At 39.7% G+C, this 69279-nt stretch overlaps 1 protein-coding gene across 1 annotated transcript; it reads right to left on the reverse strand.

Annotated features, from left to right (window-relative positions):
* Positions 1–25817: 25817 nt before the first annotated feature.
* LOC149276738 (ADAMTS-like protein 1) lies at positions 25818–60368 on the reverse strand (the record flags this gene model as incomplete). The annotated part of the gene is made up of 14 exons (XM_089503356.1): positions 25818–25924; positions 26235–26455; positions 26782–26891; positions 28551–28758; positions 31696–31876; positions 33996–34208; positions 41107–41241; positions 42324–42503; positions 46668–46796; positions 47719–47846; positions 53354–54458; positions 54694–54847; positions 54943–55122; positions 60158–60368. Coding segments are annotated over 14 exons (3262 nt in total), but the record flags the coding sequence as incomplete, so codon positions are not given.
* Positions 60369–69279: the final 8911 nt, after the last annotated feature.

Raw genomic sequence — 69279 nt, forward strand, 5'->3', positions numbered from 1 at the left:
GGTTGGCCAGAGGGACCTGGGAGATTAGGTGGAAAGGAATCCTTGTCAGCAAACATAGTTTACAATGAAAATAAATCTGAATAAAAACGGCAGAACAGAAAACAACCATGTACTAGCACCGGCACAAATGAAAAATGGCCGCCATATCGGTTTAGGCGCCAGAAATTAAACAAATAATGAGGCGGACGGACAATAAATAAAACGTCCGGCAGACCCAGCCCGGAGGAGAGGGGAAAGGAGCAGACCAGATGGTCGTTGGAGCGGGCAGAAACGAGCACCGTAAGACCGTTTAGGAGACGGAGCAAAGAAGTAAAGTACGGCGTCAGAAACATATTTGAAAATGGCCACCGCGTGAGTAACGCGCATGCGCGAGACGCGGCAAGGTAAAAAACAAGAGATGCGGCAAGAGAAACAAATAACCGAACGCAATGACAGGCTCAATAATAATAAACACCGAACTAGGGGAGAGAAAAGGGAGGAAGGCACAACATATATATGCTGATTGTTTTTTTCTTGTTGTATTTTTTCTAAATATTTATTTGCTGCTGAGGGAATAAAGAAAAGAGTTAAGCATAATGCTCGCCTCCGTGTCTTTATAAATCCTGATTCATCTCCTGAGGAAGCCGGTTGTCCGGTGAAACGCGTTGAGAGAGAGGGATATATTGGGAAGTTCTTTCTGCTGGACGGTGGACTTTCCTGTGTCTGGTTTAAAAGCTTACCTTGTACACGGTTTTGTACATTTCATCTGTTGTAAGTGCAATATTTTACCTTATCCATATGACCGAGTGATACTGTGCCATTGTTGCTGTGTTTTTATATTTTTTAGCTACGAAGAATTAAAGAATATTTTATGATGAGCTCATTTATGTCCTTGGAAATGTGAGTGCACTACTTACTTGCAATACTGCTAAGCCTCATTTGCATATAGAGTTATACTATTTTTTGTCAATAATCTCTTTTTCCCCTATGTGGATGTGCGCCCCATTAGGAAGAAGTTGTATAGATTATTAAGTGTTGGAGGAACACTTATTTGGGTGCTGCTGCCTAATTAGGGAAAGTATTTTTTATTCATTTACACCAGTGGTGTGTGTTTGCTTTTCTTGTGTTTTTGGTTTATATCTCCTTCTCTTCCAGGTATGACCATAACATATTTCATTTGAACCCCTCATCTCTAAATTTGGTGCCCTCTAGTCTAGCTTAATTGCATTTGTTAGCCAAGGTGTGAACCATCTGCCTCCTGTATGCAGTCACCTTATCTGACCACTTGTGAGGCAGTCCTATAAATTCCTAGGCCTCACTTGGAAACGTAGCTGCTGTGGCCTCCTCACAAGCGGATAGTTAAGAGTTACACTGGAGTTAAACGGGAGGGAAACGACATACCAAGTACCACTGCAGAAAGCAGCTACACCACATCATCAGAACCAGATCAACTCATCCCCATCCAAGCAGTCCTCTCCTATTGTCTCACTCCCCCCTCCGACTAGATTGTAAGCTCACAAGAGCAGGGCCCTCTTCTCCTTTGCACCAGTTTGTTATTGTATGTGTTATTGTATGTCAAATTGTTCTACTGACTGTAACAGCGCTGCGGAATCTGCCAGCGCTTTATAAATAAATGTAATGTAAAATGCAATGTAATGACACTTTGCTACAATGTAAAGCAGTGAGTGTACAGCCTGTATAACAGTGTAAATTTACTGTCCCCCCAAATAACTCAACACACAGCTATTAATGTTTAAACCTTGGCAACAAAAGTGAATACACCCCTAAGTTGAAATGTCCAAATTGGGCCCAATTAGCCCTCCCCGGTGTCATGTGACTCGTGAGTGTTACGAGGTCTCAGGTGTGAATGGGGAGCAGGTGTGTTAAATTTGGTGTTATCGCTCTCACACTCTCTCATACTGGTCACTGGAAGTTCAACATGACACCTCATGGCAAAGAACTCCCTGAGGATCTGAATAAAAAGAATTGTTGCTCTACATAAAAATGGCCTAGGCTATAAGAAGATTGCCGAGACCCTGAAACTGAGCTGCAGCATGGTGGGCAAGACCATACATCTTTTTCAGAGGACAGGTTCCACTCGGAACAGTCCTCGCCATGGTCAATCAAAGTAGTTGAGTGCACGTGCTCAACTTAATATACAGAGGTTGTCTTTGGGAAATAGACGTATGAGTGCTGCCAGCATTGCTGCAGAGAATAAAGGGATAGGGGGGGTTAGCCTGTCAGACCATACGCCGCACATTGCATCAAATTGGTCTGCATGGCTGTCGTCCCAGAAGGAAGCCTCTTCTAAAGATGATGCACAAGAAAGCCTGCAAACAGTTTGCTGAAGACAAGCAGATTAAGGACATGGATTACTGGAACCTTGTCCTGTGGTCCGATGAGACCAAGATAAACTTATTTGGTTCAGATGGTGTCTGGCGGCAACCAGGTGAGGAGTACAAAGACAAGTGTGTCTTGCCTACAGTCAAGCATGGTGGTGGGAGTGTCATGGTCTGGGCCTGCATGAGTGCTGTCGGCACTGAGGAGCTACAGTTTATGAATGCCAACATGTACTGTGACATACTGAAGTAGAGCCTGATTCCCTCCCTTCGGAGACTGGGCCGCAGGGCAGTATTCCAACATGATAATAACCCCAAACACATCTCCAAGACGACCACTGCCTTGCTAAAGAAGCTCAGGGTAAAGGAGATGGACTGGCCAAGCATGTCTCCAGACCTAAACCCTCTTTAGCATCTGTGGGGTATCATCAAACGGAAGGTGGGGGGGTGCAAGGTCTCTTACATCCACCAGCTCCATGATGTCGTCATGGAGGAGTGGAAGAGGACTCCAGTGGCAACCTGTGAAGCTCTGGTAAACTTCATGCCCAAGAGGGTTAAGGCAGTGCTGGAAAATAATGGTGGCCAGACAAAATATTGACACTTTGGGCTCAATTTGGACATTTCCACTTAGGGGTGTACTCACTTTTGTTGCCAATGTTTAGACATTAATGGCGGTGTGTTGAGTTATTTTGAGGGGACAGCAAATTTACACTGTTACACAGGCTGTACACTCACTACTTTACATTGTAGCAGAGTGTCATTTCTTCACAAAAATGTGAGAGGTGTACTCACTTTTGTGAGATACTGTAAATGGATGAATAATATATAAACAGTACATTGTGATATTACTATAAATAAGGGTCATTCTATGTCTCTTTCTTTTTAAAATCCATTGATGGTGTTATGAATAGAAATGCATTTGATACACAGGTGGGCCAAGAGCAAGCATGGTGTAAAACATCCCAGCACCCACCAATTAGATTAACTAAAAAACACATAAAATATTGGCCTGGTAAAAAGTATTGTCTAAGGACCTGGCTCCATATTCTCCTATGTTCCACATAAATAAAAATCTTTAAGTCAAAGCAGGCCATAGAGCAATTTGTCCTTTCCTTCTATCCAAGTCATTACTTATTGAAGTATGAGACAGTAATACATTGTAGGAGATGAGCAGTGGTGTGGCAACTTATCTATACACTGGCAATCACGGGTGTAGTGATGTCTTAATGAAATGTTAACAGTGGCTTCTGTCTGTGGGAAGAAAAGCTGAGGATCTTCTCCTTTACCTGTCTGTTTAGTCTCCTTTTTATCAAGTCCCAAGAACTGGCTTTGTTAGGTTAAAGATCTTACACAATGATTAGACACTTGCATAGTTATGTAATGTAAGGCTTTATGTCTTGTATTGTTAAAGTTCAAAATCCCATCCTACTTGGAGTTTTCATCTTCTCAGCTTGTGTTTATAAATCTGGTTAACTCTGCTAACAATAAAGCAAATCAGTCAGATGGCTTTAGCTTGTCATACACATCCAATGATGAGTTGAGCCAGATAGTTTGCTTGAGCTGTCACTGGACGCTTCATATAGTTTACAGTGTTGTCTGGAAATGACCCATATCTGAATATGATCCATAGATCAAACATCTGAAGCAATAAATGTGGGCCTGTTACGTGGTAGTGGAAAGGAATGGCACTTATATAGGTAAACTTAATTGTCACAATCTGAGATACATTCCAAAAAAGTTCAGAAAGAACAAACATGGCAAAACATTTGCTGGTTTACTGTAACTAACCCGCAAAAGATACAAAATGCTGATAACTCATTTTTTAGATTCCTTTGACTTTCTATGAGGAAAAGTACAGGTGCATTGAAGTCCTCTGTGATCTTTTTTGTGTAATGTCTCAAACAACGTAGACTAGATACCATCTGTAGGAACAGAGAGAGTTAAGGCCATAACCTTATCAGTGAGCAAAGAAACAATTGCCAGTGGGATATTTGGAGTGTACAATTTCATTCCCAGTGTGCTAGTCGCTAATTTTCAGACACTGAAGCCAAAGAGGTTTGGTTATCTAGGAATCTCCAGGCCACCCTGCTTTTATTAACCTGAAATACTTGACATGTTACTGAATCCTCTTCTTGTTTTCTAAGGACAACTGATCCACAATACAGTGCATTGAATCATTCAAGAATCATTCAAGAACCAAGTCAAAAACTCTTTGTATCACTGCTTTCCCGAATTTCCCATTCATTTTCTGATGATCTATCAGATTCATGTGGAAGGTGTTTACACTTTCCCAAGATGCTGGTGGTTTTTAGTTGTCCCCCTCTAGGACACATCTGGTTTCTCTGTAGCTATACAGCATTCACGCTAACACCAAGGCTATGAAAAGAATTTCCAGGTCCATTAAAAAAACAGCCGAAAATAATCACATGACTCTGCTCTGTTCCTTCTTCCCCTGGGCGGAACTAGAGAAGACGTTCGCATAGAGTGTGAGAACTCTGTGAGTTCTGCTTGGCTTTTGCAGTTGCATTTAGCTTGGACACACAAGCGAATCCTGAGCTGGGGCGAATCTCCTAAGTGACATCTCTAAGTGAGGAGTTACAAGCAAAGAAGGAGTTAAAAAGCAAGAAGGAGGGTAAAGTATAAATCCTTGTGATTGCATATAATATATTTATATATATTTTGCGCCTTACTGTCTGTTTTTGCCAGTTATTGGAGCTATCCCCATTGCCAAGATGTCCTCCATGTTTGACAATGCGGTCAGGTGTACATCTTGCTCAATGTATGCAATCCTTGAGCAGCGCTTCGAGGGTGCATATTGCTGTGCGAGATGTGTGCGGGTTGCTCATTTGGAAGCACAAATCCTGAGTCTAGAGGAGCAACTGGCAACACTGAGATCTATTGACAACTTGGAGAGGAGTCTGCTGCTCACTGAGCAAGCTCTCTCGCAGGTAGAGGTGGGGGAGGATAGTGGGATGGAGGTACAGGACAGTCAGGCAGCTAGCTGGGTTACAGTTAGAAGGCGGGGTAGGGGGAAAAGCGCCAGGGAGGCTAGTCCTGATCTAGCACACCCCAACAAGTTTGCCCGGTTGGCAGATGAGGGGGATGTTAGTTCAGAGTTAGCAGTACTGCAGCAAGTCACTGCCTCTGACCACCAGAGGGGTGTCTGCTCCAGTAAGGAGGGAAGGAGGAGCGCAGGGCAGGCCAGACAGGTGCTGGTAGTGGGGGACTCAATTATTAGGGGGACAGACAGGGCGATCTGTCACAAAGACCGGGATCGCCGAACAGTGTGTTGTCTGCCTGGCGCTCGAGTTCGGCACATCGCGGATCGGGTTGACAGATTACTGGGAGGGGCTGGAGAAGACCCAGCAGTCATGGTGCACATTGGCACCAATGACAAAGTGAGAGGGAGGCGGAGTGTCCTTAAAAATGATTTCAGGGACTTAGGTAGCAAGCTTAAGGCAAGGACCTCCAAGGTAGTATTTTCTGAAATATTACCTGTACCACGTGCCACACCAGAGAGGCAGCGGGAGATTAGGGAGCTAAACAAGTGGCTCAGAAGCTGGTGTAGGAAGGAGGGGTTTGGGTTCATGGAGAACTGGGCCGACTTCTCTGTCGGATACAGGCTCTACGGTAGGGACGGGCTGCACCTCAATGGGGAGGGTGCAGCTGTGCTTGGGGAGAAGATGGTCAGAAGGGTGGAGGAGTGTTTAAACTAGGGAAAGGGGGGGAGGGAAACTACAATATAGAAGGGGAAGATAGTGTAGATAGAGAGCTGGGGCTTATAAATGTACCTGGGGGTGGAGCAGAGGGAGGGGTTAGAATAGTTAATAGGGATAGGCTTCATAGGGAAAAAAACCATACACCTCTAAATTGTATGCTTACTAATGCCAGAAGTCTGACCAATAAAACTGACGAACTGGAGTTAATAATGTCTGAAGAAAATTATGACATAGTGGGTATAACAGAGACATGGTTGGATGATAGCTATGACTGGGCGGTTAACATACAGGGGTATAGTCTATTCAGGAAGGATCGGAAAAAACGAAAAGGGGGAGGAGTTTGCCTTTATGTAAAGTCCAGCCTAAAGGCCACACTGCGGGAGAATATATGTGAGGGAAATGATAATGTGGAGTCATTATGGGTAGAAATATATGGAAAGAAAAATAATAAAATACTGATCGGGGTTTGCTATAAGCCACCAAATATAATGGAAGCAGCAGAAGATCAATTATTAAAGCAAATAAACAAGGCAGCTAATCACAATGAGGTGGTTATTATGGGGGACTTTAACTATCCCGACATAAACTGGGAAACCGAGACCTGTGAATCTCGTAAAGGAAACCGGTTTCTGACTATAAGTAAGGATAATTATCTGTCCCAAATGGTACAGGACCCGACCAGAGGGGGCGCCCTACTGGACTTAATATTAACCAACAGACCTGACAGAGTAACTAATGTGCAGGTCAGGGGACATCTAGGAAATAGTGATCACAATATGATGCATTATAACTTGTCCTTCAATAAGGGAACTCTTAGAGGAGCCACAAGAACTATGCACTTTAGGAGGGCAAAGTTTGATCAACTAAGAGAAGCCCTTAACACTGTAAATTGGGAAAATGTCCTCAAAAACAAGAGTACAGACGCTCAATGGGAGATTTTTAAGAATATCTTAAATTCTCACTGTGAAAGGTACATACCGTATGGGAATAAAAGAGTCAGGAACAAGAGAAAACCAATGTGGATAAATAAAAATGTAAAGGGGGCAATAAATGGCAAAAAAAAGGCATTTAAGCTACTAAAACAGGAAGGCAGTGAGGAAGCACTAAAAAGCTATCGGGAAAAAAATAAAATATGTAAAAATCAGATAAAAGCAGCAAAATTGGAGACAGAAAGACTCATTGCCAAAGAGAGTAAAACAAACCCCAAAATGTTCTTTAACTATATAAATAGTAAAAGGGTTAACAATGAAAGCGTTGGCCCCTTAAAAAGTAATGAGGGAGAAGTTATAGACGGGGATCAGGAAAAAGCTAATCTATTAAATGTATTCTTCTCTGCTGTATTCACAGAGGAAAATGAAATGCCAGGTAATATACAGCAGGATGAGATAAATGCCCCAGTACATGTCGCCTGTCTAACCCAGGAAGAAGTGCAGTGCCGCCTAAAAAAAATCAAAATAGACAAATCACCAGGTCCAGATGGCATTCACCCCCGCGTTCTAAGGGAGTTAAGTAATGTAATAGACAGACCCCTATTTCTAATATTCAAGGACTCTATAGTGACAGGGTCTGTTCCCCAGGACTGGCGCATAGCAAATGTTGTGCCAATATTCAAAAAGGGGACAAAAAGTGACCCGGGGAATTATAGGCCTGTTAGTTTAACTTCTGTTGTGTGTAAACTGTTTGAGGGTTTCCTAAGAGATGCTATTTTGGAGTATCTCAATGAAAATAAGTGTATGACTCCATATCAGCATGGGTTTACAACGGATCGGTCCTGTCAAACTAACCTGATCAGCTTTTATGAGGAGGTGAGCTCAAGACTGGATCGGGGTGAATCGCTGGATGTCGTATATCTTGATTTTTCCAAAGCATTTGATACGGTGCCACATAAAAGGCTCGTACATAAAATGAGAATGCTTGGGCTGGGGGAGAATGTGTGTATGTGGGTAAGTAACTGGCTCAGTGATAGGAAACAGAGGGTGGTTATTAATGGTACATACTCTGAGTGGGTGACTGTTGCTAGTGGGGTACCACAGGGGTCAGTTTTGGGTCCTATTCTTTTTAATATATTTATTAATGACCTTGTAGAGGGATTGCATAGTAAAGTATCAATCTTTGCAGACGATACTAAGCTCTGTAACGTGGTTAACACAATAGAGGACAGCGCACGATTACAAATGGATCTGCATAGGTTGGAGGCTTGGGCTGGGATGTGGCAGATGAGGTTCAACACAGATAAATGTAAGGTTATGCACATGGGGAAGAAAAATCCAGGCTGGGAATATGTATTAAATGGGAAAACACTGGGGACGACTGACATGGAAAAGGACTTAGGAGTTTTAGTTAACAGTAAATTTACCTGTAGCGACCAGTGTCAGGCAGCTGCTGCTAAGGCAAATAAAATCATGGGGTGCATCAAAAGGGGCATAGATGCCCACGACAAGGAAATAATTCTACCCCTGTACAAGTCACTAGTCAGACCACACATGGAATACTGTGTACAGTACTGGGCACCAGTGTACAAGAAAGATATAGTGGAGCTGGAGAGGGTTCAAAGACGGGCAACCAGAGTAATAAGGGGAATGGGAGGACTACAGTACCCAGAAAGATTATCAGAATTGGGGTTATTTAGTTTGGAAAAAAGACGGCTTAGGGGGGACTTAATAACTATGTATAAATATATAAGGGGACAGTACAGAGATCACTCCCAGGACCTATTTATACCCAGGACTGTATCTATAACAAGGGGACATCCTCTACGGCTGGAGGAAAGAAGGTTTCTACACCAGCACAGACGGGGGTTCTTTACAGTAAGAGCGGTGAGATTATGGAACTCTCTGCCAGAGGAAGTGGTGATGGTAAACTCAATAAAAGAGTTCAAAAGGAGCCTGGACGTGTTTCTTGAAAGCAATAATATTACAAGTTATGGATATTAGATTAATAGGGACAGAACGTTGATCCAGGGATTTATTCTGATTGCCATATTTGGAGTCGGGAAGGAATTTTCCCCCTGGTATGGGGCAATTGGCATCTGCTTCATAAGGGTTTTTTGCCTTCCTCTGGATCAACACAGTAGGGACACAATATGTATATAGGTTGAACTTGATGGACTTTGGTCTTTTTTCAACCTTATGAACTATGTTACTATGTTACTAGAGTGTGAGCAACACAGAGGGAAGCAGCAGGGCCCCAGCGGAAGTCTACGAGTGAGAGATCTGCAGTTCAGGTAATGGGATGGGGAGGACGTATGAACGAGTATGCGTGAATATCTGTGAATGATTAGTATCTATGAATGAGTTTCTGTGAATGATTAGTAAATGTGAATTAATTAGTACCGTATTTGCTCGATTATAAGACGAGGTTTTTTTCAGAGCAAATGCTCTGAAAAATACCCCTCGTCTTCTAATCGGGGTCGTCTTCTAATCAGACCTCAAATAGAGGTCTGATTATGAGACTAAGATCCAGATCCCCTGCACCGCTGCAGGGGACCTGGATCTTAGTCTCATTTAACACCCCCCCCACACACTTACCGGTGTTTCCTGCTGTATTGCCGGGGCAGTGTGGGGAACTCTGATCTCTGACAGCCGGGGAAGGTATGCGCGACGGACGCAGACAAACCCCCGCTGCCAACTCCACCTCCTTCCGGCTGCAGCGGAAGGAGACGTCAACCCGCTGCCCCGGCAATACAGCAGGAAATTGGAAGCACCGGTAAGTGTGTGTGTGTGTGTATATGTGTGTGCATGTGTGTTAAATGGGGGCATAGGGCATTTCTGGAATGCCTTATACCCCTATATGCCACTCTGGCACTTAGGGGGTTAAAAGGCATATTATGGGGCAGAGTGGCATATAGGGAGGTATAAGGCATTTTCAGGGTCGTCTTATAATCAGGGTCGTCTTATAATCGAGCAAATACGGTATATGAATGAGTGAATGAATGTTTGTGAATGAGTAAATGAGTGCTTGTGTGATAGCATGGATGTGTAAGTGGGGGGTAGCATGGCATAGGGAGGCTGTAATCACACTCCTATCATGCCCAGGTTCCAGCGTGTACTGGCTGCCTGGGCATGATAAGAGTGTGATTTCTGTTAACAACCACACTATCATGCCAAGTCAGCCCAGGTATTTCTGGGTATATATCATGCCCAGGTATATCTGGGTATACCTGGGCATGATAGTAGTATGATTACTGTTAACAATCATATATATATATATATTGTTATTGAATTTTTTGGTCCAATTTCGGTGTGTTACTTACTTTAAATAAAAGTGTGGTTATTTTTTTTAAGGTGGTTTGATTCTTTATGAAAACATCACATGTCTCAGGTTCCCTCTCAGTCCCCATTCAAAAAGGCACAATCAGAAATTAAGGGAAACATTGCTTATTTTTGAATTATTTTTTTTTTAATAACATTTTACTTTTCCCAAAATTTGGCTGCATTTACAAACATTTTCAGTTTCCAAAATATCTCCAGTGTGGTGCTTCATGGTTTTAATTAATTGAAGGATCCACTTTAACCTATTTCCATATATATGTATATAATTGTGTGTACAGAAATTATGGCTTCTCTCAAAATTGTGTCTTTCATTATTTATGCTTTACCAAAACAGATTAAATCAGATCTCTGGGCTAATGTGAATCATGATCATTTCCTGGCTATAAAAACATCTAGAACAGTTTAATATAGTTACAATGAAATAATATTACAGCCATATATCTAACCGAAACCCAATATATATATATATATATATATATATATATATATATATATATATATATATATATATATATATATATATATATATATAAAAATATATATATATATATATATATATATATATATAACCCACATGAAGGGTACTGTGATTGTAAACAGCTGGCAACAGCTATGCAGATTATAAATTTAAGAGAATGGCATTTTCTTTATTAGTTTGATAATTACATTAAAATATGTTTTTAATGCATAAATAGACAGAAAACAAATATAACAGTAAATGTTGAATTTTGAGCCTTGCACTTATATTTTGAGCTTAGATGCATATAATAGCTATGGAAGCTCTTATTTATTTTTCTATAAATCTAGCCAGCAGAATGGCTCGGAAAATTGGGATACTATAAGCAACTATCACAGCAGAAATGTTTGAACCAGCCATCAGATATTATTATATGGCTTTCATCCTGTCTTTTTCGTAGGCTCTGTTTTATGAAATCCATAATCTAGGTCCAAACCCCATATTATGCATACTACCCTTAAATTCATACAATTTATACAATGCATAATAGTATAGATAGTTGGTTGTTGCACTAATTGTAGTGCATTTTTTAATTACTCCAAAATGAAATGGTGTCACTGTGTAGTGGGAAAAACAAAATCACTTATATATGATGTTAGCCACTTCACTAGCAAAAATAGTTCAAAATTAACGCCATTTGGTGAGACAAACTGACTGCTAGCCAGGGAACCATTTTTCAGCTGTGACTACGAAATACAAAATGAGAGAGGGTGGAAAAAGACCTTCACCCTGCTTATATATGGAAGGTTTTAAACATATTTGATTATTACTACACCCAATAAAACAAGTGGTTACAACTTTACATGGATGGAACAAGTCGGCAAACTCATTTTGTTTGTCTGGATGGGTCTTCAAATGAATTGAAAAGATGCTCACAATAACATCTCCAGAATTGAAGGCAAATAAGAACCCATCTAGTCTACTCATTTTTCCTGCTCTAAAGACTCAGATTTTAATCATTACTTGGTCTTGTCTTAGAATCAGATTGCTTTATGTCTACTCCATGTTTAAATATCCTAACTGTATTAGCAGTGGTGTAATAACCACTCTAGGGGGTCCAGACAAAGCCTGCGGCCACTTACCACTTTAATTTCCCCCCTTTAAATCTGCTCTTTGTTCATGCCAAGGGCCAACAGCTTACCACTTCTGATTCCATTAGGACACTCCAACATTGTTCACAAAGAGCTGGTAAGAGCCTTTGGTGTTCACGGAAAGCAGATTTAAAGGGGCAGACAAAGAGAAAACTGTGGGTGAGGCAAGGGGCTGCGAGAGGGAGTATTTATGGGTGTGGGTATGTATGTGCATGTATGTATGAGAGTGTATGTATAATTGTGTGTATGAGCATGAATGTGTATGTGTGCTTGTGTAGGCGGTTGTGTATGTGAGCATAGATGTGTATGTGTAAGTGGGGGGCAAAGATTGCACAGGCAGGCTGCTTTGGAGGAATGACAAGCTGTTTGGTAAAGATGGTACAGGCAATCTGGGGGCAAAGTCTGCACAAACAAGGTGTTTGGGGACAAAGATGGCATAGACAAGCTGTTTGGTGGCAAAGAGGGCACAGGTAGGCTGTTGGGTGCACTGGCAAGGGCACTGGCAAGCTGTTTGGCAGCAAAAACGGGACAAATATCATGTTTGGGGGCAAAGAGGGCACTGACAAGCTGTTTGGGGACATTATGACACACATAAGCTGTTTTGAGAGCAAAGGTGGCACAACTGTTTGAGGGCAAAGGTGTAAATGTTGCTTTTGAAGTCAAAGGGCCCTGGAGCAACTTTCACACTGAGGCCCTGTGGTATCTAGTTACGCCCCTGTGTATTAGTCTCCGCCGCCTGATGGAAAGCTGTTCCATTTCTACATAGTACTTTATCTTGATGATGGTAGCCACAAAAATTCTGTTGCTCTTGTTTCCAGTTTGGGGATCTCTGGTTGCAAGCACAGAAAATAACTTCTTTGAATGCTCAGCTCCGTTCCAAGGAATAACATGTAGACAGAGTAAGTGTCTATGTCTTTCCTTCTGACAAGTCAGTTGAGACAGCTGTAATTGGAAATTGTGACTTGTTCTCACTTCATCTAAACCCAGTACATTTCGGTTGCTATCCCATACTCCCCAAAAGAATACCTGTGGTCCCTCTCTGGTCCCTTGTCCAATAACTAAATTACAAATACTATCTGGCTATAGGGTTTTCCCTCATTAAATGTTAAGTTGCCAGGAGAGTTGGATGGAGAGTTATGAGTTCAACTACCACACAAATCATTATGAAGGGCCAAGAGGGATAGGTTTCTCCACCAAGAAGGGGTGAACTGATCCTGTATAATGTATAGTCCATTGAATGAGGAGACATACCGAGACATTTTGGAAAATGCTATGCTTCCAAGTTTGTGGGAACAGTTTTGGGAAGGCCCTTTTCTATTCCAGCATGACTGTGCCCCAGTGCACAAAGCAAGGTCCATAATGACATGGTTGAATGAATTTGATGTGGAAGAACTTGACTGGCCCACAAAGAGCCCTGACCTCAACCCCATTAATTGTCTTTGGAATGGACTGGAACAGAGATTACGGCCAGGCCTTCTTTCCAACATCAGTGCCTGGATGAATGAACATCTACTGGATGAATGGGCCATAATTACCACAGAAACACTCCAAACTCTTGTGGAAATCCTTACCAGAAGAATAGAAGCTGTAAAGACCAACTACATATTAATGTCTATGTATTTAGAATGCAATGTCATCAAAGTCACTGTTGGTGTAATGGTCAGGTGTCCCAATACTTTTGTCCATATAGTGTATATATTCCTTTATTATTCCTTTTCAACTAATTTTCTGCATACAGTGACACCTGCTATAATTTAAGTGTGTGGTGTATAAAGAATTTGGGACACAGATTGACTCATCAAGCTATGGTCTCAGCTTTTCGAATTACAAGGTCAAGCCGGGTGCGTTCCATTGCAAGTTATTAGCACACCTGCCTTGCGAGAGTATATCTCTAAGCTGTTAAAGTGAATATAAAATATGGTTTCATAAACCAGTGGCGCGTAGGAGGGGGAGCAAATCCTTTTGAACATACTGTCAAGTTAATATTATGTATACAATACAAAGAAAATCTGGATTAGCTCTCATGCACCACATGGGACACCTGCACGCATGGTGTGATTTTCACATGTTTTACTAAAAATATCAAAAGTAATCATTTGTTATCACATTGCAGTGACCACCAACTACTCAAATCTCATTATTTGTGAAATCAGGATCTGTGCTTGACCTGGCAATGCTAAGATGCATTAAGTTATGTGAGGTTTTTTTTACACCAACATTGCCATCTATTTTCTCTTTTGCAACTTACTTTCAATAATGTTAAGCAGTGATTATGTGATTTTACATAGTAGGAAAATAAGGCAGTTTGTGAAAATGCCATAGTTAAAAACAGATGTGTGAAAAATTTGCACCATAGCCAGTACTGCCTTTACAATGAAGCCTATGTATGAAAAGTGAACAACAAGATAAGTATTGGTCTTACAATATATTTTTGTTATTTAAATTGTTGTTTGCTCACTAGGAAAGTGGTGTATTTTGTGTATTAGTTTAATTAATTGATAGATATTGTTCTGAGTTTTGTATACATGCAATACATGCATTGCAGGGATGTATTCTGGCCTAATTACCGCAGGGTGGATGGCGGCAGCGGCATATCTCCCTGTTGCTGTTCTGTTAAATGGTTGGGCAGATCACATATCTGCATTATAACTTCTCCAGTTACCCTACAACATCCTGAACCTATCCCAGGGCTATGAAGTGACCTGTATTTGACCCACTTTCATAAATGTATTCTGACAGCCTGGTCTCCTCTCTGACAGTAGAAGCCAGCATAGCTGAATCCTCACTGACAGATACAATGTAATGGTTTGGCTCAGAGAGCTCTAGGAAAAGCGCTGGTTCTCCATGTCACACCAACTTGTGTAGTGCATACATGGACTTGCTACTTGGTAGAGATGGTATGGCCAATTTCAGTATGAGAGGGGTTAATTTGATTGTACAGTCATGTGGTGCCAAAAGGTCTTGTGAGATAAATGTGTCCTTTGAAGCTCGGACTCCAACTGGGGCCTTCTACAGGGTGTTAGGTCCTGCAGTGGAGCTGCCGTTTTGTCTAGGTTCAAATGTAGACGACCATATGCCTGTTTCCCCCTCATAATACTGGATTCTTTGATATGCTAAGTGACCACTAGCAGTCAGGAAAACCATCTCATATCCAGGTCATATCCAACACATATCAATAATAACTCATATATTCATTATCATACCTCCTTGTGTGCATACCTAGAACGGGGAAAGCGCAGCCTACAAAAAGAGTACAAACATGACAGCGCAACGTAAACGGTTTGGAAGGAATTGTGAAGTCTATGATGGTCAGTCATATGTAGCAAGTGTGACATATCTATGGACTTCACAATTTACAGGAAATTCATAAATGCATGAATTATGGCTGTGGCGAGCACAGGAGGGACGATAAAATGAAAATAAGTTATTTTGATGGATATGTTTCCACTACTCAAGGGGGAGGTCACTTATGGTACACCTTCCCTCTGCTTATACCACCTCTGGGCCGGCTTGGAAACTCGAGATGAACTGGGAAAGGGTATAAAATTAAGGAGAGAAGATTGGTCATTGTGCTTACTAGGGGCCAAGATCTAATTTTGAGTAAGTCGCCATCTTTCCTTGCCGGAGCCCTACGGACAGAAAAACTGTTACTTGACCATTCAGTGAGTAGTTAGGTTTTCTGTAATTTTCTCCTTTTTATTTTATCTGTTTGGTGTAAATAATCTGTTTATCATCTTTTTTGTATGCACTGTGATTTTTTTATTCATAATAAATATTCCTTTATTAAGTTCTGCCTTTGTCTGGTAAAGACTTGCGTTACCTGAAGAGACTGTTTTATTGGTAATTTTAAATCACATAATTTTTGTGTTAAAATATACTGTGTGGGTTTTTATAGTCTGATTCACTTGGGGTACCAAGACACCCCATTTCTAAATTGTCTTGGTGGTGGCAGCGTTATTTTGATATTTGTTATATCATTATAGTTAATTGCGGGTGGTATTAAGGGTGGATATTTGTATTTTTATCACTATTTCCGGTCTAGTGCAGACAGATAGTGAATTTTAACCCTTTTACCACCAGAACCAAGTCACGCGCACGCTTGGAGTAGAGTGCGTTCGTGACACTCCAGGTCAACACTCGAATCCTCCGGGTCATGGGAACAGGGTCCTGACACATCCCACTCCCCGCCACTTTATGTGGAGTTTTTTTCCGCGATGTCAGCAGGAATGCCCCCAACTAACGTGAGTGGGCAATCCTGGTCGCGTCCTGCAAGCGTAGACTCCGGGTAGCCGGAGCCCACCCGTTCCCAGGTATGGTGCTCATGTGGACAACTGTTACATTTATACAGAATGCAGGGAGCAGACAGCCTCCTCTCTGTCATCAAACAGCTTACCTCAGGTGAAAAAGCCCCGTACTATTATTATATTCACAAACAGGAAAACCACGCATTAAATAATATTATGTGAGTTTGTTCTCATGATGTAAAATGTACAAAGTAGCACACGTGCATAAAGTTAACATTACACAAAATGCTGCTGGATAACCACATTGCGTGTATTATATATGTCAGAATCTATTGGTGACCACTACATAATATAATAAAGATGCCTGGTGTCAGATTAAGCATTCCTATTAGGGAAAAAAAAGGTTCTCAATCCTATCTTTACCATGAAACAAAATCTACAGCATATTAGAAAAAAGATATACAAGGAATGTAATGAAAAGATAAATAAAGTGTTTTTAAATTTCGCAAAACACTAAATGACAAAACTTTCGGCATGAGGTGGAAACAAATGGACTTTTGTTTCCAACTGATTCATGATATGAAACATCAAAGCTACATATGAACACAAAGATACCAATTCTGGTCTGGAGGATAATGGATTACATGCCAGGCTTTGTTTTTGTTCCAAGGTGGCTCCATCCCAAAAAAAAAGAATAAAAACAGTTCAAAATTACCTCAATGTGTGGGCTTTTGGATGTCTGCAATGTATTGTGTTCCTTTTGCCTTTATTAATATCTGAAAATCCATCTGACATATGCTAACACTGCTTTTGGTTATATTTCCATATTGGAAAGTTCCAGTCAATAAAAAGTTAAGACAACGTAGACACAAACGCCATATTGTAATGTCATCTGCTCTGCAAATAAAGTTAATTAACCTGTTCCATACCCTATGGACGTAACGGTACGTCCCCAAGGATTTGGTAAGATCAGAGGTGCACTTCTATGCGTTCTGCAGCTGGCTTGTTCATTGCTGTATGAGGTATGAGGGGGAACTCCAAGTACCACTGCCCTTCCCGTCCCTCTCTGTCAGGACTCTGCATTGATGGCCCATCATACCAAATTAGATTATTAGTTTTTGTATATCATATATTTGTCTTCCTTTATGTACGTTGGTGTGAGTTGGGGTGAGTCACAATGGGAAATTGGGGTATTTTGAATTGCCTTTTGCATGCAAATTTCCCAAAAACATAAAGAACCAATACATGTGGGGTATTTCCATAATCCGGAGATGCAGCCGAACGAGTTTCTCTGCCATAACACATAACCTAAGCAACGCAGAAGTGTTGATGAAAAAACTACAGGAAATTTCTACGCTTGGCAGTGATTGGTGGCCAAATGGCTGTGCAAAAAGTCTTTAAATGCTTCTGATGAAATACTCTGCTTTGTCTGTTTTACAAAAATAAATAGTTTTGTGCAAACACAGCATGCCAAATGTAAACATTCAACAGTTTTGAAACCATAACGTACACTTTATAATATAAGCCCTATAACTGCTGGGAAAGTATGGAAATTCTCATTAAGGAGCTATTTCCAAAATCAGGGTTTTTTTTCTTTCAATTTAAGTAATTTTGTGAGGATTCAGAAAAGAAAATATATATATCTCATCCTAAACTTTCAGCTGATCATGAAAAGTAACCTTTCTCTCCTTGAAAAAGCAATATATATTTTATATGGCTACACTATTCAGAGGAAAGGGGAATGATGGCTGATCCAAGATATGGATAAAAAATGTCAAAATAGTCTTAGACACTGCAAAGTGTCTTTTATTAATGTTCCAAATCTACTATAAGATATGCAAAACATATTATCTGCTGTATTATGAATGTTTTGGGCATTCGCACTGCCTTAAATGCTTTAAATGATGCCAAAAACCCTAATTAAACCAAGCACATTATTAAAGCAAAATATATTTTCATCTCAGACACATCTTATCATCTGTTAATTTGATGCAGACATAGCTTTATGCGATTTGAAGATGAAAATAGATTATTAAAGTATGTTAACAGAGAAAGGGGACCTTAAAGCGACACTCCAGCCATCATATGAAGTTTAATGCACATCATAGCTGAGGTCCCTTAAATGTATGCATGGGCGTAGGAACCCCTAAAAATCTGGGGGGGACAGCATTTTTCCCCCATCAGATCCCCACTTTCTCACACTATCTACCCCCAGTGGCTTCGCTACAGGGGGGCAATTGCCCCCCCTAGGTTATTCCTTGCCCCCCTGTTGCCCCCCGCCGAATTTGTAACCACCCAGCAGAGTCCCGCAATGGGACTTTAATGGGACCCAGTCAGGTGCTAACGACGGCACCATGCCGTCACTAGCACTACCTTACCTTGATGGAGGTCTGTGGACCTTCATCACCACCTACCCCGGCGATCTGCCCCTCAAACTGAAGGGCATCACCGGGGCCACCCGATCTGTCCGGTGACGTCTCGCTCAATGACGCTATGACGTCACCGCGCAACTTTATTAACAACTGACAATTGTCAGTTAAAGAGGTATGGGGGCATGCTGCTTAGATGCCTGTAAGCAGCTACATACCCCCAACATATACAGTTGGAAAGGTAATTGCCTCACCTTTCCAACGGATGTAAAAAATAATAAAAAATATTAAGTTAAAAAAATAAAAATGTAAAAAAAATGAATTATTTAAACATAAAAAAACTTTATAAAAAAAAAAAGTTTAAGTATTCTAGCTAAATGATCACTGTGGTAGCCAATGTTACCACAGCGATCATATAGCTATAAAAAGTCACATTCCCTTTTTAAAAATGGCCGATACTAATTTTTAATCCTATGATCCGTTTGATCATGGGGTTAAATTTAGCCAACGGTAGAGGGAGGCAATTTTGGAAATCCTGATGAACTGCAAATATTATTAAAATCAGCCATTTAGCCTGTGTGGTACGTAACCATCTCATCCCTGGAGCGCCTTGCATTTTTACTGCAAAACTTATTTTTGCTGTAAAAGTGATTTTTTTTTCTCCCTTTACCATCATTTCTTTGGGATTGTAAAGGGAAAGAATGGTGTGTGCTTCTGTGAGTGAATGTATTTAAAGTATGGTGTGTGCTTCTGCGAGTGAATGGAGATATGAAAGGCGTGTGAATGGTCAGTAATTAGGGTTGAAGCCTTGACGTGGCATTACTGCTCACGTAGGAAGTTAAATTATGGCACAAAAAGTACACATTTGCAAAAACGACATCCCTTGGCGCATCAAATGAGGGGCTGCATGTGTTTCTAGTACAAACCTGGAGTGGACAAGACAAATACAGGATTTGTATGTCTGATTCTGTTTATTTGATATATACCTTCAGTGCTGAGATCACAAGTGAATTTCAATTGATCTATACTTCCAAGGTGGGTTTGTGTGTTAATGTGTTGATGTATACCTGCTATCGGCAGCAGGGTCTAATATTTATATATATATTTATATATATATCGGCAGCAGGGACTAATATTAATATATATATCGGCAACTGGGGCTAATATTAATATATTTGGGAAGCAGGGGGTAATATATATATATCAACAGCAGGATCTAATATTAGGCCCTGAAATCATTTAGTGCAAAAGTTAAGGTATTGTGTTGTTTAAAGGATTTCAAGGATTAGTCGTACTAAATTGTGGCTTCAGGCTTCTCATGTTGAATGATCAAGTATTGTATTGTACAATAACAAAAGTATCATTCCATAGCACATTACTTTTGGCAATATATATATATATGTTTTTTCAGTGGTATGATTTAATGGTGGAAATTATTAATGCCCCCCCAGTTTGACTGTGGTATCTTGTGTGCCCCCCCTACATATTGTTTCTAGAGTCGCCACTGTCTACCCCTCCTCCCTTCTCACACTATCTACCCTCTCCCTACCCCCCCTTCTCACTAGCTACCCTTTCCCTACCCTCCCTTCTCACTAGCCAGGGCCGGCCTTTGGGGTGTGCGACCTGTGCGACCGCACAGGGCGCCACACTCCAGGGCGCGCCGCCGCAGAGTCCTTCTCCTCCGCCGCCGCGGGATCCGCTGCCGCCCCCTCTGCACCTAAATGAAAACATTGTTGGTTTTTTTTGTTGGTTTTTTTTAACTTTATTTAACATCCTCCATGGGACCATGCTGACGCTATTAATGTAGCCATTTGCGTGACAACCACTGAGGAGTCACAACTGTGACCAGGGCCTGTCCCTTGCAACCTCTTGCCCAGCTGCGTACCTGCTTTCCCTGGGCAGTAAGAGAGGTTGCTTTGCTTTGGAGGCAAAGGTGGAACAGACAAGCTACTTGGGGGCAAATGTGGCACTCACAACTGTTTGCGGACGAAGGTGGCACTGTGGGACAAGTTGCTTGTTAAGTCAGTGGGGTGCAGGGCAATTTTCATGGCCCTGTGGTTTCTATTTATGCCCCTGGTGTGGCGTGTGTGTGCACAAGACCATGCGATAACACAGCTAAAAGCTGTGTAGATGACAAGTCCAATTTAACCCATAGGAGAGGATTAGACCGAAGGACATAAAGAAAGAGTGTTAAACGCTGAATTGTTCTTAATTGTGAAGTAGTGAATCTCGAATAGAGAGAGATGTCAGTATAGAATGATAAATAAAATAGCAACAATCAACGTTCATTGAAATAGGTGAAGTTCAGCTTGTATCATGGTCAAAAATGGTGACCTAGGTGGTATAGGTTGCCCACATGTGTCCGGGTATGCCGTCAGTTTGCTGGAGGGAATGTGGTGAAGCAAGATCTTTATTCCACGTGTGGTTGCAATGCAAGAGGCTTGTTCATCTGAGGCAGGGAATATTTCATATAATAGGGTTGATTTCACCTGTCCACATCCCTGAAACAGCATTGGTGGAGATCTTGCAGTCAGGTATGCCATCTTAAACTAGTCAGAGCAATTTTTTTTTGCCAGACCCATGCAGGAATCAGGGGATGTCTCAATATCATAGAATTTATACAATCTCTGGAAATACTTTACACACCATGATTAACACAACATGTAGAAAACAACTTGAGATCAATGGCAGAGGTTGAATTAAATGGGAGGCTTGAGGATACTTAACACCTAAGGTCTTCAATATGCTTCTTGAAGGACTTGCCATGTCTCTGCATAACATTTCAATAAGGGGGGCAAAAATGTTCCCGCTGCTTTTATAATATACATAATTAAGAAAAATGATTTTGTGATGATTGCATGATTGATAAGCTGTATGGACTTATCCTTTTTTCTCTCCATTGGTTTTTTGTTTGCTTTGTTTTTATATTATATATATAATGTTGGATATCTGCCATCTTTTGGACAGCAGCCATTAAATTAAGACGGAAAAGAATGGCGAGGCAGTAATACACACTTGCCTCCTGCTGAGCCTCTAAAAAAGTGGCCTTATGAAGAATCAAGTCCTGTGTACGCCGGTTTGACCCCGCTTACTAATCTCGCACATTTTTCATAATATAAATGTATACACCTGCTCTAGGTTATGGAGGGAGACAATAAGGCCTTACTTTGAAATACTCAACCAGCAGCTGCTGTGCAATGAAGAAGAAATATGATTAAACTCCAGGCTCTCTTTTTAATTGGAAAACAATTTCCTTAAGAATTACAAGCTGCGTGTTTTCCTTACGTAAGTACGTGTTTCATGTACATACTAATAAAGTATATTTAATATAAAGCATCACCTTTTGGTATTTAAGAGGTGGGGGTGGCTGCCTCAAACCATTACATTTACAGAATGGAAAATTAACATAAGGGTTTGCAGCTGATTCCATTTTATTGGGCTTACACATTACCATAGCACCTGCAAAGGGCAAACTGTTACATTCCCCTGAGTTTCGGAACAAGAATGCTGGAAATCCACAATAGCAGTGAGCCATAAATACAACGAAACAAGGAATAGTGAAATCATCGACAGGGCAAATACTTAAAATAACATATTGTCACGTACGAAATCTGGAAATGGGGAAATTTTTTTGTGAATACTATTTGTACACAGTATGATTCATAGACAGAACATAACAAATGCAAGCAGGTACATTGCTCCTCTGTTAACTACTCACCCCCAACACTTAGGTAGTGGACAGGACAGTTAGAGGCTACAGTGTAATATAAGGAAGTTTTCCTAAGAGGATGGTAAATAAGCGGCAGCCTCCCATTAAAAGTGGTAGACGATACCACAGTGAGGCTGGAATGGCAATGACAAGGTGGCCTTGGAACTTTAAAGCCAGCGGCCGCCTGATGACGTAAGTTCAGCCGACGACCAGACATGCATTAAGCGTGTGGCCAGGCATTTCCAGCCACTGGCAGTACACTGCAGTATTCAATCTACTGCTGGGCACACTGAGTGAGTGTCGGCATTTGGCCAAAGTGCCAAATGCCGAGACGGCCAGTCAAGGCCTGTGGTGAGGGAATTTAACCATGCATGGTATATGCATATTCCTATCCTGAATCTTTACAGCAGGAAAATCATGCAGATTAGATGGGCACAATTGTTCCTACCCTACCATCTATGTTTCTGTGTAACCATCTAAGTAAACTTATTCCCTATACAACTCACACATTATGGGACTGGTATAATATCAGGTATCATGTTTTATATTCCTACACAGGGCCGGCCTGACAATGGAGCCGAGGGGGGCAACTGCTCCAGGCGGCACTTTTGAAGCCCTTTTTTTAAAGCGGAAGAGAGACGGGCGCCGAGTGGTTTTCACTTACCAAGTTGTCAGTAAATGCTCGGCGCCCCTCTCTCTCTCCTCTGCGAGCCCTCTAGCTCGGTGCCGGCTTGTAATGCTGAGCGCCGGAAGATGATGTCATTTCCGGGCACTCAGCATTACAAGCCGGCACCGAGACCAAGCAGGGAGACTCGCCGCAGGACTGCTGAAAGGTAAGTGCAAGGGGGGAGTAAGGTAGATAATAGGGAGGGAGAGGACGGGTAGATAATAGGGAGGGAGAGGATGGGTAGATAATAGGGAGGGAGAGGAAGGGTAGATAATAGGGAGGGAGGGTAGATAATGGGGGGGGGGCGGCATTTTAAACTTCACCCCAGGCGGCATTTTGTCTTGGGCTGGCCCTGTTCTTACAGCATCTCCTACTACTGCTGTTCTCAGGGCTATACTGGGGATGACAATGTGGCCCTGGCACTTTAAGGCTTGGCAGCCACAAATGACATAACTGTGGCCCACAAGTGAATATGAGAGGCCCCACGTTAAGTTTTTATGGTCACGTAGGATACAGTTGGGCATATACAGCCGGCGTTCAAGAAGGCCATTCCGAGCCTGAGTGTTTTAAGTGAAAGTTCCTCTAGGTAATACACCTGTGTTCCAGACAAAATAAAAAAAGGTCCATATTGCTTTCACGCTACTTGGCAACATATCAGAATATCCATTTCTACCGAAGAACATTTTGGGTAGATTGAAACAGACTTGCTTAATGTTTTACAATGACTCAAGGATAGTCCCTATATAAGTGTTATATTTATTTTAATCACAACTGACCCCAAAATAGCCACAGTATTCACATAATCCCCCTATTCCTTTTGCACCACTTCCCTTATAGAACTAATCGAACCAAGTTATTTTTCAAAATACATGGCTTCTGAGACATGGATGTGTATTGTATTCCACCCCTTGGTTTTATTAAATTAAAAGGAATTCCTAATCAAAAACACAACACAGTAAAAAGTCCAAAAAATAATTTTATCTGGAAAACAATGTACAATTATTATTATTGCACTTTTTTATACAAGAAAACCTAATAAATATACATAAAAGTTATACATAAAAACATTTTCAATAATAAAAATATTAATAATATGCTATATCTTAGCAACACATCTCTTTGCACAGAGAACAATTGGTAGAAATGTATATTAAAGTAATGAGAAAAGCTATAACGGGTAGAAAAACTAAGTGGTCTCATACAGGAAGTCTGACAATAATTGCTAAGGCATATGTAAGCTTTAATGAAAATACTTTTACTCCATAAGAGTTTTGACCAACGTCCAGATAAGAGCACCTTTTTTGATTCCCAGTTACTATTTCCGATCACCCAAGTAATGGATCCCAATGGTTCATAAGTGCTTAAAAGTTGGTAAACACATTATTTAATTCAGAGACTGAGGATTTTAGTGAGACCTCGAGAAGGTTGCAGTGTGCGTGGATGAAAAGTAGTTATCTAAACTTGTAAAATATGCCGACTTGGTTACAATTTGCAGGATTTAAATTGTGATGACTTGCTTTCCATAGCAATTTTCTGGCAGCTAATTTTGCATTCCCAACAAGTTTCCCAAAGAAAAATGGGATTGTACATGCATCATGTAGCTGAAATGACACGGTTGCACATGTATGACATCTCAGCCACATACTGCCTTGGAGAACTAGAACACAATGTGGATTACCAAGCCAGCTTTTGGAACTTTACCTTCTTGTGAACTACAATGGATGAAACAAGGCACAAGAAGCCAGCAACTCATCCTATGCCTGGTATTAATACAAGGATATGATGGTATTCTAGGAGGGGACAACAGAAACAAAGTTGCGCCGGAACATTCTATGTGGCTCGGTCTGTTTTATTTGACATCCTGAAGATATAGTATCTGCTGTCACCAAGCTTCCTCTGGCAAGCTATGAGCTGACTTCATAATAAACTCCGACTCACAGTCAGCATTGAGCGGAAAAAACCCTTACGTCATAAAAATATTACAGTAACCCAGTAATCCAGCTGCAAGAAACTATACAGTTAGCAAAGTGCGAAAACATTAAATAATTACATGCATACTTTCATTTTTTTTCTTTTCTTAAATTGGTGCTTTTCAATTGAAATTTCATTTTTCTTGACAAGCACATTTTTTTCTTGTATGTTATTCTCAAGCATGATGCTCATAAAGTGCCTGAATTCAAGAAGAAATGCTGCCACTCTAGTAACGGGTAGTCAATTTAGCACACCCTTTGCTGGCAGAATCTACTTGGGAAACATTGCTTTGTCGCACACTCTAGGACATTGCCAGCCACTGAATACCACAATATGGCCGTAACCCTCGTCGTCATGAAAAGGTAAGGCGCAGTGTTCACATCTATTCAAGGACAAGACTAATAAAGTTGGCCATTTTGATTTTCTTATTTTAGTTTCCGATACATCCTTGTACTCTGACTTGCATGTTTGTTGTTTTTGCCACTATATAAAACAATGGCCCCAGATCCCTATTCCTGTTATGTCCAACACTAGGCTTTCTGCAGTTGGAATCGAGGCGCAGTGAAAAACAGAAGGAAAGTCCAACACAAGAAAAAAAAATCATGTACATCTAAACTCTAATTGTGGACACCAAATGGTCCATTGTCTTTTCTTCACCACATCATGAAATCCCTTTAACCCTATTTTGTTTTAGCATCATGCTCTAGGGCTGCGTGTTTCACGTGGAGTTCATGTCGAAACAAACTGTCTTTCAAGCTTTCTCAGTAAGCTTTGTTCCCATATGCAACCCATGACAAGCATGTGAGTGACAATTTTCTTTTTACAGCATTCTGTCTTCCAGCACAAATGGAAGAGAATCTTGTCAAGTTCCTTACAACAGCTGAAGGGCAAAAAAATTTTGCTTTCTTGGCTATCGCAGATAGAATCCTCCGTGTAAAATCTCATGCTTTCCCACAAGTCCCACAGCAGCGAGATTTGAACTGCGTGAGCTGACAAAGTTTTAGCTGTTTCACCTTTTCACAGTACCTTGTAGTGTCTCTGCAGTCAACTAGAAGCAGAACAAAAACAGTACAATGTCACAACTGGGCAAGGACATTTTGTTTTTCGTGGGAAATATGTTATTTCATAACTCCGGTTAGTGTTTGCTGAGAAAAGTTTTTTTTTTAACATTTCTTGAAAACATGTTTGTTTCTCCAAGATGAACCTAGAAATATAAAAGGGAGCAGCTAAATGTTATTGAATTACACTTCCCCCCACCAATATGTTAATATCTAAACTGTTCTGTTCCTTGTTTATCTCGTTATTAATGGAGTGATCTTTAATCTACATTAATATTGTATATATATCGGAAATCATACCATTTTCACAAGGTGTGATGTTGCATCGTTGCCAGTTAGAAGGACGTGGTCTCCATGAGCACATATGATCAGGCAGGGGTTTGTTGGTGCGATGCTGTACACACTCTACACGCCTGGATTGGAAGCCATAGCTGCCACATGTGGCTGTACAAAGCGTCCAAGGGTAGACACGCCAGTGCACACTGCACACATCTGACCAACAATTCTGTGTAGTCACCGGCCTGGTAAACAGAAAAATGTGTTAGTTCTCACTCAAAAACAGTCCATTAAAATGGAAACCGCAGCTTCATTAAATATTACATTATTGAGTTTTCCTTTTCACAAAATGACATCATTAATTAACTCTTTAGATACTAGTTAAACAATCCTCTTATCCATGCGAACACAAATTTACTGTACTATTCTACTAGGTGATGTTTAGGAGACATTGGCCACCAAATCACATAATACCAGATCTTTGGTACCTTTGGCCTGGAACCCGCACTGTGTGGATTCACTTGTGTTTCTTTTTTCCAAAGGCCAAAATAAAACAAAACATTGTCGTTACCTTGGCAAGCCTTGGCATTGTCCTGGAGATACAATGGTTCCTTCCCTAGTCTGACAGTATACTTGTCTGTGTTGTACAGTGGTTCTTGGTCCAACGCATGGCCCGTGGCACTATGTGTTGGGGGGGGAAAATCACAGCAAATTTTTAATAAAGATGTGATCACCTCTTTCATAGAATTAATATTTCTAGGTGGTGGGAAAGCATCAATTTAAGGTAATTGTCACAAGGCATGTAGATGCTGCTGATGTCTCTGGGGCATTTACAGAAATACCACTTGACACCTGCCCATTTTCAACAGCAATACTACACACATTGTCTATCTTTCAAGGCTCCTGCTTTGCGTATTTCATTATGCACACTGCCTTATTAAGCCATTAAAGAGCAATCTAGAACTAAGGTTATCTGGCCTTCTTAATTGCCAAGAAAAACCATCAAACCTTTCAGGAGGTTTGTAATCCTTAGAAACGTTCGTGATGCAAGTTGCTCGGAATGCAATACAGTTGTTCATGTCCCTATGATGATTGTCTAAATCCCTAAACTAATAAGCCAGCCCAACACAGAATGCGTCTGCTAAAGGGAGGAACACTTACAATTACAACAATTTCTACGCGCAGGAGAAACGCTTTACACGCTCACATTTTACACTACAAGGAACGATATAAGCAAGACAGATAGGCTTAGGTCTGTTTACACTTTTACAATTAGGATTACAACAGCAACGATGATTTCAGCTATCGGGGGAATGCTTCCACCCATTCTCTTGGACAGCAGGATGTTAATATAATATTATCCACAATCTCGGAGGACATTGAAAATAAGCCTCTCTGCTCACTGCACCTTTGCAGGAATGTTATTATAAACAAATTGAATCCTGCGTCCATTAATTTCCTGAAGCTCCATGAAACGAGGTCTATATGAGTGCTATATGTCAAATATGACACCGGGAATATAACTTTTGTAGTTAATCTTTATAGTGTCGGATGTATAACTCTGGTATATGTAGTGCATATGGGATAATATAACCCTTCTCCCCCCCCCCGTCACCAAGAGTCTCGTAATGTGATAACAGATTGGAAGGGCCAATGGTACGCAAACTAACATTTTTTGGATTTTTCAGAGCAATGCAACATAGCATTATTCTTTATTATGCCCTGCAGGCCCTCATTTGGGCACGCATGATGAGGGCATTGTAACGTGGATAGGGGATTATGTGAGGAATGTATGCTAGGTTAATGCTGACCCCTACATGGGTCCCGGTGAGTCCGCGGGGCAAATTTAATGGGAACTTCAACGAAGAAGTTTAAAAAAAAAAAAGGGTCTGAATGTGACAGAAAGACAGCCGTCGTCTCCAGAGAAACATCTGCATATCATATGGAAAAGCCCCAGTGTCTGTGCTAGCACTTTCTGGTGCCTCTATAAATATAGCTGGCTCAAGAACATATGCGACAACAAATAAAATATATACCAAACAGCCCTGGGGCACATTCTGTAACATTAAAAGCTTGCTTGGGAAAACACACATTTGACAAATATGTATATATTTCTGTTTTCAATTACAAATACTTGGATTTCTACTTCTCTTTTTTTCTCCCAGCAGTATCCCATGTTTAATATAATAAAGCTGATTAAACAATACCATGATTTGGCCCGGCTCCTTATGGGCTCTGTGCCCCAGAGTCCTGCTCTCTGTAAACCTATGTCATTTTTCTTATAGTTTTTATTAAAACGAGACGGATCCTCGTGTCTTTGACCTCTCGTACGCTTCTCACCTGTCCCCACGAAGATGCGGTCCAATCAACACACAGCTGTCTACTGCAACTCTGACTGTCAACAGGGCGCTTTGAAGATAAGGAACAGATGTCATTAGCCACAGGCACTGAGAGCCCAACGCCGGTCACCTTCTGGCAAGTCACACGGCGGGTCTGGACACCGCCTCCACAGCTCTGAGAGCAAGATGACCAGGATGTCACCATCCACCTGAGCAGAAGACAAACATCATATTATGGCATCTAACATATGTCTACACTAGATACAGTTAACATCAATAAAAGCACCGGTGAAAACTTAGCCAGAGCCAGTCATGTGTCCTCAGGCCTAATGTGTGCTGCCAGTGCCTTAGTCATGGTACCCAGCCATTTCTAGTGCTACAGTACAGTTCTATCATGGTACACATTTATCATGGACTCTTGTGCTATTTTGTCAGATGAAAGCTTTTTTAGATAAAAAGTTTTAGTTTGGTAATGTATATGTGGCAGTATTTTTGTTGCAATATAGCTGCAATATATAGCACCAATTTATGCCAGCTATGCCTTGTTGTTAGAACTTTACCAATCCGAGTTCTCGTATTTTTATATGAGGATATTTAATACAAATCTAAAATATTACACTGCTAGTAAGTGTGCACATTTCCTCCAAGATAAAACTGTTCACGAAGCATACACCATATAGTACATGTATTTGTAGCAAGTAATAAGTAACTCGGTCTGAAATGAAAACAGGATGCACTTAAGGATTTTGTTATTTTGCAATATAATTTCCCCTTAATGCCGGCAAAACAGCTATTTCCTCGGAGAGACATCATCATGTTAAAGTTATGGTTGAGCTGAAGTTCAGGATTAATTTGTCAGAATTATATGGCTTTCAACGCATGAACAATATTTTTTAATTCGGTTTTCTGGCAAATAGTTCTTAACTTGTTCAGTAAATTCAGCACACGCTAATATTTATTTTTTAACATGGCTTAAATTCAATCATTTTTTCACCTACATATTAGAAACAATATCTTCAAGAACATGTGTTGGTAGAAGGCGTTGTGTTAACAAACCATAGAGCCAACCACCCAGCACATGCAGGTGCTGAGCTGAAAATTAAATCGCCCTCCATGGCATTGAGTTACCCTACACTATACATTCTTCTCCCAAATTGATCATATGACATTTAAAGATTTCTAGGGCCTTAAGTGGCAGGGTTAAGGGTGTCCTATCTATAATAAAAGTTGTGAAAAATACATAAACTAACAGTCTGATGTAAAAATATATATATGGTATCTGTGCTTTTAAACCAATGGCTGGCCAACAACACCCTCATGGTTGCCTCTTTGGAACACAAAAATCCATCTTTGGCAACCTGAAGTGTTGGGATGCGTAGGACCCTAATCGACCTCTTAATCAGTTTACATGGTAACACCATTTCTAAGAGCACTTTAATGGAGGGGGTACAAAAATGCATTCCATTTAAGGAAGTCAGATCAAAAAAGTAGCACAACATAAACTACAGACCTTTTTACATCACGAGTAACAATTTAATTTCAATCACATAACACACACACTTATTTAGACATGCTCATTATTTCCGCACAGGGTGAGAAAGGTAAACGTGATTGGTCCTACGCTCTTCTCATTTAAGACAACAATTTTAGAATTATCTAAATCTTTATAGATGCCTTAGCTAGTCTTTTTGTGTTTTTGATATTTATTATTATTCTGTAAATAATTTAAATATTAAAAATGCATCTCTCATCTTTTTCTCTCTCTCTCTCTCTCTCTATTTTTAAGATCTATTTTTGTTGGCTTTGACTTTGCGAGGTTATTGTTCCAAAAGAAAAAAAAAAAGGGAAAAAGAAAAGCAAATCTCCACTCGTTTTTGGAATTTAGAGGGCCTTAAACCTGAAAAGCTGTTGTGAGTTATCTGACTGTTACAGCCTATTTTTTTTCTTTTAAATTGTCATTGTTTTTTTCTTAAGACTTAGGTCAAGCCAGGACAAGATCAGCATGATTCCTTCAACACTGCTGTATGATATAAATCTCTCCCGCTTAGTATGTGGTATTATAAACATGCAAGCGGGGGGGAAAACCAGTACTAAAAATGCCACCCTTTGTTATGACACACAGATCAATACTGTTGCCCCTGAAAGCAAGATGGAGAAGTGTAGTCATTTATCATTATTTTGTGCACCGTGTAGTGACAGCCCTCATGCAGCTACGGCAGGGTCACTGGCAAGGGAAAGGACCTCCTGGCTGTTAAAGCCGATTTATGGTTTACACCAAGTCCAGAGAGCAATGGAATCAACATCTGCGCAGCTTGCATGAAAACATACATTCCAGCTTATACGGAGCAGGTTTTCTTAGACCTCAGGAAGTGGATCGAGGCCCATAAATTATTTCTGTCGAAATGTTTCTGTCAACACACGGGACTGCCAATCTTAATGAGAATCGCCTGGCGCTTGGGTTTATTTATCACACATATATTTATGGTGTGAAGAGAATAAGGAAGAAATGGCCTTCGCCTCCTTTGGCCTCTCAGGAAAGTACGTGGGTCACTGGGGCTAAAGTTGGGTTGACATAAAAACGTCCTCAATCTGAACTCACTTCCAAAGGTACCATGCATAGCCTGCAAGCTTGATGGCGTGAGATGTCACATGGAGGAGCGCTGCTGGGGTTCTCATCAACAAAAAAGAGCACTAAGCATCCAGAGGAAAAGGGAATAGAAAAATGTGGGGACAGAATCATAGAGAACATTTCTCTTTAAAACTGCCTATCGCATTTTAGTTATTGTTTTAGAGTTATTTTGTCTAAACTCTAAATTGGCATTCTCCAGGGGTTGAGTCACTGAAAACGGTAAGTCACAAATTCACAGATTGATGCGCCTGCTTCTGCATTACAAAAAAGCAACTTGCAGCAACCAAAATTTTCCCAAATGTTGCAACCTCGATTTTATCATGTACAAGCTGTGCCTATTGAACATTGTGATCTGAATTGTATAACTTCTCTTTAAAAAATGCAGTAAATACATCAACCATGGTACTACGTCCACTCTTACAACCGTGCATACTCGTCCAACTCATCCAATAAACAGCCATCATTCCTTTGCTTTCTTATAACTGGAACAAAGAAAAATATTAAGCATAATACAAACCTAGGTGGACAATCTCTTCTGTTGCAGGCAACAGGCTTTAGGTTAGGCTTGGGCTTTTCAGAACAGTAGGACACATTCACCTCTTCTTTGCCCAGTACGCATCTTAACTGTGGATGTTGGATGCCTCTGTTTCCGCATGAAGCTGTACATGGTACCAGACTGGCCACAGACCACTGGTATTCTGCCGATTCTGTTGCCATAAAATTAAAGGGAGATCATGAAGGATAAAGCTACATTTTCTGCAAAAAAAGACACAGCTAGAAATGCAAAATACTGCGTCCTGTAATTAGAACATCCTAAATTCCAAGACCATGATCCTTTTTTGTTTAAAAAAACAGTCCTGATATTAACTGCTGTCATATAACACATCTTGTAGTTTACATTTGCTTACCTACTGGAAACTTCAACGGCTACTCAAAACTACAGGTTCAAAGTAAAACATGACTTACTCCCTACAGCTGCAACTCTTATTCACCCAAAGTGCTACAAGTACAATACAAAATAATGTTACTGTTACCTACGCAGCTTTTAACATCATTAAATCCATTTATTAGAACTACCTGGACTATGTTGTTTTCCAACGAATGTAATATTTTTGGGATTCAATGTCCCCAGTTAATAGGCTATGGCTTCTTGAACTGGAATATTTCCTCCTTAGAAATATGTCTGCACTGTGTTTAACCCCTCCATGTATTTGAAGGTTTCTATTATACACCCTCGTTCTCATTTGTTTCCCCTTTGTGCTATACATGTTGAAAGCCTCAGTCTTTCCTGAAGATTTTCCCATCCAGTAAACCAATCCCCAATTTTAATAGCTCTTCTTTGAAACTCGTAGGCATAACCACCCTTTTATCTGCTACTAATGCCTCTGGCTAAGCAATCAAGCAGGGTGCATTTACTGCTGCTTTGTTCCATTGCGTGCCGTACTCTGAAGTGCCTTTAACTCTGTATCCTAACTGCATTATTTTGCATTTATCCCACCTAAATGATTTCATATTTGGCTTCGAGTGTACACTTTTGACTCTGGATTTGGGGGCACCTACAATAAATGTACCTCGTGAATGCAAAGACATTTTGGGATGGATGAATACATTCTTGGAACAATTTATGGATCTCTCTCGATAACTGTAATCCTCTAAATACTCTGTACATACGCTATGGAGAAACATTATCTCCAGCTACAAGCAAAAGACATACACAGGGGAATCACATAACACTACGTCTCTATATCATTCTATGGGACAAGCTTTCCAAAATTAGCAACAGATGAAATCTGCCAGTGCACCTTGAATACATTTCATCAAGCCTTCTTTAAGATATTGTATTAACTATTGATGAACTGCCTATTTCTATTGAAATAAAAACGGTTTGTCCAAATAGCGTAAGCATTTTTCTTTTCAAAACACTCATTTTATCCAAAAATCATTCTAAGTCAAGTATTGGCAGCTTAGAACTAATTGCTAACTACAGTGTTCTTGGTTTTACAGATTCAAAACAGGAGACATAGGAAAATCAAATACATGAGCATTCCTTAGAGTCTTGGAAATGGCTCAGGGAATAACCCATTTCGTTAAACCAATTTGTTTTATAATATGCAAATGTTGCATCAACAGTCAAATGGGTTTATTTGTCGAACTATTATTATGAAGGGACAAACCCGGTGAGTTTGTCATACAAGCTAAACCAGTGAGAGGACAAGCAAACTCAACAATTTAATTTCGCTATGCTAGTTCCATTGAGAAGAGGGTGTTTATCAGGTTTGGCTGTTCATAGTAAAATCCAATTATAGTGTGCTATGCGGAAACAGTTTTTCTGGGAGTGGAGTAAATTAGGTGTATAGGGAACCCTGTCATGGAACATTAAGCAGGTCAGAAATGTATATCGTTATATGGTTTATTTAGCTGCATTAACATCATTAGCAGTTATCATGTATCTTCTACACCTACAACATAGGTCCATTTGACTACCCTACTATTGAGCACTTGGCAGCCAATGACTCCTTCTAAGGGCCTTGGAGTCCTCATTTCACACCACTCATCTCTCCTGCCTTCATTCCCAGCTGGTCCTTTTTTCTCTTCTTCTCCCCAACATTTACTGCCGTACACCCATGTCTCACCACCCTCTCTGCACATTCCTTAAGTTCACACTTTAGTTTTTTAATTTATAACTACCTTTTTTTGGATGCCCTATTAGCCTTTATATTTTAATACTCATGCTTTATTGGAATTGGGACTTTAATTTTAATAATACACACTTCTGCAAAAGGCAGTGATAAATGTGGTATGAGCTTGTATGTGTACCTTGGACTGATATAGAGGCCTTTTGTCGAAGGGATTCCGATGGGTTATTAATAACGCAGCTATATTCTCCTTGGTGATCCTTGCTCAGGTTGTAAAGTCGAAGAATCTGACCGTTTTCCAGTGGTTCATATGTCACCTTTGATCTTGTGCCCAGAGGTTGATTCCTGTGAAACCAGGTGATGTTAGGAATGGAGTCTTCTTTTACCGGACATCCTGTTGAAGAAATAAAAAGAACTGTGAATTACAAGTATATCTTTAGGAAACAAACAACTTTTTTCAGAGTATCCTGACTATATTTATGGTACCCAGTTGTACAGAACAGGTATTATTTGTCTAATCCATATCTGTACTTAATAATTATTGATTGTAACAGAGACCAATCTGTACATGACTTCCAGAGATAGTCGAAAGGAACTGTTAATATGGACAGGCTGAAGTCAAGTCAAATTGCATTTCTGTATCTTTGCTGTGTGTTACATGTACATTTGGAACTTTGAAGAATAAAGTAATTCTGCTTCCTGGTATTACTTAGCTAGAAAAAAAGAACACTTCACAATAAATGTTGTTTGATGATTAGTCCACTTTCCAATAGAGTAGGCTTGGGTGCCAATGAGTTTCTACTTTTTTTTACTTTATGTAAGTTGATGCTTTGCCATACAATCATAAATAGCTCCTATTGATTGGAACCACATGATATGGTTACTTGTTAGGGCTGTATTTGTTAAAATGCCATACAGACCCAAAATGAAGTAAAATAGACCATAATGCATATTATTATTTGCGTTTCATAAAATGCTTCACTGCTACTATAATACAGAGGCAAGCCCTGAAACAGTTGAGGAGCACTGCTGTCTTAATCCATGATAAAGAGATGCTGACAGGAAAAACTTAAGGTACAACATGTGGTTTCTAGTATGAATGCTCAACACACAAAGTGCACAATAATCCCCTTGACCTGCGTGCTCACCTTTCCCTGGGATAAACTTGTCAGTACACTGATGAATCTCAGATGCATTACGTATCCACAGAATGCCATCACATTGGCTCAATATACTAAACAGATACAGATCGACAGAGACACCAAAACAAGTGGTAACATTGTCTGCTCCGACAGTGTGAATCACGGTACCTAGAGGCATATGTTAGACAGGATGTTCATCCATGCTCTACCTCTGCTAACCATCAGAAATGACTAGAGATACAGACAGATACCGGAAAATATGGCATAGAATGTGTATGAGCTAATGTTACAGATATATAAAAGTACATGTGTACTTCACACACACTCTTGATTCAGTATATGTTTACATCATCCCTGAGGCAACTCGGTGTCCTTAACTCTACTATTCTCACTTTCTCTCCATGTTCTTTGTGTGTTATGTAGTGTTGCCAGGTGATTGATGGAAGAATTGATTTCGTAGAAGCTTAGAACACAAGTAATCTCATTTTATTGTATCTACTGTGCTCCTGAATGAAAAACTAAAATGCTGCTGGGTGCTAATCAGGCTCCCTAACATTGTTGTATCTTGTGTTTGATGTAACCAGCAGAGAAAGCACTTACCCACCACCACAGGATCTGGGTTACACCGTTCTCACCTGTTATACAGTACACTGTTATACTGGCTGGCTTATAGTAGTTAGGTTTGTTTAAAAAGCTTCTTGCGTGCAGTATAAATGGCCTACATTCCCAAGCCACTAACACACCCGGGAAACACCTGGGAATCAACAGTATGTTGTTTTTAGAAACAAAAATGACTCCACATAGAACAATGTTGCCCAACATCTGTTCCAAGAATGTCTGTCTAAAGTATTTACATTTTAGGTGCCCTGCTATCCCCTAGAGCAGGGGTAGGCAACCTTCGGCACTCCAGATGTTGTGAACTACATTTCCCTTGATGCTTTGCCAGCATTATGACTGTAAGAGCATTATGGGAGATGTAGCCCACAACACCAGGAGTGCCGAAGGTTGCCTACCCCTGCCCTAGAGGAAATAAATAACATAAGGTGCTGTAGACCACAGGTAGCAGTAGAAAGAAGTATCACCAATTTCCACCCAGGTGAAATGTTGCCTACAGCTGTATCTCCTGTACCCAGAGAGACATTTTACTGACCGGATTTCTAAATATGATTGGTAGAGTGTTTTGCTTAGTAATGATAACTTCTTCATAATAACAAAATTCTACCTAAGTAAAGTTGCACCACATAAAAAGACTGCCATAAACTCTAGTAATCAGATATGAAAATAACACATTTTCAAATATAATGTATGCAGCTTCTTCTAAACCATCATGAGGATTGTAAAACACACGATAAGCTTAAAACTATAGGGCTCAGATCCAAGTCAAACATTCTGTACAAAACAGAACATTCACTATATAAAAGTATTGGGACACCTGACCATTACACCAACAGGGACTTTTATGACATTGCATTCTATTACATAGCTATGTAGCTGGTCCCCTCTTTGCAGCTATAACAGCTTCCACTCCTCTGGGAAGGCTTTCCACAAGATTTTGGAGTGTTCCTTTGGGAATTTTTACCCATTCAACCAGTAGAGCATTTGTCAGGTCAGGCACTGTTGAGAAAGCATGGCTCGGAATCTCAACTCCAGTTCACTCCAAGGTTGTTCGATAGGGTTAATGTCAGGGCTCTGTGCGGGCCAGTCAAGTCCTTCCACATCAAACTCATCCAACTCATTCCAGTCATGCTGGAACAGAAAAGGGCCTTCCCCACGTTGTCTCCACAATACCAGTATATTCTGGCTGGAAATCTGAGGCTGGAACACACTAAGAAGGAACACAGAGAACTGCAGGATGAAGATGCTGTGAGATGACGACATCTGTGAGATTGGACCAGGAAGTGAGTGGTAAAATCACCTTTATTCAAACCATGGAAGAACATGTATACAGCAGACCAGGTGAAGCCTGCAGGAGGTGAAACGCGTTGTGGAAGAGCATTAAGGACATTCTATCACAAGTTGTAGAACTGTGTGCCCTACATAGAGACAATGAGGGGGAGGACTACCAGGACTTTTAAAGTACACGCTATTATTTTCTTTGTATACTTTGTTGGGTTGATTTTAACATAAGTTTACAAAAAAAATGTGATTTTACTACATCCTAGGATTTCCAAAGATTTGGTGTGCTACAGCTGCTACCTGCTTCAAAGAAGGGTCTGCCTACCCTATATTAGGCACAAGACACAACTCAGAGCCAGGTAATCTTATGGCTCGGAGCAAGGGAGCAAGAAACCACAGAAAGACTTTTAGGTGAAGTGCCGCCTTAAGGGCACAGTCGTGTGTTTTTCAGGAGCGCTTTTTTTAAAGGCTCCGTTTAAATTGTATGTACTCTGTAGGATATATATACTATCTACTTCTATATACAGACATACCGCACTATTATTTTTGTATTTCTGTTTTTTACGTTACATGTTACCACCCAGCAACTACTTATAAAGGGTACGTTTAAAAATAATATTTATTTTAGCGCTCCACACTTTTCTGGTGCGATAGTGCCAGAATATATATGTCTACATATATATTCTATATATATATGTCTAAAGACAGCTTGAAGGACTTGGGAGCAGGGATCCATGTGACCCCTCACTTTTAAAATTGTATGGTGTTTTATGCAATAAATCCTGTTTACTTGAGAATGAAGATGGGAATAATGTGACATCTCATATTTGAAAGAGAAACCTGAGAGGCCTAATTAGAAGCACTGAATATAGGAAGCGGTATACTGCTCATGAAAGAGTGAGTGCAATACATCTATCCTCCATACATATGTATAGCTGATATACGTTTGGAGATTCTACTTCTTACAGAGTGTTTCAACTGCTGGACATTACTTCATTATTTTTGCGTACATCTTCTATTTTAGATCCTTTCTAAGTTTAATTGCCTTGTAAAATTCTGCAGCAGTCTCACTCAGTTCCCATGGCAGTGATTCTCAGTTGAAAATAAGAAAAATCATTATACGATCTGGCAGCTCTTATTGAAATGGGTGCCAATGATGATGAATTTGAATTACAAACACGACTTAACACCAGGGGCAGGCTGGCCGGGGGGGGATCTCCCTGGGCCGGTTAAAAATTTTGAACCGGTACCGGGAGGCAGAAACACAGCGGGAACATGTAGTGCAACGCTACTTGACCCGGTGGTGGAATTGAGGTTGTTCGTTCACAGAGAGGAAGCTGCCAGTGAGGTAAAGGGAGTGCAAGAGGGAGGAAGTGAGTGAGAGGGTAAGGTAGGGAAGGTCTATGTATGTATATACATATATTAGAATAAGAATGTATGTATAAGTGTGTGTGTTAACATAAATGTGTAAGTATTTGTGTGTGTGAGCATGAATGTGTATGTGTGTGTGTGTGTTAGCACTGATGTGCTTGTGTCAGCGTCCTTTATCATGGATATGTAAGTGTTATCATGAATGCGTATGTGTAAGTGTTTGTGTGTTAACATGGATGTGTATGTGTAAATAGTGTGAGAGGAAGTTTATGTTAGCATGAGAGTGTAAGTGTGTGAGCATGAATGTGTATGTGTGAGAGGGAGCGTGTTTTAACATTAATGCGCGTGTCAGTGAGTATGAGTTAGTGTATGTGTAAGCATGTTTATGTGTTTTAGTGTGTATGTTTGCTTAAGTGTGTGTACATATGTGTGCCAGTGCTTTGTTTCCTTGCTCCCCAAGCGAGCAGGTGTCAGCTATTTGTTTCCTTGCCCCCCGGGCGAGAAGGTGCCCGCCTTCCCCTTCTAAACATCAAAGGTACAGTAATGCTAAACAGAATAATGCTCATATTGTAAGAAGCGGATAATACTTATTTTTGTAAATTGTTTTGCTGTACATGTTATACACATTTACAGACTATTTCTATATGTGTCGCTTCCATTATTCATTGCTCTTACTTGAGCCACCTCCTTCCCTCTCGAGCACCATAGAATGAGTCCTTCCCAAAATAAAAGCTTAAAAATACAAAACAAGGAAATTATGAAAGATAATTATACTTGGAGACTGGCCATGTGATTCTGTGATAATTCTCTTTGCAAGGGGTTTTAATCTAAATTAATATCTTCTTATCTTGTTTGTCATTGCTCCTTTCTCCCCCAAATCTAAGCCTTTTGCTGTATTCAATCAACAATGAAGTGAGTAATTATTTGTGTCATCAAGGAATTAATTGTTTAATGAGCACGTTAAACATAATTTAGACATTATTAATTTCCAGGAGAAATTGTTATATCCCAAGAGAGCACTTGACGGCAAGATTACACATATATGTATATAGCAAAACACTGCAGTGACCCGAAGGTAAACTTTCAGGCTATATGAACAGCTTACAGAGCTATTGCAGAACACGGCTTTACTATTTACACTATAGCATTTCAACAGTTCATGTTAGGGATGTTGGTAAAGTCAATAAAATAAAAAGTAAAATCAACACCAGACAAACGGCCCCATTCTCTAAAGACGTGTATAATTTTCGAGAGAGCCTGAAAGGGAAATTAAACACAAAATACCAGCTTACGCAACATGAAAAAGCATTCGAGTGGACTGCTGCAATCACATACAATGTTCCATTGTGTGCACAGAGCAAAACGCCATTTAAACTGCACTACAAGAAGAGCAACATGATGTATTGATCCAGAGAAAAAAAATGTAAATGTGCCCTCTGTGAAATCAGTAGGACTAAACCATAACACGCTAAGGTTTAAGCGCTATGGATTTACGGGCCACGCAGGCAGATCAACACATTTTGCAGAAAAAAAGGCGCATGAAATGTCTTGCGTGCTCTAAAATGTCCCTACTTATGGGGTATTCTCCAAGATAACAAACACTAAAGAGTGTCACACTTGTACGTAAGGTGCCAGGGAGCTTTAAGCTGAAATATAAACATCCACGGAGAGAAAATCACAAGAAACGCACCCAGAAGTTAGGCTCTTGCAAAAAATAATAACACAACAAATACGCAAGAAGCTAAAGAAAAACATATCACAACACACTTTCGTGCCAAGAGAACACAGCTGCAAGCCCCCTGCACACACTCCTATTCCTGGGCTTCTTATTGACTTTAGACCCTAAAATAAGTCTGTAGTGCATTGCCAAAAGGCGCGATACAAAGCCGATTATAGGTAAATACAATTAGAGATGGGCTGAATGGCCAACAGTACGTAGGTAACAGACAGAGTTTGGTAGCGACATGAAACACAGCCAAAGTTGTGACTGTTGTCTACACATTTATGACTGCTCAAACTGCACACAAGAAGAACATTGCCAAAGTGAAAAAAAACATCAATGTTACCTATACTCCTGTACAACAAACACTACTTCCAGATTGGGTGTCAGTAACCAATAATAATTCTTTGTGACAATAATGGCCCAAGTTAGCTTGAGGCGAGCTTTGGCTATCAATGGGCTTTAGAAAATAAGCCCCTGCAGCAAAATATCGAGTAAGTGATATGCAGTCCGTTCCTCTACTGTAGGAGCACTATGGAATCTATAAATAAACGTAATGTTATGTAAACCGTGGGTAGCACACGTTTACCTTCCCATTTCAAAAGAAAGTATAAATAAAATGATGTCGTGAACAAAAGTAACCTGACCTGGATTCAAAAAGTTAAACAAAGCAACCTACTAATGGCCTCTTACATAATTGGTCCTTCTGGAGGCATAGACTTTTAAACAACGGTGTAAAAGATGGTTGACATGGAATCTATCCATAAATCCAATTATCCTAGAGTCAAGATCCATAAAAACATATTACTCAGATACCCGAGTACGACTATAAGGGAGAGGAAATGAGCTAATTTTTCATACAAAGTACTTTCCATTATTCTAGGGGAACTTAAAAAGACTATTCTTTTCTGCTCTGACACTGTACTTCTATGGTATGTTCTCTACAATCATTACTGCACTGATGGAATTTACCTTCTTGAATCTGAATTCTGTTTCTGACTAACCATTAAATAATTAACACGTATTATAACATGCCACAAACGCAATGGGATCAGGTCTAAATATTCAATCCTACATTAAGTTTGGCAAATGGAGGGGTAGTAAAATCAGCCAGCCTTTGTATAACCATACTAAAAAAACCCCACAGATATCATCTTACGTACCTATCAGGGCTGAGCCCCCGAGATTAACCTGGAGTGTGTTTCCATTCTGAGATGTCAGCACATATGGTTCTCCTGGCACAAGTTCAGCAAACAGCATTTGTAGACGATCTACTCCATAGGTGTCGTGGGACAGACCTGGGGGATGTTTAAAACCATTATGGGTGAATGCCAACATCGGCCTGTCATTGGGGTCACATATTAAAACGGTGTATGAATTTCAGCTGTATTAATATTTAGCCATCAAAAGCTGCTAATCCGAAAATGAGGGCATTTTAACCATTACTGCACGATGAACGTATGGCTTTTTAAACAGTCTCATATTCCTTTTAGAATAGGCTTAAATAGTGCAAGAGGGGGGTTCTGTTCCTGCAAACAACTGTATGATGTTGAATCATGTTAAAGGATTTGTTGTTGGTATTGCAAACCTTATGACACACATACACACACCTACTCCCGACATACCCCCAGTCAAGGAACTTAAGGTTTATACCCCCTTAAAAATACACCTTGCCACTAAAACCTTTTTTAATTTAAAAAAAGAAAAACAAGTGAGAATTGAACCAAGGTTATGGACACAACCAACGCCTGTATTATTGAAGACGGGGTCTGTTGTGAACAGAAGGGAGAAGGCAAGTAGGAAGAAGTGAGCATCTCTTAATGACTATGCAGACTTTACTGTTAATAGGAGTACTATATTTGTGGCAATTCGGATCTTATATCAGTCCTTGGTCTGGTCTTAGATTAAGGCTAACGTTATGCCCATCTTATAGATGTTTCAATTCCCTCGCTGTATTTGCATCTACAACTTCTGAAGGGAGGCTGTTCCATTTATCTACCACCTTTGAACTAAAGGAAAAGAATCTAGTTTTAGATTATTGTTCTAACATATCTCCTCTTTTGAAATAAGTGTTCCTCCTGTACTTTGTGAACACATTATACTTTAACACATTATACTTAAGGTGTTTTTATAACCAAATCCATAGAAGGATTCATCAGAGCATTCGCTCTGTTTACTATGTACCTTAATATGCATTAATTGTCAGTGGGGCTGTTTGGGGCAGTGGACTGTCCCTTTAAGAGTAAAAAAATATGGTTAATTGCACTTTAATTTAAAGCTTATATTACAATAATTTGTTCTCATTGTAAACCAAATGACTTTTGAAGTGTCTCTGGAACACTCAAAAATTTGATGCCAGTTGGGTACACCTTGAGTTTACCTGTAACGAGAAGCTGGGTAGATTCGGACACTTCTCCATGCACGTTGGATGCTCTACACGTGTAGAGCCCCTGATCCAACTCGGTTACATTCCCAATGGATAGATACGAGTCGCTCACATGGGAGGCAGGGTGCAATCTGCTCTTATTTCTGTACCAAGAAACCTCCGCTTCGGGAAGTCCTACAAGAGAAACATTACCCATTGCAAATTATTGGCAGGAACACAACAATGCAGCTTTTTTCACAAGAATAATATTCAGTGCTGCCATTAGATTGAAAATCATTATATCTAATTGGAAAAGGGGCTCATGTTGTCGGTACCATAAAGGCTACTATTTTTAAATATACACAGACAGAAACTCAATATCCACCTTAACCAACTCAGTGCCAGAATGGTAAGGATCATACAATCTTCTGCCCATAACATGCTTGTTTCTACATTTTGATCATGCAAAAAGAAACAAAAATTATCTGTCTCTATTGAACACATCTAAGATGACTTTTACAGCTTCACCACTAGGTGGCGAGAGTACATTAGCCTCTGCACATTTACCCCCGAGAAGCAGCTTCTCATATATACTGTATGTATATATATATATATATATATATATATATATATATATATATACACACACACACATCTACACGTGTGTATATATATATATATATATATATATATATATACACACATCTACACGTGTGTGTGAAACTGAAGGAACACCTTTCGCAAATACATATTACTTATGTTAATTGTACTTAACTCTACAACTCCTATGCAGTTGGTTATGGCACAGTAGATGGCGCTTAAAAGCAGTGAGATTGATTAGAAAGCTGGGGTGTCCTGCAATTAATGCTGTAAACATTTAGAAATGCTCATTCTGGTTAATTATTTTGTGCAGATGAAGTCATATAATCAAGTACGCATTTTGCCCATACTAAATGAAAAAGAAGTCCATAAACATCCTATTCCCAAGAGCCAGAAATCAGGGAGCCTTCCTATGGACAAATGTGCCACATTTCCAAACCGCTTTAAATGTCCTTTTTCATTTACTCTTTTTAACTGCGGTATAAAAAAAAACCTGGGCCAAATACACCTTATGGTTTACCCCATCAATGTATGTATCATGCAAGCTGTATTCAATGAAAGCCACGTTCTTAGAAGTGCTCAATAATAAGAGATTACGACCACAAATTAAAAACAGATCTCTTGGTTGACGCACGAATGATGAAGATGGCTTCAGTTGCCCTAAAATGGAAAGTCCATTATGCTATTGTAACCTCCTGGGTTACACAATATTATCAACGTCATAATGAGATCTTCTCCTTCAGCTTATCAAAGCTTGTCAACAGCCTGGCTATTTGACTGTCTCCTCGCACTGGTATAGGAGCCAAATGTCATATTTGTATATTGCAGCTCATACTTCACTCCGATACTCACCCAGTGTATACTGTCTGCATAGAACACATCATAAAACGTCATGTCTACACTTTCCCATTGGAGACCATGCAGCCCTGGCATAACTCAAAATCTTGGAAGAAGATGTCTCATGGACATGTATGAACAATGAGCACGCTGAACCCTGGGCCATATGCTGATAAGGGTGCTGCATTATATGATGAGTATGTGTTCACAAGGATTTTAATGGTGTAATACATTATGCATGCAGAAATATTGTGGTTCAGAGAAGGTTCTAAAATACACCAGTTTATAAAGACCGAGAAAATTAACTGAAATGAAGGAAAAAGTTTTGTTTTCGGATGATGCAACTACTACAAGGAGACTGTTTTCTTCAAGCAAGAGGTGGCTTGATGTCCAGAAGCAACATAAGGTCTATAAGGTTAACTTTTAAATGACACTGATTTCCAAACAAAAAGCACAAGCTCTAGGATGTTTCAATAAATTAGGTATGCTAAAGGCTGCAACAGCGACAGTTTTCTTTTACATACATAAATAACGGAGAACCTATATGAGAGTTATCGGGTCTACACAGTAGAATCAGAAGGTAAGCCAAGTCTTTTTAATCCCACTGCGTATTTTTGGATTTCCATATCCTTCTTAACAAACACATTTTAAAAGGTTTATTAGATATTATATTTTTTTTTACTTTTTCCCTATACTGGTTGGCTATCCACAGCACAGCAAACAATGTATAGTATAATACAGGGGCGTCCAAGATGCGGCCTGCGGGCAAAATGCGGCCCGCGAAACCTTAAGGTGCGGCCCGCGTGAGATCGGCAGCCAGGATCACAAGAGCCCTGCTTACTTGTGGGAGGGTCTATTCTCTGCTCCAGTCCTGCTTCCTCTGTGGGGAGAACGAGGGAGGCCACGCCCCCTGCTGAAGTCTGTGAGCGGCATCGAGAGCTGTAGAGCAGGTAAGGGGGTGGGGTAGGTTGTGTGAATGAGTATATCTGATTGAGGGAATGAATCTGTGAATGAATGAATGTGTGTGTGTGTGTGTGTGTGTGTGTATGGATGTGTAAGTCAGCCAGTACATACTGAAACCTGGCTAGCTGCCCCCCTTGTGTATTGATGCTGCCAGCAGTATGGGGTCTGCACTTACAGCCACCCTGTACCAGCATTTACTGGCTGACTTGGCATGATAGGAGTGTGATTGCTAACAGCAATCAAAGTCCCATCATGCCTAGGTTCCAGCATTCACTGGTTGCCTGGGTATAAATAGAGTGTGTTTGCTGTTAGCAATCACACTCCTATCATGCCAAGTCATATTGTTGTTTTTTTTTGTCCAATTGTGGTGTGTTACTTTTAATAAAAGTGTGGTTACACACTAAAATTGGACAAAAAATACAATGCCCAGCCAACCAGTGCATGCTGGAATCTGGGTATGCCTGAGATTGCTGTTAACAATCATAATATATAATTTTTTTGTACAATTTTGGTGTGTAACTTACTTTTATTAAAATGTGTGGGGGGGGGTCACTTTCAGTTTCGGCTAAGTGAACCCTGAATTTTCGTTTTTGGTCACGAATTTTCATTTTAGTGCATCCCTAAAATAAATAGAACTATTTTATTTTTACTTTTCCAGAATCCTGAATTTGTAGGCCCAGAAATCAGTGAGAGGAAAAGTAAAGGTTTTGTGTCATTTACTTTATTTTAATCTGCATATTTTATTAAAGGCCATATTTTCTCTCAGTGAAAAATGAGTGCGGCCTTCGCACGCATACAATTCTGATGAAGTGGCCCACTGCAGAAAAAACTTGGACACCCCTGGTATAATATATAGCTGTATAGTAACCCCAGTAAGTATCCCGCTATGCAAAACAAAAGGCAGACTGTTAGCCTCCCATTTAGATGTGACCAAGACAGGGATAATTCCATGTAAAGTCAAAGTTATTGTCTTTAGTTCCATCAAACCAACTATGAGCTGGAAAACGGATTAACATGAAATGTATTTTACATTGATTAAATGCAGCTCTTTAAAAAGTAAACAGACATACAACATAAAGCCTTCTACTTCTAGAATGAGTTGATATTCCTGTTTGGCACGCACAGCTGTATTGCATGATGTGTTAATCCAATCATTCCTTGGGTCATTTTTTTTTATAGGCCCAAGACGCTAGTGTGTGACAGTGGGAGAAAAAACTAATGAGGTATCGCAAAGATCAGAACAATGTGTAACGCAAGATTCCCACGGACTCTTCCCCTTACATTTACTGGGGGGGAAAAATATTTATCCTAACTTGTTTACCCACAAGGTTTCATTCTTGCTGTGTGGGTTATAATTTACTTTTAATGGGGTAGCCCCATGGAAAAAAAATAATCTTTGAGGATAAAATATAGTGCTATAAACAGGAAATTGGGTTAGCATTGACAAAAACCTGGTTTATCTAATTTTGTTCCCTGCACAAACACCACAGTAAGACGATACTTTATGGCAATGTTAATGAAGTCCATTCCTCCATAGACTTTCATTAGAAAGAATGTATATCTGGGTGAGCCATTGTGTTGTTTTAATCTAGGCAGCATTATAAGGAGCAGGCGTGTTCAAGCAATCGCCCCAGAGGAATTATTTTATGTTTTTTCCCCCAGAGTAGACTGAAACAGTTATATTTATATTAGAAAGCATTAGGAAGCATGTTTTCCCCACTGTGTATATCTGAGTAGTGATGGTCTATACACCTTGTGTACATCATTACAATGGCACAAACCAAAGTATAACTGAATGGAAACTCTGAAAGTGGTTGACATTCTTCCTATAAATGACATTACCTAAACAATATAAAAAATACACAAATAATTTGCATCAAACTAAATAAATATAAAACATCAAACTAAAAAAATATATAAAAAAAACACATAGTAAAAACCTGTCAATAGTTATCTTACCAGCTACTTGACAGTGTATAGTAACATTGGTTCCTTGAACCGTCTTCACCACGTTTCCCACATCGACATTGATGGAAGGAGCATCAGTGTTGATCAAAGCATTCCTGGAGGTCTTTATTAATGGTTTTCCTAAACACAAGAAGCACTCTGTATATTACGGTGGCCCAAGGGTGGATAGTTTCAAAGAACATCTATCGAGGGGGAAAGTGAGCCTGGTCTTTAAAACCAAAACTGTCCGTAAACAGCAAATGTTAAGTCATGTTAACGTAAGACGATTGCATGGTGAGACCACAGGAGAGCTGGCCAGTATTAAAATGTCCATGCGGTAGAAGAGGTCAGGAATGTATGGAGGACTTCTCAGAGACTCATTGACACGCATGATTGATGTATCATGCTTTTGTGAAACTTGAGGAAAGGACATTATTTAGTACTTCATATTTAGGTAGTCATATTTGAAAAAGGTTGCAGTGGAATGAAAAAAGACCCAAAACAGAAAGAAGGAAAAAATTAGAAAAAGAGCATGTTTAATGTTAAGGTGGTAAAGTGGCATGTACCCTGTTTAACCCTGGACATGAGTATACACCATGACTTCTTAACAATGCCACAGAATCTCTTTTGCTCAACCATATACTTTATATATATTGTACAGAATTTAGACGAAATAGTTTTAGAAGCCTGACTGTATTCTGCCCTGACCAACCCTGGAAAAAATATAACCTATATTGGACTACATATTATTAAATCTTCCATATTTATTTATCTTCCTTAACATTCCAAATGTTATGGGATTCTCTTGGCATATTAGGCACATTTAGCTGAATCCCATTTAATGTGAGTCGTATTGTCTACATCAGTCTTTAGGATTAAGACCTAGACAAACACACACAATCACGCACATATCAAGCCCTTTGAACCTTGGGAATTGTAACTATATTCCAAAATAAAAAAAAGACATAATAAAAAACAAACCCCTTGATGTGTAAGCAACAATAGCCCACACGTGTGAAGAATGTAACTTGTATTTTAATATGGTTTAGTATATGCTACATACCTTCTAGAGTAATGGCAATAGAAACAGAAGCATATCCCAATGAGTTGGTTGCATTACATGTGTAAAACCCAACATCAGCTCCAACTGGCTCCAGAATCTGCAGGGAGTCATCTGACTTTAGAAGGATCCTGATTAAAAGAGATTAATGATAGGGAAAAAATAATCTATTGCATCAAAACATAAAAAGATATGTACAAAAGTATGTTGTTTCAATAGAGAGTATGTTTTCATACACACACACATATATAAAACATAGCGACTGAATATTTTTTTTATTTTGTTATAGGGCAATCATAAGGGCTTGATTTGAGATTGATTCAGGACCAACTGCTATCAGTTTATATAATTAGTCATTTAGAAAAAGGATACATTTTAGTTACACAAACATGTAATTATTGTGTCCTTTATGTCTGGTGAACACTGTGACAATCATACCCAGCAAACATTAAAAGCTCCAAGAAAGGAAGGACATCAGTTGAGGAAAGAGGCATAGAGGTATTTGTATCCCAAAGGGGTACAACAGTGGCAGTCTTGGACTGGTAATATACATAAGTCCTATGTTAGCTTGTTCACATATGATACTAGCATATGTATGACCACACTACCACAAGACTAGTCTAGATTTGTATTCCATGATACTGCTATGAAACTCTGCAAATGTGACAGCCAGCCAACAGATTAGATCCCCTTCATTCACCACAGACTTCCACATTGAGTTGACATAACTCCTACTGTGAAGGGAAAAATGATTTAATCCCCTGCTTATTTTGTATGTTTGCCCACTGACCAAGACATGATCAGTCTATAATGTTAATGGTAGGTTTATTTGAACAGAGAGGGACAGAATAAGAACAAAAAAACAGAATAACACATTTCAAATAAGTTATAAATTAATTTGCATTTTACTCAGTGAAATAAGTATTTGACCCCTTTGCAAAACATGACTTAGTACTTGGTGGCAAAACCCATGTTGGCAATCACAGAGGTCAGACGTTTCTTGAAGTTGGCCCCCAGGTTTGCACACATCTCAGGAGGGATTTTGTCCCACTCCTCTGGATCCTCTCCAAGTCATTAAGGTTTTGAGGCTGACGTTTGGTAACTCGATCCTTCAGCTCCCTCCACAGATTTTCTATAGGATTAAGGTCTGGAGACTGGCTAGGCCACTCCAGGACCTTAATGTGCTTCTTCTTGAGCCACTCCTTTGTTGCCTTGGCCATGTGTCATTGTCATGCTGGAATACCCATCCATGACCCATTTTCAATGCCCTGGCTGAGAATGAGGTTCTCATCCAAGATTTGATGGTACATGGCTCCATCCATCGTCCCTTTGATGTGGTGAAGTTGTCCTTTTCTCTTAGCAGAAATACACCCCCAAAGCATAATGTTTCCACCTCCATGGTGGACGCTGGGGATGGTGTTCTTGGGTTCATAGTCAGCATTTCTCCTTCTCCAAACACGGCGAGTTGATGCCAAACATCAACATTTTAGTCTCATCTCACCACAACACTTTCACCCAGTTCTCCTCTGAATCATTCAGATGTTCATTGGCAAACTTCAGACAGGCCTGTACATGTGTTTTCTTGAGCAGGGGGACCTTGCAGGCGCTGCAGGATTTCAGTCCTTCATGGCGTTATGTGTTACCAATTGTTTTCTTGGTGAATATGGTCCCAGTTGTCTTGAGATCATTGAAAAGATACTCCCCTGTAGTTCTGGGCTGATTTCTCTTTGTTCTCATGATCATTGAAACTCTACGAGGTGAGATCTTGCATGGTGCCCCAGACCGAGGGAGACTGACAGTTATTTTGTGTTTCTTCCATTTGCAAATAATAACACCAACTGTTGTCACCTTCTCACCAAGCTGCTTGGCGATGGTCTTGTAGCCTATTCCAACCTTGTGTAAGTCTACAATCTTGTCCCTGACATCCTTGGACAGCTCTTTGGTCTTGGCCATGGTGTAGAGTTTGGAATCTGATTGATTGCTTCTGTGGACAGGTGTCTTTGATATATAGGTAACAAACTGAGATTAGGAGCACTCCCTTTAAGAGAGTGCTCCTAATCTCAGCTTGTTACCCGTATAAAAGACACCTGCGAGCCAGACAACTTGCTGATTGATAGGGGAAGAAATACTTATTTCACTGAGTAAAATGCAAATTTATAACTTGAAATGTGTTATTCTTTTTGTTGTTATTCTGTCTCTCACTGTTCAAAAAAACCTACCATTAATTATAGACTGATCATGTCTTTGTCAGTGGGCAAACGTACAAAATCAGCAGGGGATCAAATAATTGTTTCCTTCACTGTACATCCATCATAACCCGGGAGAAGCCTTCTAATGCTAGCAATACCGTGACAGCAGGTGGCATATAGGTCCAAATGGAGGCAATGAAATTATGAACCATTGGAAAATCTATTACATGTCCGATTGGCTAAGTCAGGGATTTTAAAGCCAGCACTAAATTTCGTTAATGCTTATTTTACATGGGGTCTACATTCCCAAATAAGTTCTTTTATCTAAGAAGAATCCATATGTGCTTGCTAACTTACAGTCTGTAGGAAACTTTCTCAGGAAAGCATGATTATAAGCAGAAGCAAAGAGAGAACATCAAATGATGTATTCACTAAAAAGGGATCCATTAATATTGTTTGAATGTTACCAGCTCATTTTCTTAGAATTAAAGTTTAAAAATCAATGGTATGTTGGAAGGTTATATTAAGGTTAAAAAGTGAAAACAGTAATAACATGGATCAAGATCTCAAAATCACAATGGGAGTAATTTATAAAAAAAAATGGGGAAGTTTAAAAAGCGGCCTTGACGACTGGACCATTTTATTGGTTGTTACAGAGTCCACATTTCACATTTTGGCACCAAAATCACTTTTCCTGCATAAGCTCCAATATTTCTCAAGTGCATGACATGTTTACAGTCTACTGCTATGAAAACTGCGTCCTTAATTTGGGCTTCATATAGAAACACATGATGCCTCAGCAGGAGATGGGAAGTATTTAGCGGCGATGGCTCTCCATGGAGGTAAGGCTAAGGTTTCAAATGTTTTCATAAGGCTTTTCTAAGACAACTGATTTCATTGCACTTGAATGCAACCAGAGCAATGGACAAGCAGACTACAAAACGCGTAGACAACGGTTGGTCCTCCACTGGCCACTAATACAAATATCCTCACAAGTAAAGAACAAGAACATGCTCAGTTACCTCAAATTCATTGTGCAATTTACAAGTCCGAGTAGTTCCTACAATGTGATCATGTACATGGCACAATTGCCACAGATAAGTACCTAATAGGGCTGCTTTAAAAGAGCACTTTCCTTTCTGTTCTGTAAACCAAACGTTAAAAACTGTGCGTGCCAACACAGCCGAAATTCAAGATACAATCAATTATAGAAGTATCATATTGCTATTTTGTTTTTAACTCTGGAGTAATTGACAATGCATTAGGGCTCCATAAATCATTACTGCACTTGGCAGTTTGCTGAAGAACTACCGGTACTGCAAAATTAATCCCAGAAGTGACCTAATGTTAAGTCTTTGTAATGCAAACACACCAGGCTGTTTTTTTGGATCCGAGCACAGTATTAAAATTTCTAAACACGAAGCAGTGGTGAAAAGCACAAGTGGAGATATCTGAATACAATTAATACTACTACTGACACACAAATGCAGCCCAAGCATGGCTACCTATAAGGTAAAGAGGCGCATATAAAGTGGTTAATGCCTGCTGTCCCATGTTCATCTTTTATACAAAGACAAATTAGCAACAAGGAAAAAATATCCTGTGCTCGCATTTGAAGAACTTTAATTTGGAGAACTTGCACATTCAACTAATAATCCTTATGCAATGGATTCGGAACCTTGTATATGCATACAGTACTACATAGTTACATATTGCATGAGGTTGAAAAAAGTCCCTCAAGTTCAACCCTTCTACCTAACCTTCCTACTCTTGATAAAAAAAACACCTTATTAAGCTACTTTGAATCAGGGGGGGAAATTCCTTCTTGACTCCAAAAGGCAATCGGATTTCTCCTTGGATCAAGAAGCTCTAAAATATTACCGTATTCGCTCGATTATAAGACAAGGTTTTTTTCAGAGCAAATGCTCGTCTTGTAATCGGGGTCGTCTTCTAATCAGACCTCAAACAGAGGTCTGACTATGAGACTAAGATCCAGATTCCCTGCAGCGCTGCAGGGAATCTGGATCCTCCGGTCTGGTAACCTCAGCTGCTACCGGGCGTCTATCAGCGAGCGACGTGAAAGCGCGGGCAGCAGCGTACCTTTCCCTGAATAGCGTGCTCTCACCATGGGGGACGCCTCCTCCGCACCGCGATAGCCCGCCCACTGCCGGGGAGCAGAGCCGGTTGAGGGAAATCATTGATCTTGGCACGGCACTCCAGAAGCAAGACCCTGTGGGACCCAGGCGGCACTGTGCCGTCCCAAAGTCAAAGGCGGATCCGGTAGATTTACCGTTTTAATTTTCTGGAAGAGGGGCCTAGCGGGGTCACAGCGCGTCATGCCCTAATGCCGTGGGAGACGCAGTATACCAAGCGCCTGCTGAGCCATCGCGGTGAGTGCTTTAGTTGTTTGAGTGCATGTCTTGGTTTGGAAGTGTGTCTGAGTGGGTATATTAGTGTCTGGGTATGTGTGTCACAGTGAGTATGTAAGTGTATTGGTATGTAAGTGGGTAAATTAGTGTCTGGGTGTGTAAGTGTCCCCCTATATGCCACTCTGCCTCTAGAAATGCCTTATACCCCCTATATGCCACTCTGTCCCATGATATGCCTTTTAACCCCCCAGAGTGGCATATAGGAGGGTAAAATGCATATCAGGGAGGCAGAGTGGCATATAGGGGGTATAAGGCATTTCTGGGGGCAGATGTGCATAACTGGGGGGCAGGTTGGCAAATTAAAGGACATGAAACAAAAAAATATTTTTCTCAATCATAGCATAGCATATTATTAAATATGAAAAAATAGTTTACATAAATTAATATTTACTAGTAAAACTTTTTTCCTATAGGGTCGTCTTATAATCAGCCTTTTTTTCCTAAATTAATATTCAGATTTTGGGGGGTCGTCTTATAATCAGTCTTATATTTGAGCAAATACGGTAATTCTATTTATATCCCTGTATGTCATGCCTTTCTAAAAAAATATCCAGACCCATTTTTGAAGGCATCTAATGTATTTGATAACACCACCTCCCTTGGCAGTGAATTCCATACCTTTATTGTCCTTCCTGTAAAGAAAACATGGGTCTAACAAACTAGACAGAGAGATAAGTATTATGTATATTTTTTTTTAATTTTTTAAGCATACTTTATTTTCAAGAACTGAAACTATTAATAACATTGAACACTCAGCCAACATATGTGTTCAAATCAGACTACGTATTATGTATGTATGTATGATGGACAGGTAGATTTCCAAAAATCTGGGGATCAGCCAATAAGTTTGAGGACCCAGCTTTTTTTCCCCAGAGCCATGAAAAGAAGCATCCCCAGTTAATATGTATAGGTACGTGATAGCAATGTAATTTTAAAAGCCATGGGTGCTAGCATTTTCTGGCCATACGTTATACATTACCCAACCATAACTTAGTAAAACTGAACAGAATATAAACATACCTGTTACTATATTTTACTTCCACACCATTTTTTGACCAGCTGATAACCGGCTTTGGATTTCCACCTGCTTCACAATGAAGGAGAACACTGAGTGTTCCACTAGCCAAAGCCACTGTTTGTCCTATATGAGTGACAACCTCAGAGGCTGAGAACTGTTGGGCAGCGGATATCTTCCTCAAAATGACTGGTTTCCTGAGGGCATGTTCTGAGACTGACTCATGAGCCTCAGTCACATCAGCTTCCATTGATGAAGCCATCCATGAGCTAGAGAAACCAGAAACTTGTTTGTACAATGAATGTTCTGAGATTGCCGGACTAAGCTTTTTAGGTTCTGCCTTGAATATAAGGGGTTCACGACTTTCTGCATGGTTTCTCATCAGTTCTTGAGCTAACTCTGTGAGAAGCCTGTTGTTTTCTTGGAGATCCTGCGATGATATAATGAACTCGTCCAAGCGCTTAAGGTCCATGACAAATGTGTAAGGCAAAGAGTTGTCAACTTGGTCTTCTTCCGATGAGATATTTCTCTCAAATGATTCTTGCGGTTCTGATGGATCCACAGTCACGTCAGACCAGACTTTAAGTGCCAGAAGACGTGAGACAATATTATCATACAGACTGCTAGGATCTACTATTTGTTTGTCACTCTTACTTCTGTTAAGTAAATTACTATTATATTGTTTCTCTGGGCGATTATAGGCTTCATTCTTCTTGATTTTCTTCATAGCTTCTTCTTCTCTTAATCTTGGTGTGTGAGAAATAATCTTATCATTGTCCCCAATAAGTTTAATGACAAAATGTTCCTGGCTAGGCCCAGCCATACATGTATAAACACCAGTGTCTGTGGACCTGAGGTGATGAATTTTGATATAGCCATGAGGTGCAACACTAACATGCTCAGAACTGATCAAATGCTTGCCATCTTTTTCCCAAATGATTAGTGGTTTTCTAAACCTCCGCACAGGACACCGAAGTACAAGGGAGGTCTTTGGAAGAAGGTAACCATACCCACCAACAACTAACTGTAACTTCTTTTGTTTTTTGAGTTGAATGTAAATTTTTCTGAGCCCTGTGATGTGGGGATTAGTTTTCTGTGCAGGCCTGGGTCCTATAAAACAAAAATGAATAGTAATTATTGAGTATATTCATCAAATATTAATAACTGAACTCTGCAGTAATAGAACCCACACATACATCACAGCTAAAAAGAGAGAAGTTATTGTCCACAAATATCAACGACATAAGAAATATATTTTAATGGAACATATATTTCATACTAAACAATTCCAGAGAAAAAGAAATTACTGTGAATGAAACACCAGCATCAATAAGATGGTACATACTTGTGCAAGCTGTCAATGAACAAGCTCGGACCAATGGATGAAGAGGAGAGTCTAAGCACATTGAAGAATCTTCCACAATATAGTCTCCAGTTTTCAGCTTCTTCTTGCAAACAGCACGTTGAGTCTGGGTTCCTTCTCCACAGGTTACCGAGCACTGCAATTAACAGTCCATTCTGTTACTTCACCCTATTATTGTCGTCTTCTGTCCCACTAAGAACATCATCATCAAGGTAATACACAAGGCTGTACCTGAGACCATTCGGTTAGATGCCACTCTGCAGGACAGTCCGCATTCATACACAACTCCTGAGAGGCAGGTTTCACAGCAGAGCAAAATGTTTCTGGCAATTCCAAGATGCTTCCATCAGATAGACGCTGCTTGCAGAGGACTTCTCGGGTCTGTATGCCACCACCACATGTCTGCGAGCACTGTTGCAATAAAAGGGCCAATTAGAGCCAAAGCAGGTATGCAAAGAAAAACTATAGGTCAAAAAGTCATGTTAATACCATAAAAAATATTTACAAAACAATTTCTGATACAAGAACACATAGATATATTTCCAGTAGTACAACTGGTGAACTGTTACGTTCCATTGCATATTAAGCCACACTGTATATTTATAAAGAGATATTACTGGGGAATTGTTTGGATGAAAGCCAGACTGAAACTTAATCCTGATGAAGAGCAACGTATTCTATGTAATCAAAGACAACATATTGTCTGAAAAGTAAATTTACTTGTATAATAATTACTAGGTTGGGGATGAATTTTCCAGTAGTATATGCAATACAGACAATATATATATACAGTATATACTGTATATTTCTTCTGAGAAAATCAAGTCTTCTTTAACTCAGGTCTTTTTTTTTACTATATTAAATTAAAAAGCTTCTCTTTTTCCACATTTTATATATGTTCCTAAAGCGATTGATCCTTTGAAAAAAAAAACAACATACATTAATAAATGTGAGAGAGCATAAAAACAATGCGCTAGTGTGAAGAATTTAAATCATGGAAAAATACCATGAAGAGTCAAACTGTAAGTCGTGACACATGAATAAGATGCTTGTAAAATAACCATTTAATGGATCCTATCTGGAAAACGCAGTGATGCACAGACTTAACAACTAACGATCCATATGCTCTAGATTACAACTTGTTGTTGGGACTTTTGGTAGTTGTACTCACTGTAGCGACCAATGGAACTGGCCAACCAGTAGGAACACCCCGCTTTTCATACTGAATTTCTTTTTACAAATAACTGTGTGAAATTCATGCCTTCTTTATTCTAAATATATATTCACATTAGGAATAAGTGCAACACAAGTGGCAGGAACATGTGTTTGAACCACGGAAGGGTCTCTCTGGAATTCAGGAATGATGTAGTAGGTACATGGAATCTATAGATATATCCTTGTAGAGATTGCCATAGAAAGTAACTAATTCCCTCTAAGTGATAAAGACTCATGGTTACAGAACATGGATCCCTCTACCCTCCATTCCTACAAGTTGATCATCTACTCTCTTCTCTGTTTCTTCAAGAAGAAGAAGAGCCTACAGCACTCAAGTTCCATGATCATCGCGTTGATTGGTGCTGTATGTATATACGCTTTGTATAATAAATTGAGAAGACATAGCAGATGTGATCCTTGCATAATGTGGCTTTTATAACATTTATATATATCCTGATTTGGAAATATTAAGTATAGCATTTTGATTGCATGTTATTTCTACAGAAAACATGACAAAGATGGACAGGACTAAATTTCTACATACTTTACGACACAATTGTTAGTTATTCTGCATCCATTAGGTACAGATTTGTTTATTACCGTATTTCCTCGATTATAAGACGACCCTGATTATAAGACGACCCCCCAAAATCTAAATATTAATTTAGGAAAAAAACAAAAAGCCTGAATAGAAGACTACCCTATAGGAAAAAAAAGTTTTACCAGTAATTGTTAATTCATGTAAACTATTTTTTCATATTTAATAAAAGCTATGATTGAGAAAAATATGTATTTTTTTATTTCCGTTTATTTGCCAACCTGCCCCCCCAGTTATGCACATCTGCCCCCAGAAATGCCTTATACCCCCTATTTGCCACTCGTCCCCATGATGTGCCTTTTAACCCCCTATATGCCAGAGTGGCATATAGGGGTTAAAAGGCATGGGGCAGAGTGGCACATAAGGGTTAAAAGGCATTTCTGGAGGTATATATATATATATATATATAACTGCTAACAGCAATCACACTCCTATCAAGCCAAGGCAGCCAGTACATGCTGGTACCTGGGGAAGATAGGAGTGTGAGTACAGCCTCCCTATGCCATGCTACCACCCCCACCCCCTTACACATCCATGCTATCACACACACACACTCATTCACAAACATTTAAATACTCATTCGTTCCATTAATCACACATACTTGCTCAAAAACCCTCCCCCACCCCCTTACCTGAACTGCAGATCTCCCACTCGCAGACTTCTCCAGGGGCCCTACTGTGTGACCAACTTCTCTGGCCCGGCCCCAGAGGAAGGAGGGGGGAGGTACAGTTATGTGACACTCTTCTAGCTTCCTGTTCTCCTGCTGCTAGCAGAAGAGAGGCTGCTCACGACCAAAGCACCGGTAAGCAGCCTGGCCCCAGCGGACATTTTTTTGAGGTCTGATTAGAAGACGACCTCGATTATAAGACGAGGGGTATTTTTCAGAGCATTTGCTCTGAAAAAAACCTCATCTTATAATCGAGCAAATACAGTATTATTATTATTATAAAATCTGACCCCCTGATTTACGGCTTGATTTGATTTACAGCTACATTCTTAAAAAGGAGTCATTTGAAGTTTGATATTTGTAGTTTTATATCTGGACACTGACCAGTTGGCTGCCCCTAATTTAGAGGAAACACAAAAGGTGGTGGTACCATATATTAGGAATAAGCAGTTGATCATGTCTTCTTTTGATCTATGCGGTAAAAGTGAGGATAGAAGGGTAGGGCATATGAATGTGTGATACATTTTTTGCTTAGTGAACCAATATCTAATACGACCCTTGGGTGGCTTGATTAAATACCCGTTTGAGCCGGGATAACCAGCTACCAGCAGGACAGTGCAGTACAGTACTGGCATACCAAGGGTTAACACATCCATTTCTTCTGGCTTGTGTAAGTTTTTGGCACGGTGTCCCATCCTATAAAAAGCTGCTGAAAACAAGATAAACCCATTTTTGGCGTATCACCAAAAAAGAACAATCTTTAAATAAATACGGGTTTAAATTTATATGGCTTTTTCTTTATCATCTTGAAGGATATAAGCTTTGATTATAATAAACTCATCTGCCAAGAAACAGACGGCTTTTAAATTTATCCAGACTGCCTTCCTTTTCATCCTCTCTCCTTTCTTTTTCATACTAGGGGCTGAAAACTTAATTTAAAGCTCTTTGTTGTGGAATCAGTTAAAATTTGATCTTTCACCTGTTCAAGGAGCTTTCATTGAAGTGATTGCGGGGGAAATATGGTACGGATGCAACAAACCCTAAATAAATTCAGATTCTCGTAAAAAAAAATAAATTATAGAGGAATTGTATCAAAATTAGCTATGAACGTAGAATGTTCTACATGTGTCTTGAGAAAGGAACAAAACTTACTGGTTTTTATGCTATGCAGATGCGGATACTCTGCATAGCCCCACATTTTACTAAACATATAAAGCAATCAATGTCTTAGCAGATATCGCAACACCTTTCTAATGTATATTTAGCAAAGGTTTTAAAGTGACAGCTCAAAATTAAAAGCATGTTGGCAAATTTGGAACATGTAACTGTAACATATTAAAAAGTCATCTTTTTCCCCCATTACATAAAAAACCCACTTAATAACCAGACGGCTATACTGTACACATTTTGGCTTCATAGAAATTCTTCTTCTTTTTTTTTGGAAGAAACCCAAACTAACACCACTGGCAATTATTACTCCTGCTACGTTAAGCGCTTCTATTTTTTTACATTGCACACATGCAGTAGCTTCAACCCGAGTTTATCATCTACTGAGACGGATATTAAACTTTATCCTGTTAAAGCTGTGACAATTTTAGTGGTACTTATTATCTCAGAGTATACAGCGGGGGTGTCAATCTTAAAGAGACGCTTCAGCCACCATATGCACTTTAAAGCATATAATAGCAACAAATGCATGGGGGGGGGCCTGCGTTTGACTCTTTCCTCGGCTCCACCTTGGTAAGGGTTCTGGAGGGGTTCTCAGGAATCACCTATGCCCATAAAACGTTAACCAGCCAATCAAATGAATGCACATTAAAGTGCTCATATGATACTTTAGACTGTCCCTTTAATAAGATATTCTTCCCTTCTGTTAAGTAACTACTCCACCTTGGCTCTGGCTTCCTTTACGATGGGGAAAAAGGAGACACTTTATTTTAGTAGGCTGTAAAGTTCAACTGAGCAAAAGAACTTCTCAAGCAAGAGCTTTCCACAGTGATTTCAGAAGCAGAAACAGATCCCTTTGAAAGACGAAAGGTTTCTGGACAAGGATTCCAGAGCAAAACAGTCTTTGCAAAGTTTTAAACCAGGAAACTGTACCCCATGATACATTTACAATATTGTTTTGTTTTTTTATTACTTTTATTGTGATGCATACTACCTAGAATTTTCTCAATAAGTTGCAAAAAAATATACTGCAAGAGGAACAAACTTTACGGTCACTCACAGTCCATTATTTTAGGTACTTAGTTGGGCCCAACTAGCAGCGAGCAAAGCGGTGATACTTATTTGAGACTATCCAGTAGACTTGTGCATTCGGATTCATATGAATTGCAAATTTACTTAATTTTCGTACGAAGCCCCAAAAACAAGGTCAGACACCCCACAAATCGGACAAAAACGAAGCAAAAAGCTCAGAATTTTCATCCGAAATTCAACTGTCCACATTCACTCCCACGCTCTCTAAATGTTTCCGCACCTTTTCTGCCATCCACTTCTGCCACCCGGTTCCATATCTTCTTCTGCATCTACTCTCTTTGTGGCGCCAATCGGAGAAGAGGACGTCACTGAAAGGGCCAACTGAGGGCAATATGGCAGCGCTTAGAGGCAACATCCTCTCGTGATCATCCAATTGGAGGACGTCATTCCCAAATTAAAAATGACCCTGAATTTTGGCCGACCCAAATGAGCAGGGAACGAAATTCATTGCGCGAAAACGAATTGGCCAAAAATGGAAAAATTTGTCCAAAACATTTTTGTCTCATTTGCACATGTCTACTACCCAGCGATAGGTGACTTTGGTCATTGTAACAATTATCAGTAATTTCTCTTATGCCAGCCTAGGATTGTCACGGTTGACTTGCAGTTGGGTCATACAGGCCTGGACCACCCGACCAACTGGCCTAATCAGCACCTGTCTTGACATTATAAACCATTGCTTTACTGTGATATATCTCTGCCTTACCTGCTTCCATTCCGAAGTATACCAGACTGGTGGACAATCAAAACGATTGCAGGCCTGAACTAATGTAGGTTTTGGTTGGCTGCAGAAATCGTCTCCCAAGACCACTGTCTCGTTTGTTTCTCTTGACAAGAGATGAGAGCAAAAGACATCTCTGGTTTGCAAACCCACGCCACAAGTCAAACTACACGAGCTCCAGTTTCCGATATCCCACCTGGTGAAATAACAGAAAGTTGGGACAGCTGTTTAGTGCTGTTACAGATTGTTACACATAGCATTGTTTTAGTATCATAGGAATACACTGGTTTCAGAAATGGCATATTTAAAACATTTTCCATACGTATGTAAAAATTTCAACTCATAACTTAGAAAAGTGATAACTGGCAATAAATGATGGACAAGCCTGTACTGGCAAAAAAGTGTTGTATTGCCCTCTTTTAACCCCTTCGTGACAAAGGCTGATTTCTGCGCTGCTCGTGTTTAGCTGTAATTTTCTTCTTTCCCGTTTACTGAACCCACACACATTAGATATTGTTTTTTTCAGGACAAGAAGGGCTTTCTTTAGATGACATTGTTTTGATTGTATCATATTATTTACTATTAAAAAAAGTATAAAATATGGTGAAAAATTTAGAAAAAAATGACTGTTTCTAACTTTTAGTTGAAAAATCTTTTAGTCATCTATAAAAGGTAATAAAAAAACCTGCTAAATAGATTCTACTATTTGTCCTGAGTTTAGAAATACCCAATGTTTTTATGTTTTTTTGCTTTTTTCTGCACGTTATGGAGCAATAAGTACAGGTAGCGTTTTGCTATTTCAAAGCCATTTTTTCCAAATCTGGTAATTCTTCCCCCCATGTGCCATTTCGGGTATCTTTGAAGCCGGCCAATGCAATTTACCCCATCAAATCATATATTTTTGAAAACTAGACAGCCCAGGATATTCCAAATGCTGGTATTTTAACCCTTTCCAAGCACTTATTCTACCATCAGCCTTTGTCAAACTTTATGGTAGTAATTTTTTTGCATTTGTTTTTTCACACACATTTTACTTTAGGTATAAATAAACAGGTTCTGGTATATGTCACCCAATATGTGTTTAGCAACATCTCCTGAGTACAGCGATACCTCACATGAATGATTTTGCGTGGCTGTTTGCGGGCAAAAGGGCCACATTTGGGGCATGCACATTTTTCAATGTTGAACTTTGGCATTTGGGGATCCACTGCCCATGCCCTATTTGGTACATCTTTGAGCCGGGCCATTTCAGTGTGCCCAATAAAGCTATATATTTTTGAAAACTAGACACCCCAGGGTATTTCAAATGCTAGTATTTTAACTCTTTCCATGCACCATATCTACCACCAGTCTTTGTCAAACTTTGTGATAGTCATTTTTTTGCATTTGTTTTGTCACACACATTTTACTTCAGGTATGAATTAAAAAGTTCTCGTATATGTCACTATCACAAAACACCCCAATATGTGTTCAGCAACATCTCCTGAGCGCAGTGATACCCCACGTGAATGATTTTGCCTGGCTGTTCGGGGGCAAAAGGGCCACATTTGGGGCATGCACATTTTTCAATGTTGAACTTTGGCATTTGGGGATCCACTGCCCATCCCCTATTTGGTACATCTTTGAGCCGGGCCATTTCAGTGTGCCCAACAAAACCATATATTTTTGAAAACTAGACACCCCAGGGTATTTTAAATGCTGGTATTTTAACTCTTTGCATGCACACATTTTACCACCAGCATTTTTTCAAAGTTTGCAGTAGTATTTTTGTGTGTGTATTTTTCCCACACACACCTACTTTATGTATGAATTTACAGCTCCTGGTATATGCCACTGTCACACGACACCCCAATATGTGTTCAGCATCTCCTGAGTACAGTGATACCCCACATGCATGGGTTTGTCTTTTTTGTGGGGAACTAAAAGGCCACATTTGGTACGTGTGCATTTTTCTAATTGGAAATTAGATGTGTGGCCATCATTCCCCCCGTGTTAATTGGGACCTTGTTGAACCTGGCCAATTCAATTTACCCCATCAAATCATACATTTTTTAAAAGTAGACACCCCATGGGCATTTAATATGCCAGTATTTTAACTCTTTCCATGCGAGAATTGTTTTAAGCTAATATGCTAATTTTAGGACTTGCTCACAAAAATATATTTTTTATATATATATTTATTTATTTTTTGCCTTTTTTGTTTAATTTTTTTAACATTTTTTTTCAACTTGACGGTTCCCCTGATAGTGACATCAGTGGGAAATTATTTTTACATTTTACTGTTTTTTTACTATTTTTTTTCTAATTATTATTAATTTTATTTTATTTTTAATTTATTTTTTCTAATCACACTGTGATTAGAAAGCTGAGCTCCATTGACTTGCATGGTTGAATGCAGTACCTATATTCAACCTGCAAGTGGAGCCAGAGTTCTCTAGAGGGTCTGGAGACCGTCTAGCGAACTTTTTAGACTTTATTGTTTTTCTTTATTGAAGTTTCCCTGACCGCCGCCATCTTGCTGATGGAGAAGATCACCGGCAGCTGCGGCTGTGACCGCTCTCCGGAGCGGTCACAGTCCATCCCCAGGCAAGTGTTTGGTGTCGCTGGATGCCTCCTGATCGAGGCATTCCAGCGACACCATTTAAGTTTAGGAGGCGATCGTTGATCGCCTCCTAAATGCTTTTAAAACGGGTGTCCGCCGCCATACAAAGTATGGCGGATGTTGACGCCCCGGGGAGGGGCCAGAGATGGCCCCTTTGTGCCGATAATGGCGTTGCTGAATGCCTCGAGGTCGAGGCATTACAGCAACGCCGTTTCGGTGCAGAAAGCGAAAATAGACCGCTTTCTGCACCCGTTTAATGACGTGCCGGTCCTGGCACGTCATTTGTCGTTATCGACTTGAATTTCCGTGACGTGCCCGGACCGGCAATTGTCATCAAGGGGTTAAATTACACATAATAATAACACCTTTAGTTTTTTTTAGATAATGCTTGGTGGCATAAAATCCTGTACCATCCCTTCCAGATATTAAAGTGCCATTTGCAAAGTCCTCATGAACTGATAATACAACTCAGCTGAAACAAGTTGTTATCGATTCTCCACTGCAGAGAGGACTTGATGGGCGAGTGCTGGCAGCTGCCTGCCGTGACTCCAACTTGGGCTAGTATATTCCATATTTCGTATCTCACCAAAATGTATCCGTCTATTAGCAAAACAAAAATAATGCCCGAATAAAAATTTACTACATCAACAATTTCTTGTCAAAATGTTGTTAATGGCTTAACCCCAATCTGAGTAGTCAACGCATAGGACTAACTGATGAATACAAACTACAATCTGTGCATACAAGAAGTAATGTATCACGTGTGTGTGTGTACAGAACTTGACCTGAGCACCACTCTAACATATGTAGGGGTGACTATGAACACATGCTGGCAATAAGTAACTATTACATCTGAAAAAGGAAACTGCAAGCAATGATTAAATTGATTAAAGCAATTCACAATATAATAGCAGTGACCTGACACAGAACACAACAAAGTCAAGACCACTTACACGCAACAATGCAATATCCAGAGAAGAATACGAACAGGTCAGGTAACTACAGTAAGTTGTAATTAAGTAATCATTTACATCTCTATTTTCTTGGTGTTTGGATCCTCTTTCCTGTGTCAATGAATAGAGGTCGATTCAATCAACCCAATGATCCATACATATTACCTACTGATTCAATTCCAATTAAAAACCAGCCTTAAAAGTCAATGAAAATCATTTAGACAAAACATTAATTGCATTCTCCAGTATGTGAAGCTAATAAGCATTAGCGGATCTGTCATTTTATTTTCCTTTGATTATTTAATTACATAAAAACAGAGATCTTTAAGAAGACTAGTGTCTATGGCAACAACCTATCAGTGCTGACCTTTGTGTCACATGATAAATAAAAAAAACAGAAGAAGCTGTAGCTCACCAATATATCGTACCTTGGAGCCCTACCTATACACCTTCACAAATTTCTCTGGGGTTCTCCTTTCCATAGGAGAACAAGTACCTCCAACACTAACAAATTAATCTAAAAAAAAGACTCCTTTCTTAAAATGGGCCACTGAATCAAACTTGTTATTGTTTAAAACTGCCCTCTCTATATAGAATTAAATCATGCTTTTCTATTAAATTAATAGTTGATGGAAAAGTATTGGGGTACCACTTTGATTCTACCAGATGTAACAAAAGGAGTTCTAAGAGACACTGCTAAAACATTCATTACCTTTTTCCCGTGATAAATTAGTGATATGTTATGTAAAGTGTATTCTTTCCAAATCCTATTTTAATAATTTTTTATAATTTTTTCAGATATCAGACACAATGAATAACAAGAGCTTCTTCTCAAAGGAGACATTTTAGGGGAAAAAAAGGAATTTTAGAACTTGCTACAGCACCACAAATAACTTTTCGAAAAAAAATGTCCTAGAAGCCAATGATTTACACACAGCGTTTACAATCAAAATGCTTTAACTGAAATAACATTTTAGGCTCTTGTATACCACGCCATTCCAGGCATAGCCAGAAGCTTTGAAAAACTTCTTTACATTTGGCATTACTTCAGAGTACGGCGCGTGAATGTGTACTTCAATCGCTAACTCTGATGCCTGTATATCTTGCCTGGCTCATGGGGCCCTATTCACTGCTTATATCTTATGAGTTATTCTCCATTCTGGAACGAACGAAAAGTACAACTCAGCATGAGGGTTGTGAATTCTATAATTCCTCGTCCACTCCTATCTATGCCGTAAATACAGCTCGGGTTCTGCATATTTTTTACACCACATTACTCTGTAGCCTTTTTATCTAAACAATCCCAATCTGTGTTCACACAAAAGATTATGTTGGCTCCTTAAGAAATTATATCAATAACACAATCATTCCTCATATGGCGAAAGTCCAACGCTTTAACCATTATACTCTTGCATCTGCTTAGTCATGTGTTTGTGGTGTTGAAGGTAGATTTATACCCATCGAAACCATTCCAAGCAAAACATTTTATTATGGCCGTAAGCCCTAGCCATCCTTTCGCTTTGAGATCGGTATGGCTTCTAGGAGTATTGCGGCGATAAAAATAGACAGAATATGCACACAATTAGACATCTGTTCAAAATATGAACGCTTCGCATTCATCCGTTCCACATTTTATCTTAAACAAACCGCCTTGGTAGGAGCATTTCCAACCAACTAAGTTTAAGTAGCCACAATATAGGAATACTGGATTTTTCTACTTCGGTGAGCAGAGCTTTCAATTACAGATGATACTGCTCTAAATCTCCATCACGAAGCATGAACATTTAATTGAATTCAAGTACACATTTATTCTGTTTCTACTAGTTCATAGTTCAAGTACACACTTATATATAAGAATAATGTGACTTTTTTTTTTTTTTTTACAGATTTGCCGTTTAGTGGGTTAATGCAAGCATATTTACACCAAACTAGTTCAGTTCCCCTTAATTACAAACCCAATTAATCATGAATAGTCCCCAGCTGGCACTAATAGGATAATATTATCGGGTGATATACCTGAAACATTTTGGGGTACATGAGCTTGAGACAATCCCAATCTCAGTCAATGAAATGTATACATGTTAATACATTGTTTCCATCACTGTGATGCAATCAAATCATAAATAACAGATATCCTTGAAGATTACAATGTACCTGGAACATAGAAGGTTTAACAAAACATGTTCTTAAACAAAGCGTGAAGAGGCATAACTAGGCACTGTCCGGGTTGACCTGGAGTCTCTGGTCACCTTCCTGGTTCTCCGGGTGGTGGAGCGGCATTTGACACGCGCTTTCCCTCCTACTTCTCATCCTTGAAAAGCTGTCAGAAATTAGCCCCTAAGAATGAAGAGGAAGCACTCTAGGTAGCCTACCCTATGAAGTTCTCAGGTATGATGAACAGTGGTCTTAATACCATTGCAACTAATGGAATGGTCCAATCAATAGGAACATTTAAAACGTTGCGGTGCTAGAATACCTTCTCATACATAGCCTGTAACACACTCCCATAATGTAATCAATCTTTATGGACCTAACCACAAATCGTGCTGTGGCAAAAAGTCCAGCCAAGCAAACCACTTTTTTTCAGCACAATTCCACACTGGGCAGAAAACGACATTAACAGTGAAAGGGTTAAAGGGGGAAAGACACTGTCCCCTGTTGATAGCATCTTTTCTTTATATAATGACAGGCCTGTGGCTAGAATGGTTAGCTTTAAGTCCGGTCACTTAGCCTGCGGCTGCACTTCTCCCAGAGTACGCCACTTATCCAACACTAAGGGCTTTATGCAGACAAGCCAACGTATATCGAGGCAAAATTCACAAGGCAAGTGGAAAAACAATTAAAAGAAAGAGGCTGGCTCACATTTTTGGATGGAACACAGTGGCTTATTGATGCTGTCACGCTCTGCAAGATCCTGATTTGTGACCAACTAGCATTGTGCAGCCTTAAAGAGAATTAACAAGTATAAAAAAAGAGGGGTTTTCAAAATTAAAGAATTATTAATGCCACACAGAAACCTCAAACTAGAATTGCCTGGACTGTCTGTTCAACGCTAAGAAATTAGGGCCATAAATCCATCGACGTTCTTTTCATTTCTTTTATGTTTAGACAAGTGTATAGAATGATCACGTACGTGTATGATACATTTTACATAATGATTTAACACACTTAATGATCATACAATGTATCGTTGTCAAACTGCAACACATATATCTAAAATACATAAAGGCCATATACTATATATATATATATATATATATATATATATATATATATATATATATATATATATATATATATTGTAGGGAACAGCTCACGCATGGGGCGGCAATGACTGTGTTTACACAGGTTTCAAACGTAAAGCGTGTTTATTTAGATGCTGTAGGCACAGAGCACCTTGTAAACAAAACAAACTCTAAGCCTGTCCGGCTCTAACTAAACATCCGGATACCTCTCTACAAGCCTAAGGTCTGGCACAAAGCAAAGAAGGAGGTTTTCCATAGATAAAGCTTCATACCTGGTGGGCTGCAGCGCTGGCTGTAGCTGCTCCTTCACTCAGTTTCTCCTCTCCCCTTCAAACCTAACAGCCCTCTCTTTTAAGGCTTCCTCCCCAGTAATGAGCTTAGGAAGCCTCACCTGAGGGCTCCTGGGTTTGCTATCGTGCCTGGCTGAGGAAACCAGGTGAGATATATATCCCATCAACCACTCTCCCATACACTTTACCACAATATATATATATATATATACTGTACACACACACACAATATGACCAGAATGATGTGGATACTTCTTCTCATCATTGAGTTTAGGTGTTTCAGCCACACACATTACTAATGAATAAACTCAAGCACATAGGCAGCCATCTCCATAGACAGACACATTGGCAGTAGAACTGGCCGTACTAAAGAGCTCAGTGACGTTAAATGTGGCACTTTCATAGGATGCCACCTCTGTCACAAGTCAGTTCATTAATTTCCTGGAAGCGTCTAGTAACTAGCTCAGCCGCATAGCCGCAGACCACGCACAGAGTGGGGCCACCAAGTGGCAAAGCGTGTAGCGTGTAATAATTGCCTGTCCTCTGTAGCATCACTCTCTCCAGAGCAAGGTACGTCGGGAGTTTGAAGTTTTCATGGCCGAGCAGCTGCACAAAAGCCCAAAGTCACTATGTGCAAAGCCAAGCGTCAGCTGGAGTGGCGTAAAGCCCAACGCCACTGGACTTTGAAAAGACTTTTATTATGCCTTAGCCTAAACATGGGAAACCCAATGAACTATGTCCCCGTAACGGAATATTCATTGTCAAGATTGTAGGGACAATCTCGTTTAAAACTACAGATAACTTTGATATTCTTGTAGACTATCTGGCATTGCCAGTGCAGCAGCAGGGTATCTCCCATGCCATTCCTCAGAGACAGAGGACCTACCATGCCGTTCTACAGAAGCACTTGTTCCATGCTGTCTATTAATTATGTGCTTCTGAATCCCTATTCCACCAAAACGTTTTTCCGCCTTTTTTTTTAATAGTATACAAGTAAGAATAAAACGGCTGAAATTGCCTGGCATTTCCTTCATTTCCAGCCATCTGGCTTCCATTTTCAATATTATTCTCCCCTTCCTCTACTCACACATCTTACAAATTCTTTTCACACAGTAACCCACGCTGTGAGTGATTGAGCTGCGGCCTTTTTCTATTTCTGTATGCGGTGACTATTTAAACACCACTTTCCAAATCCAGCTCTTATTTTAAAAAAAATACTACAAAGTATACAGTATTTTTATAGGTTCCTTTTTTTTTGCTGAATAATGGACTTTTATATTGTATTTATTTTTCCGCAAATGGTAATTTCTGCATTAAGGGATCAGTTACCAACAAATCGCAGGTTCTGAAATGTAGGTTGTAATATTAGAAAAAGGCTTGTTAAAAAGGGGTAAAAGTGATTCTTTAATTTCTTATGAGTAGTAATGTATAGTAATAAAAATCTTATATTTATTTGAATACAATAAATACCGTAATAATGTCCGACTGTAATAGTCTGATGGTGTTTCATAGAAGCATTTAATTACATAAAATGATTTACCAAAGTAAAGAAGAAATTATAGAACAATAAGAGGTCTAAAACTAGACTTAGATGTAATATAAAGAAGTTTTACTTTCCTGAGAGGGTGGTAGATAGGTGGAAGCGCCTGCCAGCATAATCAGAAGTAGCTAATACAGAGAAAGAGTTTAAACATGCATGGGATGGGCATAAAGCTACCCTGAATCTAAGATGAGACCAATGACTGATTAATGGTTCTTATTAAGAGGCTCTACGTTTCTTTATAATGACTACATTACAATGGATTTATAACAGTTTAGTAGTGATATTACAGATAAGCTGTAATAGAGGACCATTGACTTATCCTGTACACCACTGTAATTACTTTACTTAGAGGATCTCTGTAGCTCTCATGTGACTTCCATGATGCCATATAATAGCATTATAAGTAGAAGGTGATGTAACTTGAAGTGATGTGGATAAGTCTGGATAAGTCTGGTTTCTACATAGAAATAGATG

Source organism: Sceloporus occidentalis, unplaced genomic scaffold (genome assembly GCF_023333645.1).
Source record: "Sceloporus occidentalis isolate IW3139 unplaced genomic scaffold, rSceOcc1.0.p SCAF_227, whole genome shotgun sequence".
NCBI lineage: Eukaryota > Metazoa > Chordata > Lepidosauria > Squamata > Phrynosomatidae > Sceloporus > Sceloporus occidentalis.